The sequence below is a fragment of the Diadema antillarum genome, unplaced genomic scaffold (assembly GCF_040938485.1).
Source record: "Diadema antillarum isolate AM-2024a unplaced genomic scaffold, OU_Dant_1.0 seq00000637_RagTag, whole genome shotgun sequence".
In the NCBI taxonomy this organism is placed as follows: Eukaryota; Metazoa; Echinodermata; class Echinoidea; order Diadematoida; family Diadematidae; genus Diadema; species Diadema antillarum.
In genome coordinates this window covers 614,707-680,000 of record NW_027271554.1, presented here as the reverse complement: position 1 = coordinate 680,000, position 65,294 = coordinate 614,707, and the positions used below count along the sequence as shown (strand labels likewise).

General features: G+C 38.3%; 1 protein-coding gene across 1 annotated transcript; it reads right to left on the bottom strand.

Annotated features, from left to right (window-relative positions):
• Positions 1-4,567: 4,567 nt before the first annotated feature.
• On the bottom strand, positions 4,568-42,770 carry LOC139736347 (G-protein coupled receptor GRL101-like). Its single transcript, XM_071647103.1, has 24 exons — positions 42,712-42,770; positions 32,266-32,421; positions 31,114-31,221; positions 30,002-30,118; positions 27,377-27,499; positions 26,691-26,897; positions 25,438-25,578; positions 24,546-24,677; positions 23,629-23,751; positions 22,173-22,307; positions 21,308-21,442; positions 19,560-19,679; positions 18,295-18,412; positions 15,939-16,007; positions 15,268-15,339; positions 14,859-14,930; positions 14,036-14,107; positions 13,267-13,338; positions 12,825-12,896; positions 8,833-8,904; positions 8,140-8,338; positions 7,011-7,670; positions 5,776-5,947; positions 4,568-5,193 (listed from the first exon to the last, which is right to left on the bottom strand). Exons 1-24 carry the CDS (start codon positions 42,749-42,751, stop codon positions 4,940-4,942), a joined length of 3,441 nt encoding a protein of 1,146 aa, XP_071503204.1. The 5' UTR covers positions 42,752-42,770; the 3' UTR covers positions 4,568-4,939.
• Positions 42,771-65,294: the final 22,524 nt, after the last annotated feature.

The following is a 65,294-nucleotide window of genomic DNA, read 5'->3' as shown; positions in this document are numbered from 1 at the left end:
AGGTATAGCAAAGGGATGCTTACATTTATTACAGGTGTTCTCGCACGATTGTGTGACATAAGTGGTCGTCATGGCAGCAGAGATCAGGGGTCAGCAATTGCAGTTTTTAGGCCTGAAAGTGCACGCTCTGGACAAACAAATAGTGACCAGAAGTGAGCGAAGTGACCCGCTGACAGATTCTGTACCATTTATAGGAACAACTGAATCATTGTCCAAAGTATGGTTACACTCTGCGTGTTTATGAATTTATCACCTTTGGGTATTTTTGCAAGTTGATTAGTGCAGCAACTTAATTGTTATTGTAAGTGTAGACAAGCTTAAACGAATACTAAAATCTAACTAATCAAAACAATCTTGATATTCTTTCCTCTGCTAAATTCATATTACAATGTTTGAAATTATATTCCACGTTGATTCGATTTTTACTTTGCAATTATGTTTCGTATCTAACAGGAATTAAAATTTTCAATTTGATAAGCTTAGAAACGCCCATGTTAAGCGCTATAATTGTTGTTTATATCTATCATTTTCATTAGTAGGCCTATACTGACCTTATCTATGTCCACAAACGACATTTATGATTTAACTCTTCACTACTCCCCAAGAATGCAAAGAAATGAACCTAAATTGTGCCCCCTCTATCTCTTTCTTTTTATAAAAATCTTCCAAACTCGAATTTGGACCCCTAAGGAAATCAGCTCTGCTAATCAAAGTGTGGAAATCATTGACGTGGAAATCAGTTCAATTCAATGTATGCTCGCAAGCGTTGGTTTGTTTTTCAACGTTGAGCGCTAACAGGTGGCAGGGGAAGTACAAGAGCGCCATCATCGTTCAAGCATGAACATTGGAGAGGCAATCTTATTCATTTTCTGTTCTTCAGTTCTTGACGATGCAGTCTTTCTTTCCTCACTTTTCTAATCAGAGATGAGAAATGAACGTGTATTGAAATGAAATTAAGACACGAGAGCACAACCTAAACGCACACACAAACACAAACACTATACCCAACTTGGCTTTTTTTTTTTTTTTGAACCTGTCAGCAAAATGATAGTCATAACTCACATGCACGCACACTATAGAACCAACAATCTGCCGACACGCATACACTCAACTTTGTGACGTAACGCAATTTTGCGGACTCTCGCATGCATGCAAGTTATATTTCCGTTATTTGTTACTTTAGGATTCTCTTGACATATTTCGTTTATTTCGAACCCAGTCAAGCTTTCCTTATGGTCCCCTCCCACTCCCACGCTCAACCACACACAGACGCTTGTTCACCTCTTTTGAGGATGGATATGGGTTAGGAATTCAGAGGTCTACCATGGGCTTTTGGAAGGGACGCCATCAAAATTAGCCCCCATCACAGGCTTTTGGAAGGGAAGCCAGCATATTATTACCACCTATAATACTACAAAATTTTGGAAGGGAAGCTAGTCCCTCGTCTTATATGTGTGTGGGTAATTGAATGTGTGTACGAGTATGTTGTCCTTGTCATATTTTCCCGGTACATGTGGTTCAGTGAACAGTGTTCGGGCATTAGCATTGATATTCTATTATATTTTTTGTTTTTTCCCGACCTGCGTATCTCAAAATAATCTATATCAAATACTATAGCTATAAAATAGTATATCATTTACTAAATATTTATCTACCGATCCACGTCCCACAAGCTTTGCTTTTTAGTGGATCCCTATTTTCCATAATCGAATTTATTTTCCGCACGCCCACGATTATAATTATGCATTGTTCCTCCTAATTATTGTATATACACTGTATATATTATGTGTGTTATATAATTTATGTCGTATTTACATGAATCTTTTGCAAATGTTTGAACAATATTGTTTCATGACATGTATACTTTGTACTATGTTTTGATTTTCGTTGATTGGAAATAAACTATGATTGAACTGAATTGAAGTGAATTACAGCGCATGTGGCGAAATGTCTAGCGAAAAGAAGGCTAGCCCGGCATGCTTTTGCAGTATTTAAAACGTACGCAGTGATTATAAAAGCACATTCGGAAGAATCGGGGGCAAAAACCAAGAAGACGCATTTTCCTTATTTCGTGTTTTTGTTTGTTGTTTTTTTTTTTCCCTTTTTTTTTGGGGGGGGGGGGAGGTTTGACACCAACCCTATAACTGGAACCCTATTCATAATTGTTTTGAGAAGATTTGAAAACCATCCCCAATGAAAGAAACAAGTTTATATTTCGAGAAACAATATCAAAAGACCCCTATTTCAACGATTTTTCATTATTTTTCCCCAGAATCGAGCCCCTAATGCCCCCTCTTCCTGAAAAATCAGTGGCAAACGGTGAATTCGGTGAATTCGTTATGATATCTTATAGAGAAAATCGGAAACAAGCAAATTGTCACATTTTTGGTTGAACAGTTGAATGTAAATATATCAACAGCAAGCAGAATCGGTAGCAACAAAGAGCAAACAAGCAAGTAAACCAACAAACAAACAAACAAACACAAAAAGAAAGGTCCAAGCCCTCAATACAGCTCCATTGAGGAGGTGACAAAAAATGCATTTAATTGGAACCGAAACAGGTGATGACTGATAACCCACAAAACAAATAAAAAAATGCTAGGAAATACATTGTAAGGGCAACTACTATTATGTGCGCCACACGGTCTGTTTTGTTTATATCTACACTTTATCTACCCCTTACTGACATTCATGATTCTATTACGAAAGGAAACGACAGGCTTTCCATATCTCATCCTGTTAGAGATAGTCGGAACAGTGAAATTTAGCAGTAGGCAATGTCTCTATGCAACGCCGTGCCACTTTCCAAATACATTAATCTTTTCTTTTTATAAATCGTATTTATAACCAACTATTATTATCAAATAACGTGTTTGCAAATAAATACTTTAAGTCTACAAGCATGACTTTTTCTACCATCGTCAAGCATAGGCCATCACCTCTGTAAATAAACGGAAAAAAATACAGAAAAAACAGCTATGCAGTGTAGATCTATTCAGTCTCGCCGCCATCCCTGTCATTGTTTGCAGAATCCGTAGTAATGGCAGAAACTTGAATTATCCTACAAAAATATCGTTATCAGTATGTACATTGCAAACATAGACATAGAAAGAAAGTAACAACGAGATAATAATTATGCGTACCTCTTAAGGTAAATCGCTTCAGTAAATTCCGTCAAATTTCCTCCTCTTCCTCTAGAATTATTTCTCATTACTTATCTTTAAATGCACGTGTACAGACAAGCTATAATTACTGTGCTCGACTATAAATATTTCTCTCCTGAAAATTAGGTTGTCTCACTTTGAATGTTGCGAGGTAAAAAAAAAAACATAAACAGGACGTTTACTGAGGTTGTCGATTACATGAGTATTATTTTACAGAAACTTGTCGATAAATTCACACTGTGAAATCGCCGCAATCTCAAGTGGCAGTACATTAACACTATTTCTCTCTTCTTCTTTTTTGTTGTTGTCAAAGTTACAAACATTCTGGCACACATTAATATGTCATTCAATATTCAATACAAAACTATTGCACGCTGTTTAAGACAATTGCAGAATTACAAACTCTGCCTCTGTTCTATGCTTGCAAGTCCAAGCACATAGAACTCATTCAGATTTTTAACGTTGCTGAAATAGGCGTTACTTGCCTTCAACAATTTCCACACATATCATGCCGGTCTCTAGTTAGCTTGGCACACGTAGTCAACCTCAAGTACAAAGTGTATGCAACACAACACGTCGGATCATAGGAAACTCTAGAAAATTTAGAAAAGTGAGATAAACGTAACGGTATTACACCAAAATTCATCGACTCTATTTTCCTCAGTTTGTCTTTGAATGCAACACTAACTTTATTATGAGCAAAGACAATTGATATTTTGATGTGATAAGTGTAGGCGTTCAAACAAAAACAAAAAAAGGAAGAAAAAGAAACTGGTGTAAACCGTCTTATTTGCTCATATTTCGCGGAGTAGGAGTATTGGACGGAGAATAGCTCAGACCGTATCCAAAAATGACGACGGATGATTTTAATATGTAATGAAATGGCACATGGCGCACTGAAAGCGCATCAGTGCGTGAAATTCCTGTACGACTTCACACATAATACGGACCATTCTTCCACTGGAAGGACGCCAGAAGAAACTGATTGTTAATCACACGACGTAAGTTTCCATACCAGTCTTGTGATTTATACTAATTTCGGAGTTACATTAGTTGAATGACAATCTATATCCAAATGGCACATGTATTATAACCAAACGTCATTCTTACGTTTCCGCATAAGTATAAATATTATATGTAACCATGGTAACGCACCACCTTCTGGTAACAACAATTGTTCTTCATTTTGTCCATCGTGGGCCGGCAGATCACGAGCCACATTATTCACCACTGACATGGCTGGCTCGTCTTGATTTCCGCATGGCTTGATTCTTATTACGATTGTCGATGTGAACTTGCGAAACATTTTTATGCACTAACTTGGATACGTCCGTTTGTATCTTTTGCCCGCATGATGGCGCCACAGCCAAAAATCCGGGGCACCACCCGAGCTGGCAGTGAGCTTTTCGAGGACAGCGTATGTAAACTCATGGTATGGTGCATACTCACGGCGTTGTAACATGAATACATTATGGTGTCCGTGAAAATAAAACGGTTACAGATGTCTTTGTTCATAAATATCACAGAAGTTTTCTGTCTTACCTCTGGTCATCTCTCCCTCTCTCTTGCTCTCTCGCTCTCTCTTTCTCCCTCGCACTCAATGCATCACATGGCACGATATTGCGTCGACAATAAGATAAGATAGATAAATAAATAAATAAATAGAGACTATGGTAGCTCTAAATATTTCACAACGTCGAAACTCTATCACGAAAAGTTCATCTCTGAATGTTCTCTACTCCGCCATTTATTTGCCTCTTTCGCCTCGCTGAGGCTCAGATGTTTTCTGATGTTCTCACATTATTGTTGTAGCCCGATGTCAGTGCCGCTTTCTCGCCGACGTCGTCCTCGTCTCGATGATGACCCTGATGTCCGATGTCGTTCATCTTCAGCTTCTCCATCGGGCAGGGAGGAGGGAGCTTGGGCTTCACCGTCATCGAGATCGGCTTCGAGTTCGTTGTGGCCACCATGTTGGTCATGCCCCGACCGGGACGGCCTTTACCCCCGGTCCTACTCATTTGCTTCTTATCTGGAAAATAATGAACGGTTTTGATGCACGACAACGAGAAGAATGTACTCTCTCATCCAGTAAAAAACAATAATGCACACATCGTATGATAGTGTCTGATAATAGGAATTTTGTTGCTCTGATTTTGCTTTGATAATACAGTTAGGCACTAAGAAATCGGTGTCACTTCTCACATGGTTTTCATCAGTTGTTTTGAAAAGTTTGTATTTATATAGATTTGAAAATTGCCAAAATCAATGCAAGTTCTTATATTTCAAAATAAAATCTGTTGCTAAGTTGAAAGGAAGAGGGAAATTTTACAAATATGCGTGACGTGAAAAGTTAGGAAAGGTCAGAACACCGGTCATCTTCATCACCATGTCCATGTCTAATCAACATGATGTTCAGTCTATTCTATTCAATTATTGTATAATTATTTCCTTTTAACAAAAGGGTAAAACAAAGTGAAAAAAAGAAAGGAAAATCTCTCTGATGCTTTTCAAATATCAGGGTGTGGTCAGCAGCAAGAGTAAATTACGTGAGTGCATGCTATGATATGATTATGATGCGAGAATAATACAGTTCTGGTCCGCGCCATTATACCTGTAGAGTTCATCGCCAGTTTGTAGTCCGTTGTGTGCGTGGCCTGAGACGAGATTGTGCTCCTGGCTCGGTTGAGGAGCGTACGTATGGTTGGAGCGCTACCCAGCGTGTACAGGACGGGGTTGACAGCCGAGTTGACGGGCATGACGAACACGGCTACCCACGCGTATACCTGTCGTCGCGTGACAATAAGGTAACAACTACCAGTTAACATTTTTGCCTCCGGTACCATAAAACGTTATCATTATTGAACGCAGTGGTAATAAACGATTCACCTGAAAGGCTGCGCGATATGATCCATTCTTCGAAATGACAGCAGTGACACGCAATGAAAACAAAATCATATAATAAATGGATAGATAGATAAATAACTATAAATTATTTGATATCTCATTTTTAACGTTTAGTCATTTTATAGAACTTCTTTGGTTGTGATTTACGTTATTTAATTTGGAAGATGCTTGTTACCTGAGTTTTTACAAATATTAGAAAATAACATGAATTTCGTGCGTAACACAAATGAAGATAACAACTATCACTCCTTGCAACAACAACAACAACAACAACAACAAAGGTTTAAAGAAAGACAAGTTCAATGCAATTCAATGCAGTTCAAATCAGTTCAATTCGATTCAAGTTAAGAATTTATCGTTCCTGAAAATGTATTTCATTTTGATATGTTTACCAAGGTTTGGCAATATCATCTTTTTTTCAGAAATTTCATACATGATGTTTTCTCTCTCATGTGGAAGCGTTTAACTTTTAACAATTCAACTTTCTATAATATGAGAGTTGCAATTTGAGACGAGGATTTTATGAGAATTCCATCATGATATCATCTTTTTTTCAAGCGCCTAAGTAGTGTTGTAAAAACTAGGGTGAGTGCATGTCGATTATCATTAATGTGTGTGGTGTATGTGTATGTTTGTGTGGTGTGTGTGTGTGTGTATGTTTGTGTGTGTTATGTTATGTTTTGATTCTATTATGTATCGATTGCTTGTTTTTCGTTTGATAAATCATTGTTGACTGAATATTGTTGCATACGTTCAAGATATATGTTTTGTTATGAAAATTATGGAAATCTACTAAAGATCACTGTCAAACAAAAGAGAAGTGTGTGTGTGTGTGTGTGTGTGTGTGTGTCTGTGTCTGTGTGTCTGTGTTTTTCTGTATGTGTATGCTAATGTGTGTGTGTGTGTGTGTGTGTGTGTTCTTTTAAGTTGCTGACAACTTACAGCGGGTGGTATAGAGGCGCCGCACAGCGAGGCCACGCCCAAAATAATGATTGGCATCCAGCAGCAGAAGTCTGTGAAGACGATGACCGACATCCTCCTCGCCATCGAGTCGCTGACCTTCGAGCTCAACGACCTCATGGCCGCCTTCTGCGTCTTCCGCGCCACGTTGAACATGACGCCGTACGAGATCAGTATCGTCATGAAGGAGACGAAGTTGATGGCGAGGAAGATGAAGACAGCGTACTCCCACCCGCTGGGCCAGTCCGGCGTGATGTGCAGAGCCAGGCATACGCCCGAGCGTCCGTAGAAGTTGCCGAAGTACGCCAGTCCGCACAGCGGGAGCCCCGCGAGAAAAGCGACTAGCGCCCAGGACACGCCCATCACCCAGACGGCGCGCGTGAACTCCATATCCTTGATGCGGAATGGGAAGACGATGGAGGAGAGGCGGTGGAGGGTGATGATCGTGAGACTCAACACGGACAGCTCGCTGGAGAAAGTGGACAGGAACCCGGCGAACTGGCAGAGGCTACTGCCGCGCCAGTTCTTGTCGTGAAGGATGTAGACGCCGCGGTAGAAGGCGTCGACGGCGGCGATGATGAGTAGGTAGACGCCCATGAGCATGTCCCCAATGGCCAGGTTGGTTATGAGGAACGAATGTACCTGGGCGTTAAAGAGCAGTAAATTTAGGCCGAAATAATCAAGATGACATCTTCAGCTTACTCATTTACATATTCATATCAACAGTTCAAGAACTATTTTGAAAAAAAAAAAGATCCGAGTAAATCTTTGAAATTTCATAACTTCCGTACTTTTAATCAAATTTTGACCGAGCATTCCGTGTTGTGCTTGACATATTGTATTATTTCGTCGTGTTCATGGCAGATTGTCGTTAACGTGCTTTCATCCCTGCGCATGACAAAATGTTGTTAGCTCTATGTGCACTCCCACACCCTACCGACACGACGATGATGCGGATTTCCCTTTAGATGAACATTACAGATTTTGCTTTTTTGATGGTTAAATAGGCATAATGGTCCAAAAAAAAAAAAATAAAATTGAATAGATTCAGACTTCACTTCTCATATACACTGCCGACCCTGCCGTCACAACTCGGCCACCACTTCCTCACCCGATTATCTCGCTTGCTGTTTATTCTCCAGGCGATGACGAAGGCGTTGCCGACCAGGGCCACGATACCCAGCAGCCAGATGCACATGCGCAGTATGACGTTGGACATGAGGTCCTCACACGAGGAGAACTCGTTCGGTAGAGGGCGACATTGCGGCACGTGCTTGGCCATGCAGCAAAAGCGATACTCGTCCGTCAGTCTGACACAAATGATACACATACATTTATTTTTGAGGTATTATTTACCATTTGCAGATGAAGCAAAAACCAAGCTTCAATGCTTCAAAATAGTTCTAGAGTGTGAGTCAGGCATGGAAACAACCATTGTAAACATGTTAATCATTATAATCAATGTTAAGTAATGTTAAATATGAAAATATGACCAAGTTGTAGGCTAATAGAATTATTTTTAGAAGTAATCGTCTACAGTTATTGTTTATTGAGAAAATTAGTGTTTTTATGTGATAATCCTAATGCCTGATTATCATAAAATAACATGCTCCTACATTCTTGTTTTAAGATAACTAGACGAACGCATGAAAATACCTACATGCGGAGTTACAAATCATACAGTCATATGTACATAGTTAGTATATACATGAAAGAATGTAAGACCACATGAAAAAGCGTAATCGTAATCGTATTGACAGTATATTGAAAGTCAATAGCGTAGGTTTGCGTTATGTTAACTTACAGTGTATCAAGATGCACTAGTCCATTGAACGTTTTTCTAGTCACAACGGAGAGTTGGTTGCCGGTGATATCTCTAAACAGAGACAAACATGTTTGAAAACGTGAGAATGATGCCTAGAAGAATGATGGTCGATTTCGAAAGACGACTGTCGTTTAAAGGAGTATATACAACACAAATGCATGTTGACTGGATTGTTAATGTGTCGATTTCTAGTACCATAACCATCACTTATATATATGAAGAGTTTGTTTGCAAAAAAAGGTAAGTCCATATTTGCCAAATGGAGATATTTGCGATTAAAGGTCAAGAAAAATAAAGAGAATAATAAGAAAATTTTTGCTTCTTTTGACCATAACTTCCAAAATATACCTATATATGTAATGACCAATATATCATTTAAAAGGTATTTTTTTTGTACTTTATGACAGAGATTGTACTTCAAAATCTTCAAAAATGGACTTATCGGTTTTTGCAAACAAACCCTTCATATATATATATATATATTTATATATATATATATGATTTTATCATATCGTGTTACAACATAATAATTTTCTACTAATTTTCTTCCGATTCCTTGGATGAATCCACCAAAAAAAAGATAGAATAAAAACCTTCACACGCACAATTTTGTTGCTGACATCATCTGTCAAATACTGTTGAATTGACTTGATTACAAATGACATTGGAATGCAACTTCCCCTAGACTGAACAGATTAGCATTATCTCCATACATTGTGCTTTCTTAATCATAATAGTATTTGGGCAGTCATTAACAGATGATGTGCTCAACAAAATCTTTGGTTTTAAAGTGTTAAGTACGCGCATCCACGTAATCTGACGAAAAATGAACAATTTGCAGAAGAATAGAGTATAAATAATTTTATAAATTCGCATTTGATGCAGATCATGATCAGGGGAGTTATACAATACGTGACAATGTGCATTTGCAATGCATATAAGTTCAGTTCAGTTCAAATTTATTTCATATTTCCACTTTCTCAATGTTGATATTACAAAATTATTGACAATAAAACAAGAATACAAAATATATACAATCATGTCTTTTGATTGAAGAATAAGAAGTAAAGAAATTATACTTGACACAAATCTATATGGTCATATCATATGAAGATGTCACAAGTAAGTATCAGAAATATGATGGGGCCTACACAAAAGCTATAACGCTTGTAAAACTGTAGGTTCCCGAATTCATAGGAATATAATCATACGGAGAACGGATGTTTGTCTTGACCAACTAAAATTATACCAGTACAAAAATCGATAAAGAATAAACTAATGAACCACTTAGATATCGCACAAACCAGACTGTATACGGATCTTACGGTGTTTGAAAAAGAATGCTATATATTTGATGTTTCGGTACCATTAAATAACTTGGTGCTGCGGACAAGGGCAAAAGACTGGGAGTATAAAAAAAGTTGCTAAAAACTTGGTAGTGTGTATCCACTAAGTAATAGCTGTTTTAATTTGCGTTTGAAGGTGAATGAAGATAAGGAAGAAGTAATATCTTGAGGGAGGTCATTCCAATATCTGGGTATAGTCTAAATATAATTGTTTTCTTTGCAAAAATAGTGCGAGTACGGGGAAGGTGATAGGCGTCACTCTGGCGAGTGGGATAACAGTGAATAGAGCGATTCCTTTTGAACATGTGGGTAAAAACAGATGGTAATTCATTAGTTGTTAGTTTATACATGAGAATTCCGAGATTATAATAAAAAAAGGTCTGGAATTTTCAGAATTCTGTTTTGATGAAAAAAAAAAACAGTTGGTATGAGCAAAATATCCGGCGTGGTTTATAATTCTTATTGCACGCTTTTGAATACGGAGAAGGGAATCTAATAATGAGTGAATTGCATTTCCCCACGCCAAAATTCCATAATTAAAGTGTGGAGATATTAAAGAAGAATATAAACTCTGCAAAATATAAACAGGAAAGAAATGTTTAATCTTATTCGAAATTCCGATATTTCTGGACAAAATTTTACTTACAAAATTACAATTTACAAAGTTTTCCAGGATAATTCTCGGTCAATCCAAAGCCCTAAAAACTTTGTGTTATTAACCTGCTTTAAACATAGATCATTATTTGATATCGTATGGGACAACATTCAAAGAATTACTGTATACCATATAATGAGTTTTTTCTATGTTCAAGGATAATTTGTTTGCATAAATCCAGGATTGCACAGACCTGAGCTCAGTATTCATCATATCAATTAATGCATTAGGGTCTCGATGTGAAAAAAACAAGCTTGTGTCATCGGCAAAACAAATGAATGATAAAATTTGCGATGATTTTGGAAGATCGTTTATGTATAAAATAAATAAAAGTGGGCCCAAGAGGGAGCCCTGTGGGACTCCACGTGAAATAGGTTTTAATTGCGAATCATGGCTGTTAATATTAGCAAATTGCTTTCTTTCTGTTAAATAACTCTTAAGCCATTCCAAGGGCGTCCCGCGGATTCCATAATGACACAACTTATAAAACAAAATTTCATGATCTATCGTATCGAAAGCTTTAGAAAAATCAAGAAAAACTCCAATTGTATGTTCAAAATTATCTATAGCATGAGCTACCTTGTCTATAAAAGTAAGTAAAGCATGGGTTGTGTTGTAATGTTTTCTGAAACCAAACTGAGAATCCAATAAAAATGTTATGATTTGTGAGAAATTTTAATTATCGTGTGTAAACCACCCTTTCAAGAGTTTTAGAGATTGAAGTCAACAAAGACATTGGTCGGTAATTATTCACCAAATCTTTCTGTCCCTTCTTAAAGATAGGGACAACTTTTGCGACTTTCATCTTATTGGGGACCTTGCCATTAAATAAAGATTGATTAAGAATGTATGTAAGAGGCGAAACGATTTCGTTTAAAACATTCTTTTAAAGGAAATTTCTAATTTCATCATATCCTGAACTTTTTTTATCGTTCAAATTTTTGATAATATCTATAATTTCTTCTTCAACAATAGGTTAAAAAAATATTGATTGAGAATTCCTATTACCTAAATATTTGAAGAGTTTGTTCGCAAAAACCGATAAGTCCATATTCGCCAAATGGAGATATTTGCGATTAAAGGTCAAGATAAAATAAAGAGAATAATAAGAAAATTTTTGCTTCTTTTGACCATAACTTCAAGAATGTACCTTTATATGTAGTGACCAATACATCATTTGAAAGGTATTATTTTGTACTTTATGACAGAGACCGTACTTAAAAATCTTCAAAAATGGACTTATCGGTTTTTGCGAACAAACTCTTCATTTATAAAATTCAGTTGATGATTTCGGGATTTTACTGGCAAGATGTGGACCAAGACTTGCAAAATAATCATTGAAAGATTCCGCCATAATGACCGGGTCGTTAATCTGGCGGCCGTCCGCTGAAATATATTTGGGAGGATCGGTATTATTTTCGTGTTTGAGCGCCTCATTAATCACCTTCCACGTACTCTTCACAACAGATTTATATTTAAGAAACTGCCGCGAAAAATAATTTCGCTTGGCTGTACGTATTAAGGTTGTCAATATGTTCCGATAACGAGTATATCTCAATTTGTTTAAAGGGGATAAGGTCCTTCGATATTGTTTTTTTTTTGTGTGTGTGTGTGTTCTCTCGATGTGACTGGACATTATTATCAGGTAAATATTGAAAAACAATTTTTACCCATTTTCCTGCTCTGTATTTCAGAATTGTGAAAGAAAAAAAAAGGTCAGTTTTCCTTCTCGAATGAAAATCAATAATATCGTTTGCACCTTCAGTGTTCATACAAGGAACGGTAGTGTCAAGTTCTTCTTACAAATTGTTACACATTTCAATATGTATATTTCGTATTATATGTTGATGGAAAATGAACATAATATAATATGATATGATATAATACAATATAATTTGTGTAATGAATTGAATCAAATTCAATTAAATTGAACAGTAAATGGAAGGTGTGACGAAAGGAGTGAGACTCACAGCTTCTGAAGCTGTTGCAGACCGAAGAAGGAACCATCGGGAATTTTGATGAGATTATTTAATGACAGGTCACTGGGACAGGAAAAAAGAAGAATATGAGAGAAGAATTCATTCGAAATGAAGTATCAATAGAAACGTACAGACAGTGAAGCTGTAAGTCGGACTTAACACGCAGGTTACGTTGTTGTTATTATTAGTATTGTTATTATTACAGTGGACTCCTGTTATAGCCTCGAGATGGGCAGTTTTCGTTTTTTCTTTTACATTAAAATGTCGTTACATCCGAACAAATAAAGAAAACACAAAATTGAGCCGTTAATGCTGGGCCTGAATCTTTACTTCGTTGTAACCGGAATTTCATTATAGTTGTATTCGTTATAACGGGAGTGCAATGTATTATTATCATATATATATTTTTTTTTTGGTTGTTGTTGTTACTTACAGGAATCTCAGCTGGCGCATGCCGAAAAACGCAGATGTATTTAAAGATGTCAGGTTCTGGCCACTGAGGTCGCTGTTTTAAAGGTAAAATCAACGAACGAGTAAAATGACCAACATGAAATCCTTATTCCGTTTTGTAATTAATGCATATTGTAAAAAACGGTAAGAAGACGACATTTCAACTTTTTTTTTTCGTATGAGATACATCAAACGACCCGTCCATCCTATTTAAGTATGATACAATATAATGTATCATTCTATAAATATTATACCGTATCATTATTCATAATATATTAAACTAGATTGTAATTCCACAAAACGACTAATATTCTTTTTAAAAAAAAGAAAGTTTTTTAGACTACTGCTTGATGATACACAGAGAGTTTAAATGAAGGAAAAGAAAACCCCACAAGAGCATCTTTACTGATCATTGTTTACCTCGAACTTTCATTCACGATAGCCTCACAAGTAATAAAGGCGGCAGGATCAGAGGATCGGGTTGTTAAAATTGTAACTACCTTGACAACAGGCAATTAACTTTAAGAAGTAGCATCATTTTGTTCGTCATTTGGAGGTTGATTATCTAGTACAGCGGTATGTCCTTTTATCATTTCCCCCTTTCAGCAGTGTTCTCGTTACCAGTAAAAAGAGATGCACACACGCACACATACACTCACAAACACACACACATGCACAAAAATAATTTAGACAACTACGAACACGCATGCGCACATACACTCAAACACGAGCACTCAACGAAAAGCACTTACAGCGTTGTCATCGACGCCAAGCCTATGAATGCATACCGCTCAAGTCTGCTAATGGCATTACCTTTGAGCTTGCTGAACAAAAGAAAACAAACAATAGTACGAAACAATTTAGGGACGCCATGACGATACACGGCCAGTTATCCATCGAATAAGCAGCTACTGAATCTAAAAATGTAATGTACATCATCTGAAAGTTGAATCTGAGTACCGTCACTACGATTATCATCGACTATTACCCTGTTTCTTACTTATTTTTTTCCTCTCAGTACTGAAGTAATTTGGACAACTTCTTTAGTTGAATTCATACATCGCCACATCATTCTTTTTTTTTAAGGGGGAGGGGTTGGGAGAACATTCAATCCAATAATGTGCATAGATAGAAAAAAGTATATATAATTGATGTGGTTCAAATTTTTCCCAATAGAGATTTCCCCGTTTACATCTCAGCTCCTAAAATGTCAGATGTGTGAGTGGTTCACAATATACAAGCACTGCTGTTTAGCGGACCTGCTTTATTTGTTAATTACCGTTTATCTTTCGCACATTCCAGCGTATATATGCTAATGATATAACTCTTGATTTACTCTGTGTTATGTTTTGTTGGAAGAAAATAAGAATAAAAACAAACAAATAAAAAAATGAAATGTTTACTTTCTCGAGGGAGCATCAATATGCAGCATACAATTGTACATACATAAATGTACACGATAAGTGCAGAAAATCAATGCTTACAACAATTCACATGTTCAAAATTTTCCTCAAAAAAAACAACAACTCACGAATAAATGTCACTTGTATTGAAGGGAAAATTTTAGCAACTTACAGATTCCTGAGAAGCGGAAGATTGCTGAATGTCCCTTCTCTAATGACGCTGATGTTATTGTACTCAAGATTCCTGTTAGAAGAATAAATTTAACAAAATTGATGTACAACATTATATATCGCAAAGCTAGAGTCGGTCTGCATGTTTTCTGAGGAGCCCCAATCGTCCTTGACCACGTCGTATACAAAGGAATGAATAATATAGATCACTTTAGAACTGACAAGTTTATTATGAGTCAATATATAATATGTCATGTATATAAATCATGTATGTATAATAATGTATCATACAAAAATAACATTATCTAAGAACAAAAAAGAGAAAAAACAGCAGAAGAAATCTGTCTATATATATATATATAATTATATACATGCATATTCATATATTCATTTCCTGGCGATATACTTACAGGTCAATTAGACGAATGAGATGAGAGAAAGTGTTCTTATCAATGTCGGCAATGCCGTTTCTTGAGATGTCCCTGTGTATTGAGACAAAAGTACAATTACCCAACCATTTCTAACTATTTACAGGAAATTCTATAGTCGCTGAAGAACATTCAAATTGAAGTTCTATTCCAATCGTCAAACTTACAGGAAGCAGTAATTTATTGGATCTAATTCGCTGAATGATCGAGTTAAGTGTCAGAAGCGTTTTAATTTCAATCTAACTCAATATAGTTTTGCTTTAGTTTCACCCTGTACAAGGTAATACAAAATGATAATGATTTTACGTTTGATAAATCTCATTGTTAACAATTAATTTCATAAGAAAGAAACAAATCATTAAGTCTAATACAAAATATATGAGCAAATGACTATGATAATAATACAAGCAATGCATACTTTGCAATAGTGACAATATGATAGGTGTCATTATTTCTTTTAAAACGCATAAACTTAACAGCTGGACAAATCTGTCTTGAAATTACTCTATACACATTCCTTTGGTGAGATGTTTTGATATGCAGTGACATGGAATTTGTTAACTTAAAGTGTGTTTTCTGAGAAATAGAAGAAAACACCCATCGATGACAAAAGCCATTGCGGACTGTGTTTACAGGAATAGCTTTATACTTACAGTCGTGTTATGTGCGACATTTCTGCGAATGTGTCGTTTGAGACAGCTAGCCTGTTACCGCTCATGTCGCTGTCCAACGGGAACAAAAGACAAAGTAAAAAACAGTGCACATTTCTACACTGTAAAAACATCTATTTAACACCTATGGTGTTAAATCTAACACCGATCAAGCTTCAATAGAGGACCACACCCACAGATGTAGAAAATGTATTGTCACGGTGTTAAAAAGTGTTCACCTGGCACTTCGTGGTGTTAATTTGACACCATGGCTGGTGATATTTTTGACACTGCGCTAGAGTTAATTCAATAATGACACCGCATGGTGTTGATTTGATATTGGTGGTGTTAATTACAATGGTATAACACCCGTCCAGCTTCAATAGGAGACCACACCAACTGGTGTTACTGTGGTGTAAATGTGTTTCTACATTTTTTTTTCAAAAATTAAGGTACTTTATCGGAAAATTCTTTATCGTCTTGTTGAAGTTCAAAATTAGCAAGAAGTGCAGTAACTAAAAAACTATTCAAAAAACAATTTCATATTTTGAAATGACACCAGGAGGTGTTAATCTAACACCATGAATGAGCACTGGAAATTTAACACCAGCTCGGTGCTTCATATTTAACACCGGACTTTTTGCAGTGTAGAGACTGAATGTGTATACATTGAAAGGTAATACTAATTACATAATCATAGTAATTATGTTCGACCTCTTTATATTGTATTCAATTCAATTCAATTCAATTCAATTCAATTCAAGTCAATTCAAACTTTATTTTCACTTTTTCTTTCCAACAGAATGTACAAGAAACAATATCATGAGTTTGACATGGGAGTAACAAAATATACATAACCAGACAGGATTAACATGTTAATGTCTAAATGATCTGTACGAAAAAGATACATACATTCTATATACACTCTGCGAAAAAAAGTGGAGGTACCCACTCAAAAGACTAGGCTTGTATCATGTGGGTACTTCTGAGGGAAAGGGGAAATAAGGCGGTGAAAAGCTTACAACTATAAAGAGTGCGGGAAACTGGGAAAGTCGGGAATAGGGAGAAAAAAAACCCAAAAGTGTGAAAAGGGGGAACAAAAGACACGGACAAGAGGGAGAGAGAGAGAGAGAGAGAGAGAGGGAGAGAGAGAAAAGCCTAAATAATTTTGATGCAATAACCAAGGGCGATAGGGTATAGCCTGTTCAGTATTGTCATTGCTCTACCAAAGTGCCTTATAATGTTATACCCGTTTACACACCTGGATGAGAGGGATATTATGGGTGAAAAACGCATTGTCCAAGGACGTATAGGCACTTGAAGGGATTCGAGATAACTCTTGCTCTCACAGTTTTTTATTCATTTCATATAAAGAAATGACAAAAAATTTCATATTTGAGCTGTATAAATAGGAAACTTGCCTTAAAGTCATCTAAAACAAGGAGAACGAATATTACCTCTGATATATTTTGGTATGATAATGTTATTTCAACCTGTATTAGCTAAAAGTAACAATTTGTCAGAATTTCATTTGCGAGTGCATAACATCATCAACTCACTCAGGTGAATATTCATAAGGACTGGTCAAGAAATGTTTGCCGAAAAAAAAAAACATTTCAAAATATTATATCTTTCTTATTTCTCATCCGATTTGTGTCATTTTTGAAACGTTGTGTAGGATTTGTTTTTCTTTATTTGGTGTTAATTTTTTTGGAGTGAATTTTTCTCTTTAACACAGGGTAGCCTCATTGCTCTCTCTCTAGGGAACGCAATTACAATCATTTTCCCCAGCATCGCCATTTCTCCAACACATTCATTTAAGAGGAATACAGAGGGTGAAGCGTCCATTTGAGAGAAGTGTACGGACATGCAGGTAAGGTTCGAATCCCTGGCTCTCTAAGCTTGAAGGACAATTCCGGACTGAAAAATTGGATCGAAAAGAAAGAGCAAAATTTTACTATATCACAACAGTGATAATTTCATCAAAATTTTGGGAAAAAATAAGAAAGGTTACATGTACAAAATATGTGGAAAGCTGGAGGTGATGACATCATCAACTCATTCATTTGCATATTCATATTGACCGCGCTGGAACAATTTTTTTTTTGGTATTAGCAAAACTTCACAATGTCATAACTTTTATAATCATAAATCATATCTGATTTTGATCAGAGTTTCTGCTGTTCTATTACCAAATTTTACTCTCTCTTTTCAAACTAACTTTCAACTGGTCAAGTATTGTCCTTAAAGAGTCTGGAGCTATCACACCACCGTGCTCTTGACTGAACTTTTTTTCTACAATATATCCTGTACATGAATTAGATAAGATACATGCATAAAGTATAAAGCTGAAACTTACTAATAGGTGATTTTCTTTTCCATACCGCGAAACCCAAAGTGTTTCAGGCGCTGGTCGGTGCAATTTATGGAGATGTCAAAACATTCACAAGGGCCATCGTGGGTTGGGCACGGCCGCGCTGAAAAGAAAGAAAGAAAATAAAAGTATAATGCATATATGTATGTAAAGCAGAGGAACTCGGATACTCACTATAGTTATTCATTGTTTGATAATGACAATAAACAGCAACGACAAGAATGAATACGCATATATCGATGTAGGTTTTGATTCATCCAGGTAGTGCAATAAAAGCGTATAAACTGAATCCGTTCGCCTGGCCTCACTTGTGACAATCACATAGAGAACAGTTTCGTGACTTGTTCGAGTTACTGTCTGGCTGGCGAACATTCAACCGTGATGGGTGAATAGGTGATGTTTCCGCCTTTATTGTCACCAGTAAGTAAAGTCGAACAAATTCATTTTACTTGCTTAAAGGAAACCAAAACCCAAAGAGAAATGTGGATTGAGTGAAAGCAGCAACATTAGTAGAACACATCAGTGAAAGTTTGAAGAAAGTCGGACAATCGTTGCAAAAGTTATGAATTTCTAAAGTCTTGGTGTTGGAACCGCTGGATGAGGAGACTACTCTGGTTATGATGTCACTTGTGGACAGCAATAAAGAAAATATTAAGAAAATTCCACAAAAATTCATTTTTCATGAAAATTTCACATTCCATCAACTTGATACTGACATATGTTAAGGGCAGTAATTATTCCCCCTGCTTTCTAAAAGCATTTAGTCATGTGCGCTTTCATTATGCTAGAAAAGTGAATTTTTGTGGAATTCCCTTTATATTTTCTTTATATTGCTGTCCACACATGACATCATAACCTCCAGTAGTCTCCACATCCAGGAGTTCCAACACCAAAACTTTAAAAATTCATAACTTTTGCATCGATTGTCCGATTTTCCTCAAACTTTCACTGATGTGTTCTACTTATGTTGCTGCTTTCACTCAATCCACATTCCTCTTTTGGTTTTGGTTTCTTTTAACAATGGATATAATGTAGAACGAAAGAAAGCAACAGTCATAATGGTCACGGTAATAATGGTGATGATAGTAACAACATTATTGATCACAATGATTTTTGACTGCCGTAATGATGGTGACAATGATACTAGAAATAATAACAATAACGACAATATCATTGTCGTTGTGATCAAGTGTACACAGTCATTCATAATGGACTTTAAAATGTGGCTGGAATGAGTTGACTTTACTTACTGCAATTTGCCTCGTCGCTGTAGGAATACCTGCAGTCAAGTTGGCCGTTGCATATGTCAGACTCCCGCACGCAATACGAGTTCCGACACTTGAACTCGCCGTCGCCGCACGACCAGTTGCCTGCAAGAACACGACGTGATGGCGTGGTGATTAAAAACGACTTCGACAACACACAGACAAAAGTATTACGGTTACAGCTCGTTATTCCGGTTAAAGGTTCTTTAGTCTGAAGATTTGTTATTCCGAAGATTCGTTATTCCGAAGATTCATTATTCCGAAGATTCGTGAATCGAAAAATGTGATGAGGTTTGTTATTCCGAAGGTTCATTAATCCGAAAATGAAATAAGGTTCGTTTTCCGAAGGTTCGTTAATCCGAAAATGAAACAAAGCTCTTTACTCCGAAGGTTCGTCACGAACCCTATCATTTCGGATCAACGAACCTTAGGAATAAGGAACCCCATTTCATTTTCGGATTAACGAACCTTCGGAATAACGAACCCTATTTCATTTTCAGATAAACGAGCCTTCGGAATAGCGAACCCTATTTAATTTTCGGATTAACGAACCTTCGGAATAACGAACCTTCGGAATAACGCCACAAACGTTCGGATTAACGAACCTCTATGTATAGGGAATTTGCGTGTTTCGGATCAACGAACCTTCGGAGTAACGAATCTTCGGAATAATGAACAGCACCCGGTATTACAACACTGATCATGCATGATACAGTCACTCTTACGTAAGCATGATTTTGCCAACGTCTCTACGTCTGCTCTTGAGATACCAGGATTTGAGAGCAGAAAAGACAAATAAAGAAAGAAGAGTGCATAAAGCATGAAGTATAGAGTGCACGTTCTTGGGATTTTCAACAAATTGTTCAGGGTGTTCTATATACACAGCTATTGACATTTCAGTTGACTTTTTTTACCAACACACTAAATGTACTAAACTATATTGAATTGCATGTACACCTTACCCACTCTTGAAGAACCAGACTGAGTTAACTGACGCAACTATAGCCTTACCATTTCAAAAATTTAGCCAATGGCGAGCTTCTATTCAAGTCACGTGCCAGCGCATTAAAGTCGTGCAACATGCACGTGGCGCAGCGGACGGGCGGTTCACACTGAAGTCCATCCACTGTCGGTGCGTTTGCAAAATGCAAATTGATCACAGCATACATATCATATCATACATGCAGCAGGGACGAAAGACATATTCGACCCCAATCCAGCTGCAGTTCCGAGATCAAGTAATCGTATGCAGTACGTCGACTATTAAACAAGAAAGGCTTTTATCTTTATAGAAGTATTGTTTTGAACCAAATCGATGGACATTGATACGCCGTACTCGGAGGGTAAAACGTGGTGACACATTCATTTTTATGGTAAGTGAATATTTCAAAGACAAGGTTGTCCTGTGAATCAAATAACTTTCAATTTCAAGATCGTGATGTCGAGGAGATGTAGCGCACTACATCGCAGTGTTCAGGCCTACACATTGATGCAAAACGCGCTCCCAGCGGCGCACCGTCCCGTCCGTTCCGCATCAATTTGAATGCCCGTGCGCTGAATTGCTAATGCGCATTGCATTCCTGTGTACGGGTCACATCGCGATAAAAGGTTATTGCCATACATGTATTATATGTCTCGTTTTGCCGGCAGGTTCTCTACACATATGGGACTATGTAGCGAAAAGAAGACGACGAAAAAGGGAATGGTGGAGATATCGAGATAGGTATGCTTACCACAATCGTACAGATGGGAACCGTCCCTGCACCCCGTCTGGCCCGACGAGTCGAAGAAGCACCGATTCTCGCCGGGAATACACTGATCGTTTTTGCAGCGGAATTCGCCGTCTTCGCACGGCAACTGCTTGTAGTCTGTGCAGAAGAAACGTGAGAAAAAAACGTGAAACATCTCACATACTGAATATGATGGCCGGTCAGTTATAGATCAGTTGGATAACTTCTTTTCACACGAGTAATACAACTTCCAGCACCGTACTGTTTCCATGTAAAGTTGAAACGTAAAGAGATCTTTACTTTCTCTGGCATAGATACATCAATTACTGAAGAAATTCTGACCAAGATATAGACCTAGGCTGGGATCAAAGGCCTGGGACGTTTCCCGACGAATGATTTTAAACAAATCAAACAACAAAGTATTGTCAAAGTACAGTGTGCATTTGTTTATTTGGGGGTTTTTTTCACTCCGAACCATTAACACACCATGTTTCAAGTTTCAAGTTTCAAGTTTATTTAACCAATTCATTAAACATTTGACATTTTACAAAAGGATACAGGACGTCATGCAAAAAAAAAAATAGTAAAAAATAAAAAATAAAAGGGGGGCTATGAGTTCAAAGGGACTATCGTTTGCCATTTAGGGCACCGTTTCATGAAAGTTTTTATTCCTGACAAGTTGTTAGTCTTTTTACAATTTCATTTTTTTTTTTTTGGGTTGGCTTGGTTTTGGTCGGCTGGGCAACTCAGGTTTTTAACTGTTACTATGGTGATTGTCAGAGACTATGACAACTTGCAGTCTGTCAGGGTTGATAACTTTCATGAAACGGTGTCCTACGAGTCACGGTCTCATACAGAATGCCTTTACCGCATGAATCCTCGTCTGACGTGTCGATAGTGGCGTCTACGAAGAAACAGTCCGGTCTGTAATCACACCGCAGTGACATTGGTATGCACTGACCACTCCGACATTTAAACGTGTTGGTCGGACACTCGAAAGCCTCTGCAACAAAAAATCGACATGTAAAATTGATAAACAGACGAATGTACACACAAACATAACTTATAAAGATGTGTACATTGTGTATGAAATACGACTCATACAGTCAGTGCAATTACTATACGATTACCTTTTTCAAAGCTTTCGGTTTGCTAAACTTTTCGGTTGTAGGAATACGTTTGTATTTGTATCTGATGAAGAGCTATAACTGATCCTCCTTGTAGATTCGCTTGAAGTGGGAAAACATGGTACTGTGCTATTCTCTCATGATGTATGAGTTTTGTTTTGTTTTTTTCTGCTTGTATTTCCCGACTGTCTTTCATCGGTTGAAGTAACCACGCGTTCTTCTTGTCCAGAGATGGCAGCATCGAAACGCTATAAATTCAGAGCATCTGAATAAATGTGACCGTGCATCACAAAACGAACAAAAAGTCGCACCCCTTGATTTTACGTCAGGACTCAAAAAAGGTGAAACCGGTCAACTAAGTCAATATTAAGTTTTTCATATTTTCTGAAAGAAGTACCCTTCTACTACATTATTCATAAGTTTGGGATCATAAAATGAATGGGAAAGTGAATTTTCAGCAGTTTTTTCTACAACTCTTTCTTTGTAGAGTAGTAAAATCAGGAATGTCTTAGAGGCCCCTTTTCATTTCTTGATTACCCTTTGCACACTCTTCACTTTCAAGTCTGATAACTTTTAAAGGGATATTGCTACTACTTTGAAAGTTGGCATTAATCATGGTCAGAATGTGTTAATAGAGCATGCTTAATTTCAACTTAATCTGATAATCCCTTCATTGTTGTTGCCCCAGTGGTTGACAGCCTGTTTTTTTTTTTTTTTTTTTTTTTTGCTCCATTCATCGAACAGCTAGCACGGTTTGGTAAAGATTGATCACTTGAATAGACAGATACAGACCCTCTACTTCAGAGCCTCTTTTCTCGGTTCACACTTTTCCAGAGTGCGTGTTTTCTTTCCAATGTTAAGATTTATAGGAGAGTCCATTTCAATTGAGCTATACATCATTTTAAAGCTTAGAGTCTGCTATTTCAGGATCTATACCTTTAACTACAAATTCATGTCTGGCGACTTTGTGTTTCTTTTGTGATGCAGGGTCACAAATGGTCCAAATATGCTTTATTTTCACTACTATCTACAACCTGCAGTCAATAGATTAGCATAATGCATTTTGGGTAGATTTACCTTGCAGCGTTCACTTCCAGTGTTTTTTACAATATCTGGCTCGAAAGACATTAGGCCCTGCTATAATATTCATGTGCTAAGAATTAATGTTTTCAGTATGATGATAAACAGACGGCCTACCGCAGTCTGTCTCGTCCGATACATCCAAACAATTGATCCTGCCATTGCATCGGGCGGCCAAGTCGACGCATCTGCCGCTTGCGCACTCAAAATGCATCGACGGGTTGCAAGATGGCAGGGCCGCTGGAAGAGGTCAAAAACGATAAAAATTAACAATAAACGAGGGTAAAGGACTCTCTCTCTCTGTCTCTCTCTCTCTCTCTCGTTGATGCTGAAAATAAAAATGTCGGGACTGTTAGGCCTCCTAGTCGATAAATTTGATTTTTCAATGGGGGCTTGTCCGGGAGCAAAACGTCAGAAGAAAAAATAGGTAAGAGGCATCATTCATGCCTCTGTTACTGTTATTATTGAGATTGTGATTAATTTCCCTTGGATTTGATGTCAAACACAGAGCTAAATGAAATTTATTCATAGGAAATGCGTGCCAAATTACAGATTTAGTACAAATGGCGGGCAGGTAAGTCTTACCTCGTTCCTGTCATTACAACTGGTGCAACAATCTGGTGCAAAGCCAATTCTACCCAACTATACAGACTATATACTATACAGACTAATTCTTGTGAATAACTTGGAAAAAAAAACACCATAAAATATGCATATTGGTCCGATGACATTAATGTTACCAATAGATCTAGAAAAAGGTTAGTGACTTCAAAACAAAAATGTGAGCAGAGTCTAAAGAGGAGAGAAACACACACCCATATGCAATTGACATATGAGACGTACACTTAAACGGAAATGCACCTTTGTAATGTAATGCTTGATGTCTAATATTAAGCCTGATAGGTAATGCATGAATATTTCCGGATGTAGGCCTATTCAGGGCAAAATACAGTTGAATGTATCGAGAGAGCAAGTCATAAAAGATAAGACAAGAAAGATTTGAGGGAATTTGCGCAATTGCACAGAGTACGTACGACATGCCCGTTCATCGGTTCCCCCTACGCAGTGGGGTCGGCCATCGCAGTAGTTGGAGTTCAAAAAACATCGCCTATCGTTAGAGTCGCCTCCCTCGTTGCAGCGTGTGTGGTTTACAGAGATGCACTTGTCTGTGTCATTGCGATGAAAGATGGAAAATAAACAGATACACAAAACGTTACTGCAACAAAAGGAGCAACACTGTTATGAAACACATTAGCCAGGTTTATACCAAGAGAACTACGGATTTATTTATGCAGACTGCATGATTGTTTACAATTTTTGTTTTCTAGATCAAACTATACTAATTCGTAAGGATAAACGAAAAGAAACTGTATAAACCATGAATAACGCAGCCTATCTAGCCTTACACAAAACACACACGTCATGTGTGCATGTGTCCTATGTATGCATACATTGCTGTCAAGTATGTGTAAAAAAACAAATTGCATGTGACATTCAAAAAAATTACCTTCAATTCAGTTCAATAGTTTAATCATTTCCATCATCAAAAAAAAAAGAAAGAAAAGAAGAAGGGGAACATGATCCAAAGCAGTACAAGTTTTCGGTTTGTTTTTCATTCGTCTGATAAGGGTGTTTTTTAAATACAATATAAAGTATGTGCACGAATGATGTCATAAAAAAGGAACAATGCACTCTGTCATGGCAACAAAAGTAGTAAATAATCATAACAACTGAAATTAATCATAACATAATAATTACAACAATAAAAATAGTATATAATCATAACGATGAATAACTTTCGTGTGCTCTATGAATAACTTTCGTGTGCTCTGAGAAAAAAAAATAATATCCACTCGAGCTACACATAGACATTGTGTTTCTATTAATGACTTAAATCTTTTTTTCATTTTTTTTCAAGTTTCTCACCGCAGTAGGTCTCGTCCATTCCTCCTACGCAGTCATGGTGTCCATCACACACGTACTGCTCTTTCACGCACGACGTTGGAAGGCCATTCCTGAAGGGACACAGGAAGCCATTTGTCTGGTAGTTGCACATTTCTTGCTCGGCTAGAATGAAGAGAGGTGCATAGATAGAGAGGGATAGAAATACCCGACGAGTGAGAATTATTTGAAGAAAGTCAGTACTTTACATTTTCCCCCAAAACGTCCTGTTTTAATCCTCATCCTTTTCCTGCTATAGGCTTGGCATGCTGTCCTTGTATTCATCATTTTACATTGACCATTCTACTCAGAGGCCCTTCTGTTCATTCTAGAGGTAAGGTCCACATTGTGTGTGTTTTTTTTTTTTTTGGTTTTTTTCTTTTTTGCTTGTGTTTATCAAGTAGCAAAGATAACTGCTAAAGTGAAGTGTTCCTTTCTTGGCACACTAAACTTTTCAGGATCAAGCAATTACTTGAATGAAAGTCGAATAAAGAGTGACAAATCTCCTCTCTTATTTCACAACTGCTGGGCTACATATGAAACGGAGAAATAAAATCAATATGTCCAAAAACACTTTCACCATTGAAAACAGAAAAATAAAAGAGTTAAAATGTAACCACATAGCCTCAGAGGTGAAAATGTTGTAAATGATCAATGGAATGATAACAAAGAACAGAAACATCTGCTTGCTCTCTCTTTCTCTCTCTCTCTCTCTCTCTCTCTCTCTTGTTGATGTTGAAAATAAATATGTCGAGACTCTTAGGCCTCCTCGTCAAGGTTGATTCTTAATGGGGGCTTGTCCGGGAGCAAAACGTAAGTGTCTTTTCCCCCTTTTGTTGGTAAACAGTTCGCAGTTACTGATGCTTGAAATAACCCCGAATTGTAAACCACCCGCGAAACAAAACAGTTGTAGGGTGAAATCGTTGGAGGCGTCCGTGGCGGTACAACGTTGGGCGGTAGAGGACTTAATAATGGTGCACCACGTATTATTTCTTGGGTATGCATGTGGCCCTGAAAAGGGCCAGTTGTAACGCTTGATATCACCCACATACGTAATCCAACTTGCTTTTATAAGAGCAAGCTAAAAATGTTCTTTCATAGCAACGTAAAGGGACCATTCAGACGCAAGGGCTGTCCACGACATTGCTCATTATTGAACTATGAGTCTTTTAGATAAATGTCAGATTAATTCCATCTGCTCATGCGCAGAACGTGACTCCGATCTATCTTCAACTTACAGCAGTCAACCTCGTCCTGGCAGGATTTGCAGTCGCAGACTCCATTACATCGCACTGATGGACGCAAACACTTTCCGTTGGGGCATCGGTACTCATCTTGCGCGCATGTACAGTTCGTCTCATCCAACTCAGTGTCCAAGCAGTCCACGTCGCCGTCACACCACTCCTGCCAGAACACCCGCTTGCCATCGCAATGAATGAAGTCATCTAAGAGACGGTAGATTATTCAAGGTAATATGAATTAGTTTATTTAGGCCTACATATTCGTCTTTGAAAAATCACATCTTTATTCATTTGCTTGGCTTACCTACTTAATGCATCTAAGGATGATGATGGTAATAATTCTTCACGGCGACCGGTATTTTAAATAACTATTTAGTTCATTTTTATTTAACACATCCGTCGGCTTTTTCTACTGCAATTGGCACTTTATACGTGTTATACGACTAATGCTCTTAATTACAACTTCTCCCCTTTCTTCGCTTTCTTGAAAGTTTCCATCGCCTTTTTTTTTTCTCATCAATTTATTAGTTCCCCTCCCTCTATTCTCTTCAGGGTTCTGAAATCACCTTCAACAGACCGCCCAAGTGTTAATTTCTCAAGCATCTACAGCGGGCTGCGGGCTCACTGCGAGGTGCTCTCCATGGCTTTCTGCGCGTTCCGTGCCATATTTTGTCTCATCTTACCGTGTGTGCACCGGGCTTCGTCGCTACCGTCTATGCAATCGCGCACCCCGTCGCACACGAACCACGTACTGACGCACTGCCCGTTCGCACAGCTGAATTCGCCTTTCCAGCAGCTCCGATGAGCTGTGAGGAAAAAAAAAACAACAACACATAAACACCATCAATGTAATCACGTGACTCTACACTATAATGCGTTGGATACGCCTGTGCCAAAGGTTCAACACGTAACACTTGCACGATAATGCAGGTTCCAGTTTTAGGTGTTTGCACAACGGCAATCGTCCAAGTACTTAAAGATCCCCCCACACATGTAACATGAAAATACAAGTGGTTTTGAATAGAAACAGGGCACCGTTTCACGAAAGTTGTCAGTGCTGACACGTTGTCAGCGCTGACAATTACCATAGTAACAGTCAGTGAGAAGAGCGTCTCAACCAATCAAAACCAAGGACTTTGCTGAAATGGTCAGCGCTGACAGCTTGTCAGTGCTGACTATATTGATGAAACACCCCCAGCAGGTCACTGACGGTAGTGACAAAGTGATATAGCGGGTGTTTTTTTTTTCTTCTCTTATAGAGGACATTGTGAGCGTACACATGGATGTGTAATATCCATCTTTCAATATGCATACGTATATACAATTATTATTATCAGTCAAAGTAGGCAAGTGGTATCATTCGTCAGGACATAATCTGCACTTAGTCTGAATCACAGACATGACAGAGGGGCAAAGTTTAAAGGTCACTCCGTGCATGATAAGGAATAGAAATTGAGAAAAACGAAAACGATTTTGGGATTTTGGAAAGTTTATTGAAATCACCACACAGACACAGACACACACTATAGACACACCAACGCGGCAGTCATATGGCAAAAGGGTGTATCTTTGTTCCGCACGGGGAGAAATAAAGTCGAGAAAAATCGCTATAAAGTTTGGGCATTTACTCTTGCTCTAGAAGACATATAAATAGATGCCTGCTGATAGAGTTTGTCCTAGGCATTGCTATATACCTGTACTTAAGATATTATTTTCTGACATTTCTTACATTCTTAAAGTCTTTATCAGCAGAATTAGAGGCATTTCTTTTTTATCTAGATACACCCCTCTGCGAAAAGAATTTGGCCAGTGGCGCAACAGTCTTAAAATATGGCAAAGGGTGTATCTAAAACGACACTATGCAAATCCCTTCTCCCGGCAGATTTCCATAGGCAAAATGGTGTATCTATAATTGATACACTTTTTGCCAGCAGAATACAGCGAGTGCTGCACTGGTCATAATATGGCAAAAAGGTGTATCTCAAGATAATAACTTCCGTCTAATATGGCAAAAATGAGTATCTTCAGTCTACTGTCGCATAACAGTTCGCAGTATAGTTCGGAATTTACGTAGTCGGTACGTTCTTGGATTACTCAGATGGGGGGGGGGGGGGGGGGGTTGTGAAGATAGATGGAAAGAATGGGGGAGTATGCCATTAAAGTGACGAATGGCGTAACTACGCGTGGCATAACCACTGCGATAATTAGAGGCCCCTGATTCAAGTTTACTGTCGTTGAGCAAAACGTTGATATATCACTTCGCACCGACTGTTGACAATAGTGGCAAGTATTCTCTCTTGATCGTCAGGTTTAACAGATCCCCGTTACTTCCATTTCTCAATCGGTTTAATTAAAGTAGGTCCTCTTCGGTGACTCCTTCAGCCATTTGTGCAGGAGATAAGCCCATGTGGGCGGGGAGGTCAAACCCACTGTGCTAATGTTGTTTATAAACAATCTTACTGATTGAAGGTCGGAGCGGGTTTGGCCCGTCCGACATGTGTCATATTCGACTATTGAGGGCGGTGTGTCATTTTTGACAAGAACGAAACAAAACAAAAGTTGGTCGGTCTTCCTGAAAGTATGTATGATAAAACAGATGAGGATAAGTTAATTCATCTAATCATACAATTTACAACATACTTGATGACCCCACTAAACCTGATTGTTTATATGAAATTTCTTCTCCTCGTCTTGTTACATTGTTACAAACAATCTTCCAGAGTGACGGTGACTCAACATACAACCATTCACCCACAAATGAAAAATTTTGAATTAAGGAAATTGAAAAATACTGTATGAGAAACAAACAGTATATGACAAATATTAACACATGATAATTGATTTCGATGATTCTTAATTCGGAGATTTTTATTTGTCGATAAATGTTTGTATGTTGACTCTCCATCACTCTGTAAGATGGTCTGCCTGCAATGCGTTTTTTTTTCTCGCTTCCCTTGTCCTTATACCTTTTTGCTTTCCATAGACTTCCAGAGATATTCACGATTCGATAATTTTCATCATTTTGTAAAGATTCTCATTATCATCATACTCTGTGACCGATGTTATGGGCCCGAGGAAGAGATGGTGCACGGCAATAAACATGTCACACGAGTCATCATCAGCGATGCCAAACAAAAACAAAAAAAAACTATCCCACCATACTTTCTTTCACAAGCAGCAACTGAGCTTCATTCTTGCTTTCGAGTGTCATGTCTGTCCAAAAACTCTCGAAGATTTTCTACCACACGTGGGCTGAACATGTAACGCCTATTTACATAAATACATCGTCATGACACCGAGTAACTTACGACAGGTCTCTTCATCAGAATTATCGCCACAGTCATCGATGAAGTTGCACCATAGGTCATGCGGGATGCATAAATGGTTCGTGCATTTCACATACGCCGGCAAACACGGGAAAACGTCTGTGTGAAAACGATTAAAAATATATATTGACATATCACTATACCCCCCCCCCCACACACACACACTATATATATATATATATATATATATATATATATATATATATATATATTACATGTATATTTACAAATAATATATACATATATAATTTTAATATGTCTGTGTATATAATGGATAATATTGTTTTTTATTTATTTATTTACTTACTTATTTATTCATTGTATTCTTCTTTCATGAAGTTATTTCTCTAGCGTGGTTTGCAACTTTTCATTTCTGCATTCTGCGCATTTCATACACCTTTATCAGTGAAAATGTAATTTGTATTTGTTGAAAATGGGGTTACTGTTACAATCATGCACACTGGAAAGTTACTTTGGAAGTGAAATGTCATATGAATCGAATTTCAAACGAATATTGTACATTTCATCATTTTTTGTGATTTTACTTTGGTTTGGTCTGGTTTTATTTGTGCACTTTCTTTCTCCAAGTACAATGACAAAGCAAGACAAAAATGTCACACAGTATGAAAAAAATAGAGTAAAACATACGAATCAATACAGGAATTGTAAATTTCGTCACAACATCGTCTCTAATAACATATGAATTAAAGTAACATTAGGCATACTGTGAATAAAGAAGAAATCAATAGAGGGGACCGTCATCATAAGCCGAGCTTGACGTGGATGAGGCCCTGTATTAGTTTTATCATTCGATGAAATCTTATCAGAATCGAATTATCATCAAAAGAAATTTGAACTCTTTATGAGGCAGAAAAGGGGGGAAATCAGTTCTTCAACCAACAGACTCATTGAACGCTATGTTTAGCTTATGTCTGATGTAACGTTGCACAACGGTGACAGTACCATTCAATTAAAAGGCAAAAAACCCCAACAAACACGGTTATATACTAGTATCTGCAATATGGCGCACATTACTGTATATAGCGCCTCTATTCAATGTGAAAAGCTACGGAAATAATACTCATTTCACTGACCGCATCCCTTCGAGTCTGCGCAGTCGTCCTCACAGTCGCAAGAGAGATCGCACCTCTGCTCAATAGGAATGCAGGAGTTGGTGCACTTAAACTCGTTGGCTGCGCAGTCTACAAACAAAATAATAAGCTTAATGAATACATGTAATATAAAGATATAGAGACGATCGATGGTCTAGTGAAAACGACGCCTATCCGATAGCAATCAGGTTGGTTCGAGCCCAACCCGAGTTTGGATGCCATTTGCTTTTACCACGGCTTTACTGGTAAAACACTGAATGATTGGTGCTTAATTACGTCGATGAAGGACAATTTGTCAACTAGTTGCAACAAATGAATAACATTTACATATTATGTGGTACTAATGCGGTTTAAGAGATGGAGTTCCAACTGGCAGTAGTTATTCAGATAGTTGTCAGTTTTCTATTGATGTACAAAAGAATTCCACGGGTGCATTTGTGCTTTTGATGATTGGGGTTTGATGCAGCCGTCTGAAGATTTATGTTGAAAATTAACATATCGTTGGTCTTATTTTGCTTGTATTTTAGAAAATGAAATAAAGCCTCAGTTCATGATAAAGCATATAAAAAAGTCAATCCCGTCCAGAAACATGTGCAAAGTGTGAATCAGAGCTGTATCATTTATCACGTTTCTACTTTACAACAGTAGTAACTCCATTGTCTTGAATCTCCTTGATGACACACAGGTAGACAAACATATAATCAAACGACATTATAATCAATTACATCAATCCAGGAATAGAGACTGCTTCCGGTGTAATAGACAGCGCATTTGAACATGAATATACATGGACAGTGGGCTATATGCATGTATTACCTATCATTAATCATTATTGATTCATTGGGTGTACTATTTTTTTTCTCTTATTATACTTCCTTAACTCTTATCAAAAGAACACATGACATCTTTCTGCGAAAAGAAGACCTTTACTGTAATATCTAATGCCTTCACTGAGACTGGAACCTTCAACCTTCTTGCCATGGAAATGGGAAAAGTCATACCCCCCCCCCCCCCACACACACACACACACACTAACACCATACACGCACGTACGCACACACACGCGCACAAACGACGACGGCGATTAAAGAGATGAAAGAGTGACATACGATCGACGACAATTTTCTCGCTTACTACAAAGGGAGATCGCCTCGTCCTGACCCAGTTCGCAGTCGTACACGCCGTCGCACGTTTGGTTCGACCGGATGCACACACCGGGCTCGCACTCGAACTCGCTGTTGACGTCGCATTTTCGAACGGTGATGCCGTCGACTATCATCACTGCCAACACTGAATAGATGAAAAAAAAACACGATTTTAGATAAAGCAAGATCCAAGGGTAAGAGCCCCCATTAATTCGTCAATTTGTAAGATGTAATATGAATTAATATACATGATATAACAATGCCATATCCAGTGTGTTTAAGACGTAACTTTATGGTTCCAGATTTTAGCAAGTCCAAACTCAAGAAGAAAGTGTAGAAGGACATAAACACAAAGCAAAGTGCAAAGCTATGTATCAGCACACTGGGCACTGGGGCAAGTGAATTACTACAAGTTATTTTTCATGAGTATGAGTGTGTTTATCGTACTGTGTGAAAATATTCATAATATATATTAACACTGCTGATTTTTCCCCCAAGTCAATCACAATGCTCACTAAACCGACCGACCCCAGTACGTTTTTTAATATGCAGTTGATTGGTCAATTGTATCTTCATAGTTGCAACATTATATTTCAACCTTTTGCATGCCTTTTTTTTTCGAACCATTTGAAACATAATGATGCAGCTCAGTCCATTTGGTTTTGTTTTCGTTTGCTTTCCATTTTCAACAACAGTGTCAATGAAAGAAAGATATTATTCAGATGGGTGAAGGTTCAGGTATGAGTTTCTTCAATTTGTCTCCCTCTACAGATTAAATTTGTTAAGATCGCAACTGCTGATCTGTAATAAACAAACATGTCGGAAAAAAAAGGAACCAGTGGGACTCGAACTTGTCATCTACTGCTTTACAGATCAGCGGTTGTGATCTTAACAAATTTAATTTGTAGAGGGAGACAAATTGAAGAAACTCATACCTGAACAACAGCGTTAACAGTGCTTTTTCAAATGTTTATTGTGATAGACAGCAAAGAAATTAATACCTATTAACAGATAATCATAAACTAAGTTTATTTGTCGATCTGCAAAAAAAAAAAAATGTAATGTATCAGCCATTAATGCCATACTCGTCGGCGTATAACTGAGTGCGAGACACGCATATAGCATATAAAAGATATAGTAAAAATGGTTTGCATTTGGTGTTTATCATGAGGATGGCAGATAAAGACAAAATATGGCACAGACAAAATAAGAAAAACAGACATTCTCCAAAAGTCACAAAATATCACGACATATTCCATACTGCTTTGATGATGTGTCTGAAAGTGTAATATATATATATATATATATATATATATATATATATATATATATATATATATATATATTGCATCTCCACGCATTGCTTGGTCTTTGCATTTCGTCTCTGTAGCGTTAAGTGGAAAGGTAAAACCACTGCTTGTGAAAAAACCGTGTTACATAGAATAGACGGATCTGATCCCGTGGGACGCGCGTTTCTATATTTTCATCTATATTTATGATTAAAACATCGTCTTAATACAGGTAATTGCCTCTCTTTCACACAATATGAATGAAAAAATCCCAGGGCTGCTTTGAAATGGGATATTTGAGCTGTGTTGGATGGGATGCTAGCGGGACTTTGGCCCAGGGGCGAAATGAACCACGGCTTCAAGCACTCACAACAGTAGAATGGGGACGGATTTTTTTTTTTTTTTTTTTTTTTTTTTTTTTGCGTAGAGCGACTGGCTTACATCCTTGGTTTTAAAGGAGGGATCTTGAATTCTATTTCGCTCGGACATTCTCGACAGGCAATTTGATATCACTGAAAGGAATTATCTAGGGTGAGCAATTTTCCGGTGAGATCCTTCAAAATATGTATCATTATATTTTATCTATATCATGTCGGCTAACCTCAGGCTTGTCAGGGTGCAGTATTTTTATGTGAGTCAAACTTTAAGTAAGTTACGTTGAGCATTGGAAGTGTCAAACTTTTTTCTGTCTCTCTCTAAGATGGGGGGGGGGTGGAATGGATTCGTTTGCAGTTCGAGCGGATATCTGGGAGTGTCAGCGATAACAATGGCAAGACACTTCGGGAAAAAATGTTTCGGGAAAAAACACATGTAGGCACATGTACATAATATAAACTATGACAAGCAAGTGAATTCACTTGAATGGCACTCAGTATTTGCGATCTACAGTGCACTGGGTATTTCGAAGGTGCAACTTATTTAAGATCAAAGCAACAGCGTCGCCATGTAAGTCGTTTTGTTGATTTTCTGCCTTTCAATACGATGACTTCATTTAGTCATTTACTTTATTCTTTCCAAGCCTTTACACCGTCATGTTGTCAATAGTGTTTGCGGTGACGTTACATTCTTGTAATCGAAGACGCGCGTAACTTCTTCGACTCGCGTACCAATACACGTGATTAATCCGGCGCGATCAATACGGATCTAACTCTCGCAGCGGACACATCCGGACTATCAACATGTCATTCAGAAGACTTAATCGGCAGTATGCGAAACATGATATTGAACGCCCTTATACTTACGGGAAATAGAGAAGACCTCATCAACAAAGTGACAGTATTTCCTTACCGTAGTCCCATAGTCCGAGATGTCTCACCCATGTTTCGCGTCATGAATAGAAAAGCGGGGAACAGGTGTTAAATTCGCACCAAAAGGGCAGATCCCTCTTTTTCTGATTTTTTTTCTTTCTTTTTGGAAGATGGTGGGGGGGGGGGGAGGGGGGTTCAAAAATGTACCATTGATTTTCCATAGTCCATGTTCCGTCCAACCAATTCCGAACAAAGTAATTCATGAAATCGACACACGCTTCCTTTGAAAGTAACACCCATAATTCGTTTCACTTTTGCCCTGGAGGAGAATGTTCGCGTTCATGCTCCTATTCTTGTTGTTCGAAATGCAGCATTCTCCTAAAAGAGGTCGATCCAAGTCAAAGTGCGGCTCATCTGTTGAATACAGATCTTCCGTTATCACGTGACCCTCATTAAAGCTCGGACTATAGGTCTCAATAATTTCGCAAATGACATGATTTGGTTTGAATCGATATAGAAAGAAAAAATCAGGATATCTGCCTTTTGTTCAGATATCAGAAAATGTTTCATCAAATGGATTTTTATCCCCGTAAATTTATGTGTGCTTTCATATTTCATAGGTAGTTTCTCATTATCCCACAGAAAATTACAATCTAAGGCGCCCTCTCAACCATTTTTTTTTTTTGCAATTTCAATTTCGATTCTATTTTCATATTTCTCGATGAAAGAATACATCAAATATAACAAAAATCAAACCATACATGATATCCAGCCAGAAGGCAAAATATTACAAAATGAAATACATGATATCCAGCTACATTGTAGGAGGAGTCTAGGGCAATAACCCCCTGGGCATTTACCCCGGACCCTTCCCCTTGCCCTAATCCTAATCCCAATCCTGAACCTAATCCTAACCTTAACCCGAACTCCTAACCCTAAACCTAACCCTAGCCCTAATCTTTACTCTAACCTTACCACTAACCAGTATTTGGCCGGGGGTAATTGCCCTCTGGGGGTAATTGCCCTCCGGGGGTAATTGTCCGAATACGGAGACATACATAGAATATTGCAAACATATAAAACATAATAGTACTAGTAGTCGATCTAAGAAAGTTGGAATCTGAGAATGAATGCTAAAAGAAACATGAAGGAACCTGCTTAAAAGCAAGCTTGTCGAGTGTAGGTCTCATTGATATCATACCTTTAACTATCCTCATGGGCCCGAATTCACGAAGATGGTACAATAAATTGAAACCATGTTTTAAACCATGGACAAAGACCGTAGTTTTGTATGGGGCGCCAAGTGTCGCATGGCCTATTTCGTAAGTAAATGAACATTTACAAAAATGTAAACATTTCGCCCGACGAAATGACTAATTTCGTAACGAAATAGGCCATGCGACACTTGGCGAGCCATAAAAACAAAATTACGGTCTTTGTCCATGGTTTAAACCATAGTTTCAATTCTACCACCTTTAGCCAATTCGAACCAAGTGTATAAAGAATGATGGGAAGTTCTAACCTTTCCTTCTTTCATTTAAGAGTAACACTATGAGCTAAATGTTGCGTTCATTGCGTAGATTGACCATTTGTGTAAAAATGCACGAATTGCACCGTGCGATTGACTGCGAATTGCATTTTAAGATCCAGCTTCTCCAATCTGCGATTGCCTGATAGTGGGCATTCGCTCAGTTTCTTTCGTATAGGCTTTTGGAGGATCAATATTACACTAAATTCGGAATATGCAGATGTCTGGGGTGCGTGATTTCGAGATGCAAATAATCTTCAGAACAGAACGCGATTGTGATAGGATTAACTAGCGGTGAGGCAAAATCTGTCCGAAACACTTCATATAATATTATATATATATATAGATATATATATACATTTATATAGACGTTCGCACGTTTGTTTGCCTTCGGTACGCCTCGTTTAATGCGTTGTTAAAATACAATGTTTGGAACAAGATTGTATGTTTACATAGACATACATGTTTTTTATTTACATTTGCATATATATATATATATATATATATATATATATGCCAGAGTAATAAAGATGAAAAGAACAAAATAATGGAAATTATTGTTGCATTTTACCCCAACAATCAAACTCAAAATGATCGAGTAATTTGCGTGCTACTTAATGCCAAGGTTGATGATTCGAACACGAGACCGAAATATACAAAAAAATGTATGCCTATTGTGCTCGCAAGGCGAGGCTTTTTTAATGCTACAGTCATTTATTCTTGATCAAACACGGTAAATTCTAAAAGTTGATTCCCCTCACTCTCTGCAGGGACTACTTCGTTCCCTAATGTATTTATCCGAACGAAATAATCAGGCAAGAGCCCCTTTAAATTCCCAAATGAATGGTTAAACATAATTTGCTATAGTTGGCGCAAGTTCTACGTCAATTTTCTCCCAAACAAACACACATTATGATTGTCATCGTAACATATCGGCGAGCGACTAGCAGTCCGACGGTTACTCTCCGCCTTGCTCGCTCCGTTCCATCTGCTATGTGACTTGCTTTGGTAATAGAATGTTTGCTCAAATCGACTCAAAAGCACTGGCTTTTGGCGCACCAGATAACCCACCACTTTCAGGCTTAATCCAAGTCCATATTTGAAGAACTCCCGACGGTAAAAAAAATTCTAACGCGATGTTTGCACAAGAGCATCACTACCGCGAAAAATACGATCATTGATTAATAATCTAGTTCGATTGTTCATGCAATGTTCATTCGCGCCAATTTGGCCCGCGTGTGCGGACTGGCGCCGAACTATGAAAAGCCATGTTTGCACGCATTAAAAACAACGACAAAACACTTCCAACTTGTCATAGGATTCCATTTATAGGGCACCGTATTAATAGTCGTGCGATGTTTGTGCTCCTGATGTCGGGGCATGGCAGGAGTATGAAAATGTTTACTTTATTAATTGACTTAAAGCTCACTGTCGGAGAAACAAGTAATCCACTTTAAACACAGATTCGCATAAAAGCATTCTAGTTCAGTCATTAAATGCAATTTGCTTTTAGTTCTGAAAAGAATGTAAGTAGAGCTTTAGAATATCATATATATATATATATATATATATATATATATATATATACACATAATGTTATCTAAATTTGTTAAGCTGAAGGACAGAAGGTAATAGACAATTATCATTTTTTAGATTTTTTTATGTCTACGAGCTACTGAAATACAATAAAAGCATCTACGCCACCTTGCCTATATCGGGAGTACCCAAAATATCTGCAAGAAGACCACCTTGAGACCAGTAATCGTTTTTAATCAAAATAGAGTTTCGGGCTGTTTTCAAGTGAGCAGTGCTCCAACATTTAGTGACCTAGTTTTCTAAGGTAAAAGTGAAGCTATTGATTCATGGTCAGTAAATACAAATTGAGGACGTTTAGACGTTTATCCTTTTTTTTTCTTTCTTTGTCATTGTCATTTCTGAGTGACGTGTCTCTTCACTTTCTTCGTTCGGTGTTCGTTTCACAGGTTAACTTTGAACACAAAAAGGAGATTGTTTTACCTAACGACTGTTTGCTTGTGGTATTGTTATTGTTGCTGTTGTTGGTGTTGTTTATCACATGGGAGCTACTAATCTGCGCCTGCCATACCTGCGTGACGAATAGGGTAAAGATGTCTGGTCTGTAATACAGTTTTATGGCAAATGCAATTCAATTCTCAACACATGTGGTTGTTTTTTCAGCAATCGTAATTCACACCCGGCATAAAAAAAAAATAAATGACTTTAACACTGAAATTTAATTGGTCATATATCATATATATCATCATATGCCATTCCTGTCATTTTACGACGTGGTGGAACTGCTATCTATCTCTATCTCTGTCTTCCGTTTCTATTTTTTTTCCTTTTTTTTTTTTTTGCTCCTGTACTGCTACATGCTACATAATAATATACTAATGACATGCACACTGCAGAAATTTTTGCAAAGTTCCACGCAGGCTTGCCACAAGGTCAGCTGTGGAGTTGATAGAGGTCCGCTCGTGTCATTTTTGACACCGCAACGGTCCCCACGAAGTGAATAGACGTAGGAGAGCAATTACGGCTTTTTACTGTTCTCTAATTGTTTGCTGACGGATCGGTTCCATCTCATGATTGACATTTGATGGAATGTATCATCGTCGTAAAGCCGTGGCTTGGTTCCAATTACGCATGAGATAGGACATGAGAACATTGTAGCCGTAAATCGTTTCATTTTTTTTTCTTTCGTTGTTATCATAGGCGTCCTAAATGAATTTTGTCTTGCTACATACATGCCTGTTGCATAAAGGGAGCCTTATCAGGAATGGCTCACAGCACGGTGTGTGTAAGTGTACGTGGGTTTTGTGTGGTTTGGATTAACACCTCCAACTCTACCCCTCCCCCTCTCCATCCCCATCCCCATCCCCTCCTCCACCCACCGCCGCGATGTGCAAATCTTCCCGCCTCAAAATATAAATATTCATCAGTTGAGATGAGTTTGGGGTTTCTTTTCAGTGAAACGGTCATACCGGGGGTTTTGGTTGAGGATCAATATTTAAGTAGTCACCACGGAAGCTATTAAACTACTCTTCAGTGTAAAGCCATGGGACCAAACCAAAGGATTTCAGCCTCCTCCATTTGTTTGATATTTATGTTAAGATTATAGGAGGAAAGCAATCATTAGTTTTTAAAGAATGATTTACCGATAGGTTTCATTATATCGTCATCTCATATCGTCACGTTGTTAATTTTTTCTTCCTCTGACAAATGAAATAAAGCTTTTAATTGAAGTGATGTGAATCATAAATGGCAATATCATTGAAGATGTTATGTTATCTTAATTGCGTTCGGCTGGGAAAGTTTTTAATAACTTATTTCCTTTTCCAAACGAGTTTATTGAATACTACATTTTAAAGTATTATAAATACAGACATAAAAGTATATATATCTACTTCTATGACATATTTTTAGACACAAATGCTAATGAGACAGCAATTGCTGGGCTTTACTATTAGAGTTGTTTGTAACATAGGGATAGTTAAAAAGGTTAGCTTGTATTTGAGTCGTAGCACCATGATTATACTTGTCTATATCATGATGTTTATTGGTCATAACGTTCTTGCAGTAAAATTACCCAACCTTTCCATTCGTCCCCTTACTTCTTCGAATACGTCTTGTTCTTTGATAGTTGTGCGATAATGACTTCGGACTACAACTTACATCTTTGATGAAGCATGTCCCCAGAAGGTATTAGAATTTATAAATGATATATGTCAAACAACGCAGAGAATTCCTGGTATTGCACATATATAATGGTTATGTGTTCAGAGCCTGAATGATGAGACAATAGCAGTTCATCACGTCGCCATAGACAGTTTATTAGCCATCTACGCTTCGCGGAATTTTTCCTCTGGAGGGAAAAGAAAAGCCGTCTGTTGTATAGAGAATTGGTTTCCCAGCAAGAAAACCATACGTTGCTATTATTTGATGTTTGAATGTGTGTGGCCATGTATACCGGCATGTTCTCATGGAGTGTGTCTGTCTATGTGTGGTGTTTGTCCATGTATATATTAGTATAGGGTATGTTTGCGTGTGTTTGTGTGTGTGTTTGTGTGTGTGTATTATACAGTGGGAGTAGAGAACTCTTTTTGAGCACTGTTTGTCACGCTTCGGAGGTTATTTCGGCGGGGAGAGCAAGGGGATCGTCAATCCGAACTGTCAAGCTTGCTGTGGCATATTTATTTTCGTAATGGCGGATGGCGGACAGTCCTCATTGCCAGTCACTGGGAAGTTCGACTCTTGGAAAACCTCATCCCATCGACGCACCAAAGTGGAAAAAGCGACAGAAAAGAAATCCATGGCGGAGATGGAGTTGTTTATCACGGATGGGGTCATTGTTGTCACGTCTGCGAAAGCCGTTAAGATTGTCATAATTTTGTCGCTTCTAGATGTCTATTTTATTCCTGGCGACAATCTTGTAATTTCCTTTGTTTGTTTGTTTGTTTGGTTTTTTTATATTCCCTTTAAACAAACTTAAAGCATGTGAGTAGGAAATAGTCAATTCATTTTCTGGCTTTTCAAGTTTGAATTTGAAGAGTTTTATCGCAAAACAAGCAGACTCCATTCTTCTTAAGTTGAGATATTTGAGATTAAAGCTGCTAAAAACAAAAAATAATAAGAAAATAAGGGATATTTTTAATCACAACTTCTAGAATATTCCTTGTTATGCTACAAGTGAGGTATTACAGGAAAGGTTTTATTTTGTTCTATCTGATGATGGACTTTACTTTGAAATGTTTAAAAAATGGCGTTCAGCCATTTTGCAAGAAAACTCTTCGTTTGTGGCGGATAATTATGTGAAATATATGAACTCAAGCTTGCATCTATAATAAAGGAAAGCACAGGTTTTCTTTCTAATTCTGCATCAAAAATTACTCTCCTGGCAATTTACTGAATGTGTGTATGTATGTCTGTCAGTGTGCGAGTGTGTGTGTGAGAGTGTGTGTGTGTGTGTGTGTGTGTGTGTGTGTGTGTGTGTGTGTGTGATAACTATGTGAAAATGTGGAAAGTTTCAATTTTCTCTCTCGGCCGTCTACGGATTATAGTCCTTCAATTTGTCAACTTCTATACAATTCAGTGTACTCCCTGAAAGAAATCTGATCGAATCGGACTCAAATCGCATCGTCGTAGACGGATTAGGTCTCGTCAGATCTCGTCGAAGTCTCGTATTTCACGCCGCACTAGAAGTGACACCTCGTAAACAGTGGCAGTATTCGACCATATGCCACGGATGACGTCACACGCTATGCTATCTACGACAGCTCAATGTGCCAATGTGCCGAAATCACGCTCAGTCACATCGTAACATCGCTGTTCAAAGGCTAGAGAAAGTTCCAAACACAGGGATCAGCATACACCACTGTCAGGGGCATTCTTTTTGCTCACTATTATATTTACTGAACTTAATAAAAAGGTCATTTAAAGCTAAAATTGGATTGTTTCCGAATATTGCCCATTCAGTTCAAACTCGTCATCGGCACAATGTTGAACAGAATACGCATGCGCCTACGCACAACAAACAACAATGAATTGCAGTTCCAGCAAAGTCCATTAACCCGAGCTAATTTCCGTCTCAATCAATTAAAGTGTTTTCCCAATGGACTTTTGGATACATAGACCTTCGTTTCTACAGAAACGTGACAGTCAAACATATTGGTGATTGCTTGTCGGGGAAGAGTATGTGTATAGCTCAAAACTCTGAACGGGAATAGTATAGGCCCTATGTATGTTTCCGTTTGTTTTGAGAATGAGGGAAATTTGAAGGAAAATTTCTGTATGTAAAATAAAAAACACAAGTACACACTTCCTAGTTTTACGAGATAGCTTTTATGTAGGCCCCATCATTATTTCTGTTACTTCCTTGCCCGTGTGTGAGAAAGTCACAACTCATGCACGTAAAAGATTCCGCTTCATTCATTCATCGCAAAGAACAGGGTGTTTAACCCAGTGAAGTGGTCCCGCCTCACATCCAACTGGACCCCAGGGAAGACCAGCTTAGCATAGCTGAATATAGGCTATCCAGCCATCTTCTCACATGGAAAATGAACCAAAGAAAAAAAAACCCACCAACCTTTATATAACCATTAACATTTGTGTTCAGTATGTTCTTTTTTTTTTCTTGCTGCTATCAAAAGACATGGTTGTATACATTTCATATTCTCACTTGTCATGCTTGTTGTATCATACTGTCAATGATGTTGTTATTTCTTTGAGAAAAATTAGAATGAATTGAACTGAACTGAATTAACCTGAACTGAACTAAATCACCTTTCAGAGCACAAAGTATAGAAGATAAGCAGAGAGGAGGAAAGGAAAGACATCGTTTGAAACAAACTTACACAAGCTAAGGAGTGCAAAGGCGCTCTTCCAACCAAACATGATGACGGTGTGTTCGAGACGTCTGTTTCCCCCGATCGATAAAGCGAGATCCTCCGCTAGGGGAGACTGGTCGGGTCGACCGGATATCGCAGATTTTAAATGGTGTGGGTTGGTAATTAGCTTGGTAACCGCTTGCACTCAGATCAGCTGGAAGTAAAGAGGGAATTTTAAAATGGTATGTAGTCAGAGGACAAGTCGAATAGGCAGAAAGAAATATCTGAGGAGGAATGTAATTCATACTTACGTGCATCGTGCATTATACAGTAACAAAACATTGATTTCGATAAAAAGGCAGTTGACTTGTCATCAATCCATGCAAATAAGTACAGGAGTTTTATTTCTAATAGTAATCGATTCTTCTTTTTCGATTTGCATGAAAATGGAACACACGCAGTATCTCATTCAACATTGAGTGAACGAAAAGATCGTTTGGAAGGTTACTGGATTAGTATTCTGCAGAACTTTCCCATTCATTGGTTAAAATATTTTATCTTTATCCCCACAGCGTTCGAAGTGCTGATGTTATTACATAGGCATAGATATTTTGTATTGTGATATGAAAAAAAAAAGTGTCTCCTTGGCTGCCCATAACAAGATGGCGGTACTCGGCGTGAATCGCAAACTCGCATTGGCGCACAGTCCAATGAATGGCATCATACAAGTTGCCAGAGACGGTTACTTGGGTTTCATATCATGACAGCGGCAACTGATCATGAACAGCAGCACCTGAAAAGAACACGGATGATGCGGACTACATGTACATGCTTGGGTAAGAATTCTTGAAAGAGAGAATGCTGGATGTGAATCGGGAAATATGGGGCGCTGGAAAGTAGGGCGGAAGTGAGAAGGAAAAATCTAATGGCAGACGACACACGAGAGTACAGGTTACATTGACGCGGAGCTGGAGCGTCAAGTAGGCCTAAAAGGTGTCACTTTTAAAGATCAGTACATTAATATGAGTTTCGGAATTGTTAACCGAATACAGGTTTGTTTAATGGCACGTACATAGGGCCTACTGCATTGCAAAGTCTCCAGAGATCCATTTCTACGCATCTAAAATTACATCCACCCCGCCCTTCCCCATATTGAATATACATGTATAGGCCTAAACCGCAAGCAAAGTTTCGAAAATTTCATTTTAAAAAAAACCCAAAACGCAATAATTCATTGACATTCAAATAATGCTGTACAATTAGTATTATTTCATCAGAGTTACCACAAATATTGCCTTTCACTACGACGACGACGACAACAACAACTACTACTACTACTACTACTACTACTACTACTACTACTACTACTACTACTACTACTTGACTACTACCACTACTACTACTACACCTGTACTACTATTACTATCATTACTAAAAGTTACTACTACTACTACTACTACTACTACTACTATACTATACTATACATGTACTATGACTATTCTTGAAATTACTACTACTTTTACCATACCTCCTGATACTTTACCACGGTATGAAATACTGTTCGTAGTTGTAAAACAGATATCTTGTCTACTTTTCCTACCATACTATGAACAAAAAGTGGCTTTGCTTCTGCTTCTACACTGCACCGGATGAAAGGATAGTTTGACCAGCTAGGTGCGATAATTGAATGAAATACCATCAAAACGATATTCAATTCAATTCAATTCGATTCATTTATTTTCATTCTTCTTTTTCCAACAAAACACAACACTAGATAAATTAGGAATTACATCATAAACACAAATATTTGCCTTCGCAATAGATAAATGATACCGATAAACATAAGAGCGCATACTGGCAAAAAAAAAGTAATAATACAAAGTCATGCTACAGTTGAAAAAAAAAAAAGAATTGAGAAGTCCACTAAAAAGCAAAGGTTGTATATTTTGAACCACTCATAAAACTTATGAATTACTTATTTACAAACACTTGTCACAACTATGATATACGACAGGACGGGACAAAACAGGAGAACCAAACAACATGACACATGACAGCATATTAAGAGAATATCGCTGATAATCAATTGACATTATGATAAAACTGTATGCAGAGAGACATTCCTGCCATTTGAGAGCAATAAAAAAAAAATCATCATTATATCTTGATACTGAGTGATGACATGCTTGATTCTTGCGCAGGCAAACGAGATAGACAAATATGTTTTAAAGCTGTAAAAGATGATAAAAAGAAATAATTTCATGGGAACGATGATATTTATATTTTTCAGTAATTTACTTTGTGAATGATGTGTGACACATTGTGGGAGCCGGGCGCCTTTGAACAATGTTTCTACAGATAAATGGCGCTATGTAAATGCTGTTTCATCATCGTTATATTGTTATTATTTCATATATAGGACAGTATGTGATGCAGCTGTTAATCAAACCTTTTATGTCAGGGGTACGATATTAGCCTCTTACAGGGTACTCCCGTTGTATCGAAGTCCTCGGGAGCGGTGACTTTCTTTCGTTATGACGAAATTTCGTCATAATTTCGTTGAAATGGAGATTGTAAGTGATTGTCAGAGTTTACTGCGAGGCTTATGGAAATGGTTTTTGTTGACATCGGACTGCTCGATTGTGTAATGCATATTTTCACATTTCCCCCTTTTAGTCTTTGCTCATAATAACTTCTTTAACCCTATACCCTTGCATCTACCTTATTTTTGGGAAATAATGGATGGCGCAAATAAAGATTTCTGTGAAAAATAGAGTTTGTATGCATGGGCGTGTGTGTAATAACGTCCATGTCTGTGAATTATTGGCGTTGCTTACGTTATACATGTCAGAAACACAGGATTAACATGCGGGGACGAGCTCTCAGAGGGATTGGACGTGAAAGATTAAAAAAAGACAAGGAAGAAGAAGAAGAAAGTAGTCAGTGAAGGAAATAGAGACATGATAAAAAACAACAACAACAACAAGCTTCCAGCCAAGGCACTTTCGATACGCGCGGTGAAATGGGTCATCCCAATAAATCTGCGACGCGTGGCAAGACTTGGAACACCGCCTGATGTGTGTATACGACCGACAAGTGTGCATGTTTCATATCTACCAGCTCATATCATCATCATCATGTAGCATCGGCAAGGTGGTCTTCCCTTTCCACCCGCTGGAAATACACACCATAGCATCTCTACCGCGGCGTCCGTCTATTATGATATTCCCTTATAGGGAATGCTCAGAGAGCTCTTGATATAACATATAAAACGTTTTTATATGTGTGTTATATAGATGTCTATTGAAATAGACAGGAAAACTCGTTCATGGAAAAAAAAGAAAGAACGAAGGAAGCTGTCTTTTCATGGTATATACAATTAGGTATATAAATCCCACAGTACATGTATAGCATAATATAATACAGATTAATAATGCGCATTTCACGAGTAAAAAAATAGTAAAGAAACAGTCATAAGGGTGCACCATTTTGATATTATGATGACTTATCAGGAGTCAAACCGAACAAAAAACGCAATGACTGTTTTGCTAACCATCTTGTAGGAATCATTGCAGATGTGCAACCTCCCCCCACCCCCGCCCCCTTCATTTGCTTTACTTTTTGCTTGTATTTCCGTTGATGATATTGATTATGCTTGTCCACGCCATCAGGTTCACTATGTTTGATTGGTCTTCACAATAACAGCATTAAAGCAGTTTCGCCATGCATGCAAGTTTTTACATCCCAAAGACCAAAGTTTCTTCGAGTTTGAAGATACGTTGCGTTTATTGTCCGGGACTCTCAAAGACACAAAACTAGAACAGTAGCATGAATTGCTAAGTAACAATTGCACGATATTGCCCCCCCCCCCCCCTCGCAAAAAAGAAGGAAAACAACAAATATACTGATATGGTCAACCAATCAACTCGCTTAAATTGAAAAAGAAAAAGGAGTCAAAATGCATAGTAATCCCTCTGGCCTCTTCTCCTACCGGGGACTGAGGCGAGCATATTACCATAGCCGCCTCGCCTCATTTCAGCGACGAGCACCCTCGAACTGCTCGCACTCGAGCTCGATGTCAGTATCGCATTGCTCCTGCGAAACCCGAGCGCGATCTTGACTTTGAGTAGAGCCCGCCGGAATTCCCTTCGTTCACGGCACAAATCCCGTCATATCTCTCTCCCTCTCTTACAATTGTTCTATAGCCCTTGCTGCGGCTGTCTAGTAGTCTTGAGGTCGCCCCTTTATTCTCTCTCCCCCCTGAGAGCTCTTATCAATATCCGATATTCCGATGGAGCTATGATATCTTATGGCATCGCTGTACCCCTCCATGATCTTGAACGAAACAGTGAGATAAAAAAAATTGAAAAAGAGAGGAAGCTTCAAATTATCTTACACCTGGCGCGTCAGAGATAAAAAAGTAGATGATAAATATCGTCAATCTGTGCATCACCAAAGGCTCGGCCTTCTTTCGAAATTCTGCGAAATCATGAAATGCGTTCTTCGAATTACAGATGCTTTGCCTCATTTTGAGGTGATCGTCAACATCACTTGATGTGGAGACAAAAGAAACAGATCCGGTCTTCCTTTTTTTTTATCCTCGTGGGACTATCATTTCAGTGACGGTATATGGTTTGTAATGGAACACTCTTGTTTAAAACCTGGAAAACTAGTTTATGGCTTGGACAACAATCAGGGGCTGGCTTCGATTGCAGACACCAAAGAAAAGATGGATCTTGCAGTTGCTGATGATGAATTCTTTTTCATTAATCAAGGATGCAGATAATAATGTTAGATAGCATTTCTTATTGTTTAAAGTTCTACTTTTATTGAGAAAAGCAGTCTCTTTAGCAAATTTTTATAGTATTCACCTGGGCTAGTAAGGGCGGGGGAAGAACATTGTTAGAAGAAACGGAAATTTTCGAACTTTAAAGTTGTTTGAAATGTTTAACCAGAAACTGGGTTAGAAAAAAAAAGCACCAACACAAAATAAAGCACAGGAAACAAGCGCGCGCGCATGCACACACACACACACACACACACACACACACACACACACACACAGTCACTTTGAAATCCAATCTCGAACAATGACTTTTTTTTCTCATTTTGTTCCCCCCCCCCTTCCCAAATGTCTGTGTTATTGCAACATTATTTCACGCCCGACTACATTGAATTATACCTACACACCTGCCCGCCACGTAGAGTATACGCATACTTTTCTCCCAGAAATTAATTTCTTTAAAGAAGACATTTATAGGAAATAATATCATATAAATTGACTGTTTTCCATCATTTAATGTTATTTTGATTAATTTCTGACATAAATCATGCAATAAAGTTGTCTCTGCTTTGAATATAAGAATCTTTATTTTTACCGAATTTGAGCACTGGAAAAAGTTCGACATGGCTACGAAAAGTGCCAAATCTGCGACGTCACCAAATGTGTATGCAACCCAGTGGGATTTACGAATCTATAGGCAAACTGTGTGCACTTTTCAGGAAATTGGTGTGTAATTTGTTGTCAATCTAGAATAAATCGTAAGCCAAAACTATATATTCATGTCGTTAAATTGTTTGTTTGTTTGTTTGTTTGTGTTCATTGGAATCATTTTTTACACCCATAAATTTACGGAAAAACAAAGTTTTAAAAGTACAAAACCTATCGTCAGCTCAAGATTCACGATCGCCGTGATCAGCTGTTCCTTCGTACAGCCACAATTTGCTGTTATTATTGACACAACAAATCAATCATTGTGGGGGAATTGCGTATAGCTGAGGTAAATCTTACATACTCATGAAGGATGATAACTAATTCAAAGAGCTGTAATTGATTTGAAATCATTTTTACACCCATAAATTTACGGAAATACGACGTTTGAAAAGCACAAAACCTACCGTAATCAGCTCAAGATTCACGATCGCCGTGATCAGCTGTTCCTTCGTACAGCCGCAATTTGCTGTTATTATTGCCACAGCAAATCGATCATTGTGGGGGAATTGCGTATAGCTGAGGTAAATCTTACATACTCACGAAGGATGATAACTAAGTCAAAGAGCTGTAATTGATTGGAAATCATTTTTACACCCATAAATTTACGGAAATACGACGTTTGAAAAGCACAAAACCTACCGTAATCAGCTCAAGATTCGCGATCGCCGTGATCAGGTGTACGCAAAACAGTACCAGCAGAATCGGCAGTGAAGAGGTATTCCTTGATGCCGTGATTTCAGCTTGATTCTTCTTTGAAATGGCATGATGAACGTTTGTTAGATAAATGCATAGGCGTACCCAGGATTTTTTAGAGGGGGGTGTTCAGTGGCGTACCGTGGGTCAAGACATTGGGGGGGGGGGGCGCACCTCATGGCCGGAAGCAACATCATAATTGCATAATTGTACAATTAAATGCGAGCGAGCGGAGCGAGCGAGCTTGAAAATTTTGATATTTTACAGTCCCCAAACTGCCGTTTGTAGCTATGTATAATAATATATGTATATATATATAAATATATATATATATATATATTTGCTTTGGAAATTAAGGGGGTTGCACCGGGTGCAACTGCTGGCAGTTGCTGGCAGTAAACATCAGGAGAATGGCATAACGATTAAATGCGAGCGAGCGAAGCGAGCGAGCTTGAAAATTTTGACATTTTAAGTCCCCAAACTGCCGTTGGCAGCTATATTTTTTTTGCTTTAGAAATTAAGGGGAGGGGGCGCACTGGGCGCAACTGCTGGTAATTACTGACAGCAACATCAGGAGAATTGCATATGCGAGCGAGCGAAGCGAGCGAGCTTGAAAATTTTGACATTTCACAGTCCCAAAACTGCCGTTTGTAGCTATATTTTTTCGCCTTAGAAATTAAGGGGAGGGGAAGCACCGGGCGCAACTGCTGGCAATTACTGACAGCAACATCAGGAGAATTGCATAACGATAAAATGCGAGCGAGCGAAGCGAGCGAGCTTAAAAATTTTGACATTTTACAGTCCCAAAACTGCCCTTTGTAGCTATATTTTTTCGCTTTGGAAATAAAGGGGAGGGGGCGCACCGGGTGCAACTGCTGGCAATTGCTGACAGCAACATCAGGAGAATTGCATAACGATTAAATGCGAGCGAACGAAGCGAGCGAGCTTGAAAATTTTGACATTTTACAGTCCTCAAACTGCCGTTTGTAGCTATATTTTTTCGCTTTAGAAATTAATGGGAGGGGCGCACCGGGCGCAACTGCTGGCAATTACTGACAGCAACATCAGGAGAATTGCATAACGATTAAATGCGACCGAGCGAAGCAGGCGAGCTTGAAAATTTTGATATTTTACAGTCCCAAAACTGCCGTTTGTAGCTATGTATAATAATATATGTATATATATATATATATATATATATATATATATATATATATTTGCTTTGGACATTAAGGGGGTTGCACCGGGTGCAACTGCTGGCAGTTGCTGGCAGTAACATCAGGAGAATGGCATAACGATTAAATGCGAGCGAGCGAAGCGAGCGAGCTTGAAAATTTTGACATTTTAAGTCCCCAAACTGCCGTTGGCAGCTATATTTTTTCGCTTTAGAAATTAAGGGGAGGGGGCGCACCGGGCGCAACTGCTGGTAATTACTGACAGCAACATCAGGAGAATTGCATAACGATTAAATGCGAGCGAGCGAAGCGAGCGAGCTTGAAAATTTTGACATTTTACAGTCCCAAAACTGCCGTTTGTAGCTATATTTTTTCGCCTTAGAAATTAAGGGGAGGGGCGCACCGGGCGCAATTGCTGGCAATTTGACAGCAACATCAGGAGAATTGCATAACGATAAAATGCGAGCGAGCAAAGCGAGCGAGCTTGAAAATTTTGACATTTTACATTCCCAAAACTGCCGTTTGTAGCTATATTTTTCGCTTTGGAAATTAAGGGGAGGGGGCGCACCGGGCGCAACTGCTGGCAATTACTGACAGCAACATCAGGAGAATTGCATAACGATTAAATGCGAGCGAGCGAGCTTGAAAATTTTGACATTTTTACAGTCCCCAAACTGCCGTTTGTAGCTATATTTTTTCGCTTTGGAAATTCGGGGGGGGGGGGGCGGGGGCGCACCGGGCGCAACTGCTGGCAATTACTGGCAGTAACATCAGGAGAATGGAATATAACGGTTAAATGCGAGCGAGGGAAGCGAGCGAGCTTTAAAATTTTGACATTTTACCGTCCAAAAACTGTCGTTTGTGGCTACATGTATATATATTTTTTTTCGCATTGGAGGGAGGGGGCGCCCGGTGCGCCCCCTGGATCCGCCACTGGTCGTCAAGGGTGTCGGTTTATGTTCATGATTGGGGGAGGTATGACCAGCGAGCTTGAAAATTTTGACATTTTACAGTCCCCAAACTGCCGTTTGTAGCTATGTATAATAATATATGTATATATATATATATATATATATATATATATATATATATTTGCTTTGGAAATTAAGGGGGTTGCACCGGGTGCAACTGCTGGCAGTTGCTGGCAGTAACATCAGGAGAATGGCATAACGATTAAATGCGAGCGAGCGAAGCGAGCGAGCTTGAAAATTTTGACATTTTAAGTCCCCAAGCTGCCGTTGGCAGCTATATTTTTTCGCTTTAGAAATTAAGGGGAGGGGGCGCACCGGGTGCAACTGCTGGCAGTTGCTGGCAGTAACATCAGGAGAATGGCATAACGATTAAATGCGAGCGAAAGTCCACTTGATATGCTTTTTCGAGCACTTAAAAGGTTTTTTTTTTTGAGGGTGATATAAAATCTGATAAATTTAAGAGGGGTCTTTTGAGGGTGATTTGAATGTATAAATAGGCAACCCTAAATTTTGATATGTTTTGGCGAGCGAGCGCAGCAAGCGAGCCGAAAATTTTTATATTTCAGCTTTATACATAACATGGAATTCTTGTCATTTTTGGTTATTAAATCTTCAAATTACAATTCTAATCATAGTGACGGCCTTATAGATAACGATTTGTTCCAACAGTGTCCAACCCCATCCCGGTAGGGACTTAAAAAAAGTCCACATGATGTGCTTTTTCAAGTACTTATAGAAGGGGTCTTTTTGAGGGTGTTTTAAATGTAATAGATATTGAAGAATTTTGGCGAGCGAGTGCAGCGAGCGAGCCGAAAATCTTTGTATTTCAGCTTACAAAACATGGAATTCTTGTCATTTTTGGTTATTAAATCTTCGAATGACAATTCTAATCAAGATATAGTGACGGTCTTATAGATAACGATTTATACCAACAGTGTTCAACCCCAATCCCATCCCGGTAGGGACTTTAAAAAAGTCCACTTGATGTGCTTTTTCGAGCACTTAAAAGTTTTTTTTTTTTGAGGGTGATATAAAATCTGATAAATTTTGATAAATTTTGGCGAGCGAGCGCAGCGAGCGAGCCGACAATTTTTGTATTTCACCTTACAAAACATGGAATTCTTGTCATTTTTTGGTTATTAAATCTTACAATTCTAATCAAGATGGGATAGTGACGGCTTCATAGATAACGATTTATGCCAACAAACTAAGGACTTGGAAAAATACTCTAAATTACTACGAGTGAGTGACCCGAAATTTTTATATTTCCACGTCATCATTACGTTTTGTTCTTTTTTTTTGGATAAATTTTGGCGAGCGGGCGCAGCGAGCGAGCCGAAAATTTGTATATTTCAGCGTTACAAAACATGGAATTCATGTTTTGTTTTTATCTTGTTTGATTTGGTTTTCTGTTTGCGCGTCAGCTTCGCGCGCGGTGCAGTAACGTAGTATTAACACGTACTGTACACGAGTTCTTTAGTGCGTATGATATTATGTAACTCCATAATGTATCATCATCCACACAAACATTAAAACAAGGAAGAGAGAGAGAAAAAAAATGAACGCAAAAGAAAGGAAATGCGGAATTCAAAACGGAAATAAAAGCGGTAAAGACAGCTTTTGTTTCATTTGTCAACATCTAAGCATTGCTGAAGAGGGGTGTTGAATAGCTCAAACACCTCCCTCTTGCCCAAGGGGGGTGTTTGAACACCTTAAACACCCCCCTTTTGGCAAAGGGGGGTGTTTGAACACCCAAAACACCCCCCCCCCCCCCCCCCCCCCCTCGGTACGCCCTTGGATAAATGTGACCTTCTTTTTCTCCTGCGTGTTGGTTTAAATTCTAATTTCTACCTCAACTTGGTAAAAGAACAGTCTAACAAAGCGGGAAACTGCAACATTTCCGTGCTGAGCAGCAGTCACGATACACGTGTTGCATGCAAGCATGCATCGCTGCTACAGCGATCCCCATAGTATAACACATGAGTTGCACATATTTCGATCAAGTGTCTTGGTAACAAGGCTGTTTACGCGTCTGGGAGGCGATTTGCATAAACTTACGCATGTTTCAGACGAATTTATGAATGTAAGTGAGTAGCATGACATCATGCCATGACCATATTTGGAATACTGGTAAGCAGAGGTAGAGCTTTCTGTAGGTACCAAATGTGTCAGGGTTCAACGCAGAATATCTACAATTGTAAGACACAATCGCCAAAAGAACAGTCATTTTCGCCGTAAGCGAAGGCGATTTGGTCTTTAGACGTAAGATTTTGGCCAACTTTTGAGATTGATATCTCACTTTTCTCTTAAAAATTCCACATTTTGTAGATTGTATTTCGAAATGTTGTTGATATCAATCAGAAACTAGAAAATTTCCCCTACAACGTGATACCAAAATGTCAATTTGGTCCCTGAGGTCATTTTTTGACATTTTTCGGGCTGTAGCGCGAAATCACATTTGCCGAGAAGTTTCGGGTTTTGCCAGAGCGGGTCTCATATAGCCGTACGGCAAATCAGCTCATACACATTTGGTGACGTCGCTCATATCCGATGTTTCTTGTAGCGAACGGAGCCACGTGGTCATGGAAATTGGGTTTGTTTGTTTTTTTCCAATCTCAAAAACAGTTTGGGGTAAAGTTACATCGTCTAAAAGATATCCAGTTTTGTTAACTAGCTTCTTAGCTTTCCGTAGATATCAAACTTGTCATATTTCTAGATTCTCTATAAATTTCTGCTTTAATTAATGTTTCCATCATAACAGAAGCTGCATTATCATTACTCATCATTTTCCAAACCTTCAGAGCTTAGTTTGTGTAACGTTATCTATAAATGTAAACTGTGGTAATTATGAACGTAAGTGACATTGTAGATTGTCCGTGTGAAAGACTCTTTCATCAATTTCGGGGCAGTCCCGAAATTTGAAACTCACTTTCATCACATGCAATTTCAGGTGGCATTGAGGTAAACATCTTTCAGTGACAGCCGTCCTATTTTCTTGCATTCGAATTATCTGGATATCGGTATTTGTTTTCTCCTTAACAAGATGGAATCATTTTCAATCGTACCCGAGGAAAAACGTGCATTGCTTCTACAATACGGTGTTGTGGCTTTACGCACGCCAGAAAAACCCCCGGAGGAAAATATTCAATGTCTAATGAGGCCTTATTGAGTATCAGCGGTAAGAAATTGAATTTTCGCCTGTAGTTAAAACCCCGCCAATTTTTCAGTATATTCTTTGGCTTGCTGACAGACGAAATAAATTGAGGTCGCGCTATCACAATACAAGCATGTCTTGATCATCGCCATCGCACGCACTTTGAAAGAAACACTATACAGTTTAAGGTATTAATGCCGAGGAAATTACATTTCATTTCTATGGAAAGCCATCCCCAGGGAAGTCCCATGGCCAAACTGTATTATTCTTTTTATAACTCGGGAACACAAAATTCTACGATGAGAGGGACAGGTCATTCATTGCTGCCAGAGTTAAATTGACTTACCCAAACCTCCACGGAAATTCTGAGTGAATTGTTCCTGGAATATCATGACGCGCACGAAAAAAAAAAAAACGAAATAGAAGGAAAGAAAAAGAATCTATACCTGAAATCTAATTTTCGTCTTTCTCTGTAATTATGAATAAGTTATGCTTGTACTGTTCCCTTGGCTTCTCTGCATGTTGAAGGCGGAGCGGACAAATTTCAACGCATGTACACGAACACACGAAGGCATATGCATAGCAAGCAACCTTCGGTAATAGATTTTCACATTCAAATTCAAATTCAAATGAATTTATTCGGAATTTTCTGCATTGAAAGTATATTACAAATTTAATACAGTCATTTTTTCTTCAAGCAATAATGCATACAGTGTGAACATCGGAACATGATAGAAATTTAAGTATACAATGGGCTTTTTTCCGGGAAAATTGTCTCACATATTAGAACACCAGCTTCTCTGCAAAATGGTAATGATTGTCTTTTCCTTTGTGGAAAATCGTTTCAATGAACTTCATTGAATTTAATCTGTAGCAGTCAACCTGGATACGAAAACGTGTTACAACCATGAATCATCCACGCCCTCAACATTCTTGTTAGGAAATTTCTAAAAGCAGTCACGTCACGCACGAAAACAAGATTTTTTTTAGGTTTCCATGGAGACATGCCCGCAACTAATGGGATTAAAATTCCAACTCATTCATCGTCTCAGTTTCGTAGTAAAATCAATGATAGGCAAAGTGGAGGTATGGTGATGAATCTTAAGTTTGCGCTGAAACCCTGTTTGATTTCTCCTTTCTTATTAGACGTTATAGTTAGCTCCCATTTTGTTGTAAAATATGAGGGGTCCCTCTCGCAGAAGAATGAATAGTTTACAATATTTTACATCTGTTATTAATTTTGCAGAAATAGAGCGGAGAGAAATAGATATGTTGGAATTAGATTAATAGTCCTCTGACTTTCTAAGTACCGTCTAGAATGGGATGTGGACACGATTATGTTAAAGGTAATCTGAACAGAATTCTAAAATCAATTGCATATGCATGCATGTTTCTGCAAGATAGGTCAGACAGCTCGAAAAAAGTGAATCAGAAAGTCGGATAGTTTGGAGCACATGAATATGCAAAGCTTTAGCGTGATGTCTCTTGCTGGCGGCGTTAGTCTTCGTATCGCGCGGTTCCTTCTTTTTGAGTCAACGCGCGCGATGCCAATGATCGGGGTCGCACACGGCCGGCCGACAGTCTAAGATCCGTAGCTATATATCTTAAAGCCATCAGTACGGCGTTTTTGTCGCGGATCTCCGCGGATTCCTCCCTCTCGTAATATTGCACACTGAAAGTTAATACCACTTGCTATCGACGAGGATAGACCCGTCACTGCCAAGAAAGGTCGTCGTCGGAGTACTTATCGCGGGAATCGTCTACGCGATATCGATTTCAGTAAGAGAGAGAGGGGGTGGGGAGGGGAGGGGGGGGGGGATAAAGAAAATGCGTAAGTCACGTAAGTCTGGCTTTGACGTGCGCGCGTTGTTTACACACAAATACACCCCTGGCCAGCATACAGAAAGGTGTGTGTGTGTGTGTGTGTATGTGTGTGTGTGTGTGTGTGTGTGTGTGTGTGTGTGTGTGTGTGTGTGTGTGTGTGTGTGTGTGTGTGTGTGTTCCACCTGTTGCAATGCTATACTGGCCCTAGTGCAACTCTGTGTGTCCCTGATTGTGATCTGACGAAAGGAGGGTAATTCCTCACCGATCGATATCCAACTGCGTCGAGTGAATAGATTGATATCGATACCTTCTCTCTCTCTCTCTCTCTCTCTCTCTCTCTCTCTCTCTCGCTCGCTCGCTCGTAAGACAAGAGCTTCCATCAAGCTCAAGTCGCGTTATCGAAAGATACATCAACGACTCACTTCGCAAAAATGCGTAAACATATTTAACAGACTTGGCAGATGACGTGCGCAATGTGAGATTGACTACAAAGCGGGAGTGTTCATTAGACCTTTGCTATCATCGACTTTGAGCAACCACAGAAGCAAAATGGTCTGTCTCAGGAACGTCAGCCACATCGTTCAAACGGAATCACACGACTTTGTTTTTAACCACCATCCTTAACGATTTTATCACCTTTGAAACAGGAGAGATCTTTAGAGCTTTGGGTATTGTACAAAAATTGACATCGAGTATAGGTACTATAGATCCTATTAGTATGCCATTTGTATGTACCAAACTACTAACATTTTCAGTTGACGCTTAGGCTCCAAAGAAGAGATAACCCATAAGCATTTTGTCGTGATGAAGAAAAAAAGTGGGGCGGGGTCGGATAGTAGACCGTACATCTGCCGGTCTTTTCCTTTTTTCTCAAAGTTTCTCTTATTCAGTTTGCAAGAACAATAAAAAACAATCAATCAATCAATCAATCAATGGCAGAGATGATAATAAGTGTGAAGTTATTATTATGACGGTGACAAATGATATGTTGGCATTAAACACACTGGACTACTCAGATTTGGTATCGTTTTATAAACTTAAAACAATCGTTAGATTGGTATTAACCTCTAGGTATCTAACTATTCTGGTAGCCAATTACAGCCCAATTTGTGATTTATCCGAGCTTTACAGCCCAATTTGTGATTTATCCGAGCTTTCCGATAAAGGTTCTCAAAAAGGCATTGATCGAATCAGGGCAACTACTAAGTAGAGAAAAGATTATGGGATTAGGTTTAGGTATAGGGTTAGAGTTTGGGCTAGGGTTAGCATTAGGTTCGGGATTAGGATTATGGTTAGGGTCAGGGTAAGCGTCTGGGGTAATTGCCCAGGGGGTAAATTGCCCTAGACCCGTTTCAGGAGGTCATTGCATGTTTACAATACGGATTTCGATCGAAACATTTTACTTCAACTGGTGTGCCTAATGTCGTTGAAAATATTGTTTGTGTGTCATAGGCAAATGTTATGTTGTTATCGTTTTATATCATTAGATGTTAGAAATTCTGGGCAATATTGAAATAAGGGGCCTGGTCGCTCTATTTATGAGCCTTTTGCTTGAATAGACCATCATGCTCCCGCGGGATGTTGGTCATTCACTTTTCATTTATTTATTTATTTATTCATTCATATAGCCGTTCCTTTAAAACACAAGCAAAGATGGCTCGCCCATTGACATCCATATATTATTTTGAATGCATAATGAAAATGAATCATTCTCCATGGCACTAAGTCGGCAAAACAGGATATAGGTTCATTCAAAGTATAATGTGGCGTGTATCTTTAATATTATGACTAAAATGGTCACAAAGGAATTCGAAAAGACACTTAACTTGATATCAGTGTAGTTTCAACTGATTAGATCTGACGTGATTATGCTGCCTTGATATATACTTCTGGAGAACGAAGTAAAAAATATATGTGGTGGGGTAGCAAAACAACATATTTCTACTCAAAAATATATGTGGTGGGTTAGCAAAACAATATATTTCTACTACGAAACAAGGGATGTAGAGATGATCATGCTATATAGCTTGTTACAAAGGAAATTGCAGCTCTTGTAGCTGTCAATAAAGCGCGGAAGTTTTTCCGTCATTTCATTTCTACGTCATTTTGTGAAAACATGTCAAATGGGGACGGATCAGCAATAGGGTCAACCATCATGAATTTTTGGAAAGAAAGAGAGACGGAGAAATAGAGGATAAAGGGAAAAAATCCACCCAAGATGCCACCCATGACAACAAAAAGGAAATTCCGAAAGTACTAATGAACGGCTAGGACTAAACGATTTCTCTCAAACGACCTAAGTGAAATGGCCTATGGTATTTCTCGTAATTGCTCGTTGCAGGCAAAAGACGAATGCGCATTCTGAGAAAGTGAAAGGGTCGAAGATGCCTAAGCGCGCAAAAATGGAAGGTCGGTAAAAGATATAGGCTCATTATGACGAATTTCTCATGATCTCGAAGTGCTAGGGGAGTCAACGAAATACGAGCATTCGTGCACTCACACAGAGGCACATGCACGCATGACAGCGGCGACGGTGACAAACAAAAAGGCAGACACACACACATACACATGAAAGTATTTAATTTGGACAAACTTGATCTTCTCGCAAACGCACTCACATAATAAACAACGCACAAACATGTAGATTGCTTGAAGCTAACCTAACAGTTTATGTTTGTCAATATATCTTCAATATGAATAAACCCCTACACATTTACACATACTTAAACAAACATACACACGCACAGACAAGTGCCGTACCGTTTGAAACTTCTTTAATTGACTAAGGTGGCTATTTCGATGTTGACATTGGTTTATATTTGCACAGCATTGAATGTCATCATCTGTGCCTTTGTTGATAACGAACGATAACACATGTCAAGCAGTCATCTATCTTAGAAATCATGGCTGGGAAATAATGAGCCTGATTATGGTTTCTTTATATGTTAGCGTCCATCTCATTATTTTCCTAGTCCTAACACATGAAAAAGTGATCTTGGCAGACAGCAGTATTTCACGTTGAACCTCGTGCGTCCACACGTGGGTCGACACACATTTTATGGGTATCCAAACAATGTATAGGATTAACTTTAGGCGTAAATGTGTGTGTATGTGAGCGCGATTTTTTTTTCCTCAGCGATAAAATATTTCAGATAATTTTTACGAAAAAAAAAAGTCATATCAATCTTACGCCTGGACCAAAATGTAATCATAATGTTTACAAGTGCAACTACGGTATATTTCTTATTATAGCACATCAGAAAAGCACAAATCCAAAATTCGGCTTAATTCTCCCAATAATATTGATGCATTTCCAGTGGACTTTTTGCGTGTTTCGTTTTCTTAAAGTGAAAATGCGACGCCTTTATAATCGACATAGTCAGAGAATGTATTTTCATTTCTGATTCGCTGTTGAACCTTCAGCGAGATCAATTGTCTTTCAAACTGTTTGAGTTTTTGAATTGCATGTCATGTCGGGGGAGCCATTAGATCATTATAAGCTTGCAACAAAGAGAAAAGAACCTCGCTACCTAAATGAAGCGTAGCAGTCCAGAAGCTCGAGTCACGGACCTTAAAGGAGATTGAAACCAAAATATACATGTGGATTGGAGGACTGCGACATGGTTAGTAAAACACAACATGTTCCAGGGGTATATTGAGGCTATACGGGAAAGACAATAGATTATCTATCATAAAGGGGAATGAAACCCAAATAAGTGAATTGTGGGAACGCGGCCATATTACATGTAGTAGAATACATCAGTAAGGTCTTTCAGGAAAATCGGACAATCCATTTACAAGTTTTAATTTTTCTTCTTTTTTTTTTGTTTTTTTGTTAGTGCAGACCCCGCTGGATGAGAAGACTACTGCAGTCCGTGACGAAAATACAAAGAGAAAACTACATTTCTTTTTTAATGAAAAGTACATTATTCCCTCGACCTGTTAATGATATAATAATAATGTTGCTTCATTACCCCGTTCTTTCAGAAAGAGATAAGTTAAGTGCTCTTTCAGTACGCTAGAAAGAGAAAATATGCTGTATTTTCTTTATATCGTTGTCCATACAAGCCGTCACAAAGAGCTGTAGTCTTTTTATCAAGTGACGGAGACACCAAAAGCTTTTAAATTGTCAACTTTTGAACGGATCGTCCTATTTTCCTAAAACCTCTCTGACGCATTTTACTAATATGGCCGCCTTCTCTCAATTCACTTATTTGGGCTTCATTCTCCTTAAAGGTATAGAGAATCTATCGTCTTTCCCGTAAAGCCTCAATATACCCCTGGAACATGCATTCCACGCAGGAATCAGATGACACGTTATCACCTACTGGAGCGAAACCATCCCGAGAAGATGTTTCTTGCAAACAACAACCATATTCCGGATATATTCATATACCTCCTTGTGGTGGCCTCTAGTCTCACTGTGCTGTTATTACATTGGTCCAGTAAAACCTAAGGGCAAACAACGACGACACATAAGCGTTGAAATCAAGAGATAATGAATTCCACATCATTCCTGCAAACAGGTTTCAATGAGACATACTGTCACGGTGATACAGATAACCCGCCGTAACCTTTTCTGCGATCTAAAGTACTGCCCGCTTGAATTTTGGAAGACACATCCGCAAACAATAAGATCAAAACAAAAATAAAACCAAAAGAAAAAAAGCCGAGTAAGTATAAAGCAAACAAACAAACGAACGAAACTGGGTTGCCGCCCACGGTCTGCCTTTTCAAATCGACATGTTCAGTATGCACATACCTCGGCCTTTCAGCCTCTGTGCGTGTGTGTGTGTGTGTGTGTGTGTGTGTGTGTGTGTGTGTGTGTGTATACGCGCGCGCGCGCGTGTGTGTGTGACTGTCTTAGTAATGTATTGAAATGAAGCCATATCTATCACGCTTGAGAAAAGTGAATAGCTGGCAAACAAACGATAAAAATCAGTGAGGTGATGATCTATAATACACCTACATATTTCATGTTGTACTCTGGTATCTGTTTCTGCTCAAAGAGTCTCACCCGAGTCTCATTATGCAAAGGAATCCTCCACTCAGTATGGATGGGACTAAAAATCTACTGATGTGGAGAATAATGTTTAAAGCTGAAGAGTCAACATCAGGGAGGGGGGGGGGGTATTTCTTTGACACCACGACAGTTAATGCCAACTCAGGAAAAGCAGAGACACCATCGAAAGCCGCGAAGTCGAAACCACATGATGTGGCTTCCGTGCCCTCGGGAAATCGCCCAATTCAGGGGATTTGATCTGTGCTAACAGTGCGTGACGAAGGACTCAATAACTTGTCATGTATGTTCCTTAATGTGTCATGTTTTAACCTATCTCCCCCCCCCTTCCTTAGTTTGTTAGTGGATGCTATTTTCTCTTCATTCTTAGAAAGTATACTATTCAAATACACCTTCTATTTTCCCCTTTCTATGGGCCTTTAATACCTCATCCTTCATTTTCCACAAATAGCAAACGCTCTCTTCTCTTGCTCCCAAGTCGCATAAAATGCGAAGTCGGTCTTTAAGTAACGCATATCGTTCGGGCTTACTGTAGTTGTACTGATATCGTTACTATAATAACATGACAGGGACATAGGATATCAGAAAGACTTTCAGGGTGGCTTGTATGATGGCGATTACAATTTATAATTGTTAATAAATCTCCAGCGACTTCTACTTTATCTCATGAAGTCGACAATGATTAACTGCTCTTAAGGAAGTAATGAATAACTTGAAGAAAGAAAAAATAACCATAGGGTATTAGACCAACATGGACAAATGGAAAAAGAAAAAGAGTGTACTGGTACGTCGCTATGTGGAGAAGATATGCGACCTCTCAAAACCTCACGGGAATACTATACGTATAGAGACATGCATTGAAGCTGAGGAATTTTGGAAGTAGAAAGATTTCTCTGTTTTTATATGTATTTGCGTGCCCGTGTTTAACTGATTTAGAGAAAGATAGATAGAGAGAGAGTCATTATGCATACATAAAACAATGTATTGTACGACGCTATGTGGAGAAATATACGTGAACTCTCACAACCTCGCCGGAATATAGGGACGTACATAAAAGCTGACAAATTTGGAAAGTATATAGAAAGGTTTCTCCGTTTTCAGATAGGAAGGGAGAGTTATTACATGTATTTATTTATTAAAAAGGTATATCCATATAAATAAACATGTGCATATCTTTATTCATATATATATATATACACACATACTATAGAAATATATCAAATTTGAAATTAAGATAATAATGTCTGTGCATACAGTTATTTTTAGTGAGATAAGATAGAAAGAGATATTAGATGTATCTATTTGTTAAAAAGGTACATTTATGTAAATACACACATCCGTATCTTTATGAACATAGACATACATATGCATATAGAAATATGTATATATATATATATATATATATATATATATATATATATATATATTTTTAAGGTAATATGTATCGTGTATCGAGTTATGAAGAGGAGGTGTCTGACGCACTTTCAGGTGGGCAAGAAAACTAATGACGTGACATTTGAAGTACAATGGCACCTTTATTGCGTCCCCCCCCCCCCCCCGGTGTTTCACGCATGATTTCAGCGCGCGAATGTGTTTCGTGACTATGCTATTCGTGGGTTTTCTGCCATGTTAATGTTAATCTTTTGAATTACGTGTGAAGGTGGATGTTTTAGCGTATATTGGCCCTCGTGTATTATGATTCGTGCTTGCGAAAGCGTCAGAGGTGACACCCACAGAAAATGCATTCCTCTTGACTTCATTGACAGTCATGCATGCAGCAATAATGGTATCAGAAGTCATTCTCTGTGATCTTTGAAAAAAAAGATCATTCATCAATAGGAAAAGCAAAGAAAACCAAAAAAAAAGAAGAAACAAACAAAAAATAGCTGAGGAAAACCTAATACTGTATACAACAACAAAAATCGCTCTCTTACTTGGGATAGGACTTGACAGTATTGTGAGAGAATGTTTAAGGTATGGTCATACTTATTCTTCACGAACGGAGACTTCAAACCTAAGAATAAAAGTTTTTTTTTTCCTTTAGTGCTACAGCGACTGATATAATCAAATATATATTCTATTTGTAGAAACATGTTATATATATATATATATATATATATATATATATATATACATATATACTGTATACTCTATGTATACATATATATAAATATATGTATATATATATATATAGCGAAAACTTTTGAGCAAAGAAAATGGGTTTTCATCGGGATTCGAACCCGAGACCTCCGGATTACTAGACCGGTGCTCTACCGACTGAGCTATTGAAAGCCCTAGATCGGTGTTCGTCCCAAATCCTTAACTCTCTTTGCTCGTGTGGTCAGAAGCTAGTGTGTGCATGTGTGCCACACACACACACACACATTAACCTGACATAAACCCAAAGGATGTAAATCAACTTTGGAATAAATGTGAGGGATCGCCGGTGGATATATATACATATATATATGAGCTTGCTTCCAAAAGGAGCTAAATCCATTGGTTTTTTTTCAATGGATCTAGCGCCTTTTGGAAGTAAGGTCTTCGTAATATATACCATGGACATTATTTAAACCTAAATGTGTGCGTTCATGTATTTTTCTATATTTTTTTGCATATAAATTCACTGCATTCATGGAAATAGAAGAAACATGGCCACAACATTGGAACAGCTCTCCTGGCATCAACAGCAGCGTTGCAAGACCGATTTGAACAGCTCTTTCTTCGCCATTCACACTTACTAGGTGGAGGATTCACACGCATCTAACGTTACATTCCCCGGCAAGCTCCTCGGCGTTGCGGGAATTCAGACACAGTTCGTGACGTTGGCTCGAGTCTGTAACACAAGTGGCGGCAACTACGGTTGAGATCAATCAAACTTTAGAAGGCGGCGGGTCACGGACAGCTTTGTACGCCACGGACTTGTATAGCTGCGGTAGATTTACGTCTACCGTGGATATGAAGTTTGCACCGTATGGGGAGGCTCACCGACCGAGCACTGAAACGATTTTGAGGAAGTATTCAGTGGCCTGCATACCTCACATGTTGCCCAGACTAGACCCACGGCAGTTGATCTTGTTCTGATTGCTGTGCTGTGAAACGAATTGTTTCGTCTACCAAGACATTCCTTACCAAATCACACACAACGACACAAACAAAACAAACACACACATACAGACAGACAAACGGACAAAGTAGACGATAGGTGATATCAACTTGATCACGAGTCATGAAAGGCCACTGTATTTTTAACCATCTTGTAGCTTTGGTCATTTTGAAATCTTATTCTCGACTCGACGGAATGCATGGTTTCATTGTTTGCTAAGGTCCGTTATTTTCAATGTCACTTTTATTAGGTTACATTTTTGAAGGCATTAGGGCCTACGTTATGATGAAATCAAATTACATTATATTGTTTTATCTTATTTCGTATGAATCTTGTATTACGTTATAAAATAATCATGCGTTTTATATACATGTAAACATATACACAAACGTTTCGCAAGATAAGTAAGATATGTTATAAGCTAAATATGCCTCTGTATTCTTTTTACGAGGGTAATTTCGTTGCTCAGAAATCAAATCTTTTTTTAAAAGATTTTCAGTTCATATCAAATTAATGGAGAGAATATGTTTAGCTATTCAACTGTTAAATCTAACATCGATCAAGTGTTATTAGAGGACCACACCGACAGGTGTAGAAAGTATGTTAAGATGGTGTGGAAAATTGTTCACTTGGCACCTGGTGGTATTACTTTGACACTGTAGCTATTCGTGATGATATCAATTTAATAATGACACTACATGGTGTTGATTTGATATTGCTGGTGTTGATTTCAAAGGTATAACACCCGCCAAGATCAATAGGAGACCACACCAACTGGTGTTACTGTAGTGTAAATGTGTTCACAGGTTCTTTTTTTTTTTCATAAATCAAGTACTTTATCGGAAAGTTCTTGTTCGTCTTGTGGATGTGAATAATCAACAAAAAGTAGTAAATAATTTCCTTTAAAAAAATATATTTTGAAGTGACACCTGGAGGTGTTAATTTAACACCACAAATGAGCACCGGGAATTTAACACCAGCTCGGTGTTTCATATTTATCATCAGACCTTTTGCACTGTATAATATACACAAAGTCATATATTCGGATGTGACATACTTCTACCCAGTGCAGAGCAGGGGGCATACAAATGAAAGTAAAACGTTTGCTAAAATTCAAAAAGGTGCCACTGAGATGAAGCTGTTTTATATTACTGCAACCTTCATCATTATGAC

What these genes read in the sequence shown, in the direction of transcription:
- LOC139736347 (XM_071647103.1), bottom strand. Translation starts at nt 42,751, where the DNA reads ATGTTTGGTTGGAAGAGCGCCTTTGCACTCCTTAGCTTGT. An exon ending in AATGGACGAGACCTACTGCG is followed by an intron (nt 24,678 to 25,437) that starts GTGAGAAACTTG and finishes GCAATGACACAG; the next exon opens with ACAAGTGCATCTCTGTAAAC. An exon ending in CTCATTCGTCTAATTGACCT is followed by an intron (nt 14,931 to 15,267) that starts GTAAGTATATCG and finishes TTCTTCTAACAG; the next exon opens with GAATCTTGAGTACAATAACA.